This window comes from Lytechinus variegatus, chromosome 6 (genome assembly GCF_018143015.1).
Source record: "Lytechinus variegatus isolate NC3 chromosome 6, Lvar_3.0, whole genome shotgun sequence".
In the NCBI taxonomy this organism is placed as follows: domain Eukaryota; kingdom Metazoa; phylum Echinodermata; class Echinoidea; order Temnopleuroida; family Toxopneustidae; genus Lytechinus; species Lytechinus variegatus.
Genome location: NC_054745.1, coordinates 2,747,770 through 2,819,858, shown reverse-complemented (window position 1 = coordinate 2,819,858; position 72,089 = coordinate 2,747,770). Strand labels below are relative to the sequence as shown.

Sequence of the window (72,089 nt, the reverse complement as noted above, 5' to 3'; positions counted from 1 at the left end):
TACCATTTACCATTCAGATCACCATTGAACTACCATTCGGCACCATTCAAATACCATTGGCGATTTTTATAAGGGATTTTTATTAGGTGTGAACGCACTTCTACCAGTTCCCCCCCCCCCCGAATCCTTGCCTGCTGTCGAGTGCCTCCACTTCATTTGACCTGTGATTGCTAAGCCTATATGCTAAATAAGTTGAGAATATTCATTTTACCACTCACACTATCAATATGTGATTTAGCTCCTGTCCAATTCCAATGACATTAACACAGAATTGGTATGGCCACATTGGATTTGTGTACATTAATAATTGCACACGCTCTATCTGGATATAATCTCCAACCACACCGAGCAACAAAATTAATACAAAATCAAAGGAAACGAAAAATCATGATTTTTAATATAAAATGGCATAAAGGTAATGCAATATAAATAATTCTCGGCTAAATCGTGGTTTTGGGAACCACTCGTAGATTTGTCATTTTGTGTACGCGCACTTGTGTACAAAGTGAATGGAGGTGGAAATAGGGAACCGTGCGTGTGACTGAGTAAAGCGCTGCTGTATGAAGTGAACGGTAGTTCCCAATATCACGTATTATGCCTAATTCGGCATTATCGTGAAATAGGTGTCCAGTTTCCTAATTCCCCCGGACACTTACCAAATGAAAAACATGTCCTCCTTTATTTAAGGCTCAGTTTCGGTTCGCCGCGATATGTCTCCCTCTACTCGTACTCGAGCTCTCAATCTCTCGTCTGATATGATGTCATCATATAGCTTTATTTAGTCGCTCGTGTGCATGTAAGGCTTGCTCCTTGCTAAACCTTGTTAACTCAGGTTAACTAGTGATTTATTTTGTTTTTGGTGTCCTATTTCACGACTATATTAAAGCTTGTTTACCCTTGTTAAATTATGATTTTCATTTGTATTTTGGAGTCCTATTTCACGACTAAATTAAGGCTTGTTAAACCTTGTTAATTGGTGGTTGGATGTCAATGAGAAGTTACGTGGGGAAATAGGTGTCCACTGTGTACAAGTCTATGGAGAGTTTCTCCGTGCGTTTCTACAGACTGGTGTCCTATTTCACGAGTAAATTAAGGCTTGCTAAACCTTGTTAACTAGTGATTTATTTTGTTTTGGTGTCCTATTTCACGACTATATTAAAGCTTGTTTACCCTTGTTAACAGTGGCGGCACCAGGATTTTCAAAGTGGGGGGGCAAATGGGGGGCAAAAGAAAATATTGGGGGGGCAAGGGCAGTCAAAAATTTTTTTTGCATGTGTGGAAAAATCGAGCGCGAAGCGCGAGTTTTAGTGGCCCCAATAAACATTTTTTTGTTACACTTGATATAAACAGAAATTTTTGTAAAATCAGGTAATGCTTAATGGAGCAAAGTTATTGATCAAAACTAGATCATGAACTGAACATTTACATATATGTAATCTTAAGGCGTAGACCTATTCTACTTTTACATTTTTGTATCACATCAGAAAAAATGCATGATCGCATTGTAAAAGACTTCAATATTTAATTTCTGTTCTCTTTTTCATATCTTATTTTTTTCATACATAGGCCTAATAATTTTCTTCCGAAGACAGGAAAGTTTTTAATACACAGGGTAAAGTTTATTTTCAAATATACTATAGTTGGGTGTCTTGTTATGAGAATATAGCCTAATAGATACAGACATTCCCCTCGTGGAAAGGTCGAAAATTTAAGAGGGAGGGGACAGAACACCCATCGCAGATTGCACATCTTTACATAGCCTATTTACTTTTTCACTAAAAACCATGACGGTGACAAATTATGAACGAAGAGTTCAAGCATTCTTATTTGTTAATGAAGCAAATCGATGAGTTTAATCCAAATTTTACATAAGTAGATGCATATTTATTTCAAGGAAGGGGGCAGACTTTGAGTATTTGTCCTCCACGCCCCCCCCCCCCAAGAATAAACATTGCTGACGACAGAATACACGCCATGTACTGTAGTTTAACACTTACATTAGCTTGTGTATCACACATTGAAATGTCTGCCTTAATGCAAGATATAACAAGCGATATAAACTTATTACAAACTAATAGTGTGCGAGGAAGCCAACAGCGACTAAGTGAGAAAATTTTCAAGTTTTGAAGAGCAGAAAATGGTATTTTAGAGCACTTCACAGCTGAGCTTGAATATGTAGTACGACAGCATCTACTTATTTACAAATTACTGTATAATTTTCTTTTAAGTCCTCAAAATTTCTGGGGGGGCAACTGGGGGGGCAAAGCTTCTGAGTGGGGGGGCAAATGCCCCCCCATGCCCCCCTTGGTGCCGCCACTGTTCGGTCGTCACGCAAATTCACTTCCCCGTTTTGTCCGATCTTAAGTACATAAGCATATGGCCATTGAGTCCCCTGTACAGATCGCGCTAGAACTTCGGTCTCTGTATTTGGTGAGTGAAGCCAACGGAGTTCAGCTGAACAACCAACATTAACAGAGACCGACGCTTTTGGTCTAGAGCTCGACTAGCCTGGAGGCGTCTGAATGTGAAGTGAAAGTCATCTATCTATGAATTTAGCTCTACACTCAGTACTCTACGTAGCCAGGGTTACTCCCCACTGACGCCTGGGATTCCGAGCTATATTCACCCACGTACTGGTACAAAACCTGAAACTTTCGCCCCGAGATTTCTACTTTCCCTCTTAATCTAGTCCTAAAACATGTACCTGCATGGGGTTCAACTTATTTTCCAAGAACTAAGTAGATTACCGGGTGTAACATTTCTGCGATATTGATTCATTTTTAAAGAAGAATTCATAAAAACGAATCGCGCGACTTGCCTGCTGTCGCCAAGCGAAAGACAAAGAAATCAAGATGGCGACATAAACACGGCCGTAAGCTCTTCCCATCTTTTCTAGCCAGGAGGCTTCTAGAGAGTAAAAATCATTTACTAATACTATACTTACGTATCTTACTCTCACCTAGCCAGGCGGCTTCTAGTTCTAGAGAGTAAAAATCAGTTACTAACGTAAGGTTACTCTCATCCGAAGCCAGGTCTTCTCATTAACCCACACGACGAAAGCCAAAACCTGAAAATTTTACCTCCGATATTTCTACTTTCCTTTATAGAAAAGATCTAGCCCTAAATCATGTACATGGGAAAAAAGTGCAGCTCTCCACTCGGCGCCGTGGTCTGTTGATATTAGAAGTCTGCAATATATTTATCTACCGTGTGGCATCGTCTGTGCAAGTACCAGGTGAGTATACTAGTTGTTGTCACTGTCTTGTACCGTCGAAGTAACCCATTTGTGAGTTTCGTGAGTAATAATCCTTGTCAGTGTCTTACCTGTAAGTAACCAACCACTCGGTCATTCGTATCTGTCTGTATCGTGCCATCACAGTAACCCATATCCCACACTCCTACTTATCAGTTTTACTTCACTTCATTTCTGACACTTCTACGCTCTCGTTATTTTTGAACAAGAATTAATTAAAAAATATGAGAGAAATATTGTGAAAAGACGGAAGAGACTTGCCCGATGTTTACGCCGCCATCTTGCTTCCTATTGAGTATTGTTTTTCGCCAACGTTACCCGACACACGTGTCTATGAGAAGGAAGACCTGGCTTCGTATGAGAGTAACCTTACGTAAAAAAAATGATTTTTACTCTCTAGAAGCCGCCTGGCTCCTCTCACCCACGTTACTCGACTCAAGCGTCCGTATCGTGGGTGAAGAACAATAGAAAACAAGATGGCGGTGTAAACATCGGGCAAGTCTCTTCTTTTCATGATATTTTTGTCATTTTTTAATGAATCCTTGTCTAAAAATGAAATCCATGGCATAGAAATGTCGGAAATGAAGTTGTATCACAGGTACATTATTTAGGGCTAGATCTTTTAGAGAGAAAGTAGAAATCTTAGGGGCGAAAGTTTAAGGTTTTGACTGGGTATACACGCACATGTATACAATAGAAGGCTTCGTATGAGAGTAAGTTACGTTTTACCCTTTTTAGACAGGCTAAAATTTCCTTAACCCCGTACTATTGGTGGGGCTAAATGGCAATTTAGCCCCACCTATAGTACGGGGTTAAGCTTAGCCCACTTTCGTTTTACACAGCGTTTTTGCAAAGTGGGCTAACCCCACCTATAGTACGGGATTATTTGGCCCTGCAAAAAAGCAGGGTTATCCCACCAATTGCGGTGCTAAGAGCAATAGTACGGGGTTAAGATCGCATGTGTAAAACGAAAGTGGGCTAAGCTTAAATAGTACGGGGTTAAGGAAATTGCGAGTGAAGCACTTGTACTACGAATGATCGACAAAAACCACTAGTCCGGGGTTAGCGAGTTTCGTGTGTAAAAAGCAAGCATTCCTTATCCGGGGTTAGCAATAACAATTTGGCATGTGTGAAAAGGAAAAAAAATAGTACGGGGTTAAGGATAGTACGGGGTTAGCGATAGTCCGGGGTTAAGAAAATCCTGTGTAAAAAGAGCATTAGTAAATGATTTTTACTCTCTAGAAGCCTCCTGGCTAGACTGGATTAGCATAACATCGGCTAATTAACAAATTTGGGGGCAAATTTAATGATGTGAAAGTTCTTACTAGTTTTTAAATAATTATCTTAATTAGATCTACTGAAAAATATGTCTACAACTCAAAATAGTTTGTGTGTACAGAATTCAGATAAAATTATTTACGTCTATAACTTAAAAACTGGTGTCTGCATTCTGATTTGATAACTTGTCTGTACTCTGTAGTAATAAATCTAATAATCCTAAAACCCCATTTTTACAATGCATTTCATAAATGGCTCTTTGAAATTACTCTGATTATTTATGTCTGTCCTTAATGTGCCTGTCCCTTACAGAAAAAAGCTGATGCACTAAAGAAAGAGAAGGAGTTCCTAAACACCGCAACCAGAGTAGACGAGGCTATGAATGAGTCTGATGCCACAGATGAGGACATGGATGATGAGGCTTCAACCTCAAAAAAGATGTGAGAAAGAGGGTACGTTGAAACTTTACATTCAACTTAAAATTTTTAAGACGTGCATGGATCAGGAAATTTTGAAGCATACTAGCCAGGAAATTTAGTCCAAAGTGATAAGTGTTTACCTGAAGCAGGCCAGACTTTATTCTGTGATTTGCAAAAAAATGACTTCTACATAACTTTGATATCGCTGCCAGTGGTGATTCAAAAAATTGCTCTTAAATTTCTACTTGAAAAAAAAATTGATGGAATTGGAAAGTATTGGTGGTACTACTTCAATAAAAGAAAATTCATTAGAAAAACTAAAAAATAATGATACACTTATGAATGTTGTCTGGATTCCTAGTCTAGATACAGAATTGCATTGGATTTGCACATGACCGCGTACCCAGGTGTCACAAATTTGAACTCAGAAGATATGCGAGACTTAAATGTGAGTGGCGCGGCGCGGTTACCCCAAAAAATCGCAGCTGAATGGTCATGAAAAATGTTGAGCAAGGGGGGGGGGGTAAATTGAATTTTAATTTTAAAAATTCTAAACATATTCCATATGTGTTCATATTTTATTTCCATTTTTGGTTGCAGGTTGGGAAAGCTGACAGATCTGCTATGGCAGAGCTTTTAAAGAAGAAAAAGACTGAAGACCAGCGGAACCATGAAGGTCAGTTTAAAAGTTTATTATTTACGGCAAGATTCTGTGGCCAATTAAATGGAAAACCATGACCAGAAAACAAAATATCATATGTCCAGAAAGAGTATCTTCTCCAGAGCATTGAATTCATGCTTTTGGTGCAAATAGAATTTTACATCACAACAAAGAATACCTCTTGATTATCCAAGGTTAAACATATACCACATAAAAATGGCATCTGAAATTATGATGGAGTAGATGCTCTTTCAGGACATACATCTATATGAGATGAGAGTTATGTTTTCCGGACAAGCTTTTTCATTAAATTGGTGATTTTTTGTAAATGTTAAAGTTTCTTTCTGACTTTCTTGGTATATCATTGTAGGATATTGGCACTCTAAACGGATGAAGTCCATACTTTCTTACAATGTCACTCTTGATATGTGGCATCTTTTAGATGGGTCAGCAGCCAGCTTTTTCCATAAAGATGCAAGACGAGATTTCTAAAATGTCTGAGTAACATAAAATCCAGAGTTCTGATTGGCTGAATAATATTTTCACAACAACAGGCGCGGGTAATTTGAAGAGATTACCACATGGTGAGTGTGACCTTGCAGAGGCCCAGTGTGGGGAACATTGGAATTTGCGTGGGTGTGTGGTCCCTATGACCAATCAGAGCGCAGTATTCTTGTTTTTGAGCTGCTAAATGTACTTGGCCTATGAAAAGCTGGCTGCTGACCCATCTAAAATACATCTTCTTATGAGAATTACATTATATTGAAGCTTAGATCTTCACCTTTATCATGATTTAAAAATCATTTGTGCTCAAACAAGAATTAAGTGTGAAAACAACAACTTTTGTTGCATGAAAAAAATATTTTGTTTCATGTTTTTATATCAAAAGTTTTCCCTATATTACAACATTCTTTTGAAAATCCAAACACATGACCTAAAAGAATGATTCTTCTTCTTTACAAAGATACCAAAAACATGAAATTTGGTCAATATTATGAGCAACAATGGCCGAATAAAAAGAGGTGTTTTGGTTCGCACCAAGCTCATTAACAATGCAAAAACCCTCTAGTCATGAACATCACTTGGATAAAAGAAGCCACTTTTTCAGGGCTTGCCGACTGACTGGATAGCTTTTACATTTTCTTGTGTATTTTCCAAGAATGATTGTCTCTGCGTGAAGCTACAAATGAATTCAGAATATCACAATTACTGTAAATAGGAAGATGCTCTGTAATTTCTCATATTACCAAGCTTGTCAATAATTTCAAGGCGGAGGGTTAGGGTGAATCTCCCTGAAAGAGAAACTACATGTACTAGAATAGCACAGTCTCTTCAAATGGTTATCTACCGTGAAAATAAGTTTTTGATGTGGAAACAAATAGAAACGAACAGAAAACGGAGGAAAAGGACACCGACTTTAATTTGAATCTACGTAACCATAGAAAACATTTTAATGTTTTAAGTAAGTGATTGATCTTCCCTGACAAATGTATTGTCATTTTACATTTTACAACGATGCTGTCTGTCACCGGTACAATTTCTTCCAGAGCGGCGGACCAATGAAATTAGAAATTCACAGAGTCAAAGGCTTAGACAATCAACCAGTTTAAGAACTTAATTTCCTTTAAGTCATTTCCTTGTCATTTCATAAGATATTTTCAATCAAGTAGGACTATAGAAATAAGATTACCGAGCCTGAAATCTTGATTTTCTTGCTTTAACTTATCTGCCCCTAATATTATAATCCTGTTTCATGGGCATGCATGGCTTTTTGTTATGTTTGTGACTCTTAGTTACTCCACTGCAGCTGAGTAACCAACAGTCACAAACAGACGGAACTTGACTTGGCTTTAATTAATATTTATAAATGATGTAGAGTCTGATAAAAGTTTGAGACTTTGAGCCAGTTTTTGTGTCCTTTCATTTTCTTATATTCAGCACACACAACAAGCAAATTTCCCTGCACTTCCACGGGCCAAGTACGTGCACGCATGGGCCAGAAGCTGAAAGATGTCCGTGCATCTCGAAGACGTGCAGAAAAGCAGGTTTAAGTGTGATACCTTTTTTTGTTTGGAAATAAGCCTTAATATGCCTCATACAAGTCATTAAAAAACCCATTTTATTCTGATCATGGGTAAATATTACACGAAAATGTCTTTCATGTATTATGACATGTCTGCTAATACAGCCAACTCAGGTTTATATAGTGTGTGCTTTCAAAATTTATCATGACATTCCAACTCATGCTTTATCACCTTGTGCTATTTATCAAACTCAGATTGATATATTTTTATATTTATACTATGACAAATCATTTTCTTGCCATGTGCCTTCCGTTTGATACTGTTTCCAAGTTCCAGCTAATACAAAGGAATGCTTATATGAAGCTATATGGACGCTAGTATATGCACTTCATGCAAGAGATTTGTGGACATTTTTTGGCTCTTGTTCATATTTTTCCGATATTTGTCTATAGGTGTGAAAAGGCAAAATATATGCAAAGTGTTCTTATTTTTGAAAAATAAATCTTGGTTACTTGTTCCTGTTTTGAAATTTCACAACTCTCTGTGATGGTAGGGATTTGCTTTACTATAGGCGTTGCTTTTCCGACTACGGCGGCGGCGGCGTCGTCAACATTGAAATCTTAACCAAGGTTAAGTTTTTGATATGTCATCATAACTTCGGAAGTATATGGACCTAGTTCATGAAACTTGGACATGAGGGTAACCAAGTATCACTGATCATCATGCATGAGTTTCCGGGTCACATGATTAAGATCAAGATCATTTAGGGTCAATGAACTTTGACCATGCTGGGGCATCTGCATTGAAATCTTAACCAAGGTTTATGGAATGTCCTAACTTTGAAAGTTTATGGATCTGGTTCATGAAACTTGGATATAAGGGTAATCAAGTATCATTGATAGTCTTGCACTAGTTTTTAGTCAAATGTCATTTAGCGTCAAAGAACTTTGACTATGTTGGGAGTAATTTTAGAAATGTCTTCATAACTTTGAAAGTAAACTTGAACATTAGGGTAATCAAGTATCACTGTTTTTTATTCAAAGTCAGCATTGCTGCTATATTGAATTGCGTAACGCAGGCGAGACTGTCAGAGGCGTTCCACTTGTTTTTTCAAGTAATCTTTTCTTTTAAGGTTAAACAGATTATTTTAGTTCGGTGTTTTCATCACTTGTAACCTTGCAAGTCTTGTTTCGAATGAAGATACTTGCATTTGAATGAAGAACAACCTCAACGATGAATTTGTCAGAATATAGTGTTATAGACTCATAAATGTTAGATACCTTAAAGGGGTACTCCAGGCTGAAAATAATCATATAAAAATAAAATCCACCGAGCAAAACGCTGAAAATCTAATAGCAAATAGCGAAGTTATAGAATTTCAAGCTTAGCAATATTTTGTGAAAATAGTCATATGCAAGTCATCATGAATGTGCAATAGGTTGACTAATGATGTCATGTCCCCACCTTCCTTTTTCTTATTTTATTTAATAAAATCATGATCATTTCATATTTTCCTACATGTGTACATGACATGTCTCCCTTGTAACAAAATAAGTTGGCACAATGATTTTCTTACAAACTAAATCAGTTGTCAATCCAATTGTTTTATTATATTTGGTGACAAAATTTGACTAAATATAGCATTGTTTTGCCGTAGTAATGCAAAAGTTAAAAATGTAATGACTTTGTCATCCTTGTCAGATTTTGATGAAATTTTCAGTATTTTATTTGTCTCATTTTACTTTATTTGTTAAAATTGTATTATTTCAGCCTGGAGTACCCCGTTAATATGTTTACATTTAAGAAATATTTCATACCAGGCTTGTTTTCCCAAACAATTTCATTCCACAACGTATGTTTACTTGTGAAAATCGAGGAGAAAAATTCATGTGTTTGTATTCACAGTGCTTGTATTTATGACCCAGTTATTTTCATGTTGCTTTTATACTGTTTATTAAACTGAACGAAATTATTTTTTTTTTCATTTTTATTTCTAATTATATTTTCTCGTGTCTTGTGGATTGATCTCCCTACTCTTCAGATTGGGACCAAAGCACAATGTCTACCATGATACAACCACCCAAGTACCTACAGCCAGTGACAACAGACAAATTCTCAAATCAATTATGTTGTGATCAGGAGGATGGAAGTTTTTAGTGTTGATTTTTTTTCTTTTTTTACATCTGGGTATGCAAAATGAGGAAAGATATATTATAAAATTTGATTTGAATTGGTGACATTATTATTAGCTTCCACTCCTATTGAGATCAGCACTAATTGGCAATGATGGTATACTTTTGTGGTCAAGATTGCGGGACACTGTGCTTCGTTCCAGTTGGCCTGTGTTGCAGTGGTCTACATGGTATGTGCTGCATGGGTATGTAGTGGACTGCATGTGGTAAATGAACTAGTGGCACATGCATACCACAGTGTGGTGGACTTTGTAGTCAATGTCCGTTTGGTGGACTGCGTGGTAGACAACACAGTAAGATGTGCACCATAGTGTGGGGGACTATGTGGTGTATGTCATAGTGTGGGGGAGTATGTGGTGTATGTCATAGTGTGGGGGACTATGTGGTGTATGTCATAGCGTGGGGGACTATGTGGTGTATGTCATAGTGTGGTGGACTATGTGGTGTATGTCATTGTGTGGGGGACTATGTGGTGTATGTCATAGTGTGGTGGACTATGTGGTGTATGTCATAGTGTGGTGGACTCTGTGGTATATGTCATAGTGTGGTGGACTATGTGGTATATGTCATAGTGTGGTGGACTATGTGGTGCATGCCATAGTGTGGTGGACTCTGTGGTATATGTCATAGTGTGGTGGACTATGTGGTATATGTCATAGTGTGGTGGACTCTGTGGTTGATGTCATAGTGTGGTGGACTGTGTGGTATATGGCATAGTGTGGTGGACTATGTGGTGAATGCCACAGTGTAAAGGACTGTATGTGGTTATAAACATGTGGTACACAGTGTGTTTAATATGTGTTTCGGACTATGTGGCGATTGTGTGGCAACACTGTGTTACACAGGGTTGTAAACACAGTGTTACCACACGTCCCAAAATCATATATTAAATACGCTGTGAACACACTGTGGTACACACTGTGTTACACACTGTGGTACACACTGTGTTACGCACTGTGGTACACACTGTGTTACGCACTGTGGTACAGACTGTGGTTCACACTGTGGCACACACTGTGTTGCATAGTGTGGTAGCACTGTGTTTGTTCCATAAGGGGTCGAGCACCCGTTTTAGACTGTTAGAGGTCAAAAGAGATCGCGTGTTAAAAAATAAACCTTCTTTTATCTTATCAAAAGAGTAACGTATTAATCTGAGAAGATAAAGGCACATTCCCTTATTGGGAAATCGCTAGGAAATCAGAGGCTAAAACAATCACATTAAAGTAATTCCATATTCTTTGTTATTATTTCCGATGTAGCTTACTCTGTATCTCAGACTGAAGTACATGACAGAGTTGTCAAAGCAAAGCGACGCAAAGTCGAAATTCCTTCTCCAAGTGTCAAAGAAGACGACCAGAAACAACGTTATCCAGACGACATGAGGAAGGAACTCGATGAGAAACGGCCATGTTAGAGGGAATTAAACAAAGACGTAAGATAGTTGAATCGAAACTAACGGACCTTTCAAAATCATCAAGTAAGCATCTCCATACGATTAAGTGTGATATAAAAGACACATTGGAAGATATTGACGATAAATTTAATGATAAAGAACGGAAAAATATGAAACTGATTCGGGAAATTGACAAGGAGGCAGATAAGGAAATACGAACTATAGAAGAAAGGCGACGAAAACAGATCAAAGTCTATGAAGGTGAAATAGCACGGGAACGAAAAATAAGCAAAGACAAAAAAGCTAAATTGTTATCATGCTTATCACACACAGATGAAATCAGCAAAAGAGTTTCCGAGAAGATAATGGATCTTACTGGTAAGATTCAAGGTGCTGTCAAGGATATTGAATCTGCCATCAGACGTATAAACCAACATGATGAAACATTGGTAAATGAAGCTCCTAAAGTACTTGCATCTATTGAGGAAAATTTGAGTTTGAATGTTCATCAAGATGTTAGCGACTGTCTTGACCGAATACAGAGTGAAGTTGAGAGAGTAAAGTTTGTAGAGGGGGAAGTAAATGGAGAATACTTTAGTAAAATTGATGGGTATATCGGTAAATGGGAACTTGTCAAGTCAATACACATTCCATGGGTTATTAAGCTGCCGCTTGTGCGTGGTTTAGTCAGTGACGATGAGATATGTGTTGTGGACAGTTATAAGAATGCCATGTATGTTACAAACATCAACACTCAACACACAGAGAAATTCCTTGATGGAGGTCTGCCCATTACATCACATGCGCCCATAGACAGTAACACAATAGTATGTGGTAAGTTGAGACGCGATTGCACGGGGGACAGGATGGATGGATTCATCACTCTCTATGACAGACAATGGAAGGTGATTAGAGATATCAGCATACCAAGGAATGGATACGGTGAATGTGTGGATGTTGATGTTGACAGGGATGGGATGATCATTGCTGCTGAGTTTGCTCAGTCTAATATCTACGTCATCAATCCTGCTGATGATAAGATAGTAAACACTATTACCATGCAGGGTGAGGTGATAAATACAATACAGGCCTTGTCATCAGGTGATATTGTTGTGAAGAGAGATGATGAGTACACTGTCATCTCACGATCAGGAGAAGAGAAGGCTGTCATTCACTGCGATGAAGAATGGGGCTCATCAGGGTGTCGCATTGACAAACTGACAGACACAGTCTACATCACATACATGTACTTGGATGAAGCGTGTACTGCCTACGCAGTTGATCAGGTGTCACGTGATGGTATCATCCAGGCAAGGAGGATCGTGGAATACGTGAAATCAGATCGCTCTCCCGCCTTCAGCCCTTGTCTTGTTACTCCTTCTGGTAACCTTGTAGGATGTGATGAAGACAAACTTCTAATCTACAAGAAGTCATTCATTTTGTGAATCATCTAGACTATCAAAGGACTGATATTGGATTTATAAGAGAAATATAGACCAGAGATTTGTTTTCACTTTTACTTCCATTTAAAATTACATCCTTCTAGAACTGTATGTCCGTGAGTAGGTTCATATACGCATGGTCATGGAATGTAATGTTGTATCAATCCATATCAAATAGAAAGCTCCCGCAAATATTCATCCGTCTAGACTGAGGTATGTAATCATGGTAATAAATGTCCCAGATCCAAAATGAATAGTTTACTCGTAACCTGAACAAAAGAAATTCAAATGTGTTAATGAATTTTCTTCTTTAACCAGATGGTTATTATAGAAAATCGTTTAGAATGGCTGAATTCAGTATTGAACGTGTTAATAACTGACTTGTTTGTGAACTGAATCCGTTTATTTACCAAACGACATTCCTTTCAATTGAATTCGATGTAATTGGGTTATTACGTGATTCGACTCTTGTCTCGACTTTTAAGGTATTTGACTCCTATCAATTCATTAGGACCCGATTATATGAAATAGTTGGCTATGATTGCAACTACCATGTGAACAATGAAAATTCTGCTTTCTAATTGGCTCATCCAATGAAATTTTACGTTCTAACTAGAGTTGTAAACCATTTTTTTATGAAATGGTATTATGAAATGGAAGTTTCGTCTGTTGTACAGACCCCCCCCCCTGATGAATATTAAAGAAAAATAAAATAAAATCTCGTAAATATTGGTGTTCATTATAAGTCTTGCTTAGTTTGCATTCATATGATAATAGATTAAAATAAAGAAAGAGGGATAATTCTCTATTCCCCACTAATTATTTCTAATCATGTGTCATCTGTTTAATCCATCTCAATGTGATTCAACACAATTCCTGAAAGTATTGCATCATATACTAACTTTAATCAGTTATTTTTTCTTCGCTTGTACAACTTTTACTTTGTCCTTATATCGGCTTATTATTGTCAAGATAGATTGCTGATGTGACTGTTTCCCCACATGACTTATATTATCTTTCACATTGGCTACCTGGCTAGGGAATCTGAAGTAGCAATCATATGGAATTAAAACCCTTGTTTAAAAAGTAATTTGTATTGACGTACTGTAATGATGTGTTTACGCCCGCTACGTTCAGTAATGTTGTGGCGTGCGCATGTAATCCAAACTGTGGGGAAGTTACAAATTGATGCAGAGGTTCGAGGTTTGAGCCCTGGTCATGTCCTTCGGATGGTGACGTTAAAGGCGGTCCGAGACCTAAATGATAATATCTGATTGATACACGTCTGACAAAACTCAAATACACACACACGCACACGTGAAATGATGTCAAATCAATTTCATTATAAAGATCATATGAAAATTAAAACATCCGATAGTTGATCACTGTGCTGTAAATAAATTAAACAGGAATATATATGAGAGAATTGGATAATTTTTCAAATAGCTGCACATAGATTTTGTTCGTGGTTTCATGTTAATATGATATTTAATTCAATTCATTTGTTTATTTCGTTTCCAATTCAAATTGTGTTTAGTTTGTAAGCAGGAAGTCTATGCCAGAGGAATTAGCTAAAGTGAATATTCTAGAGATAAAAAAAATATTCTAAAAGTGAAAATGGTCGTATTCTTCTGATCATCATTGATTCACATTGTATTTATCCTTTATACATCCCCCTCTAATTTCTCTCTTAACCTCTAAATTACCCCCTGTACTGTATAATACGACACGTGTCTCCATACAACAATAAGTTGTATATAAATCGTTATTGTCTTAGGTGTGTTGTTTTAATGTTGGAGTATATCATTTAACAAACAAAAAAAATCCAATCGAATTTATTCTTACAATAATGAACTTTGTACAGGATGAGTTTAGATAGGGTTTATGCTTTATTTTCAACTATCAATTAAATTGCTCGTTATTATCTATATAGTATTGTTTGTTCGAAGTGGTATATATTTACATTTTCTTCTGGCGATATGTCAGATCTCACGACTTTTCTTGATTGTGATCGCCTACGAAGCGATGTTACTATGATAACTGTCAAATGTAGCGTTTGACAATTCAAGCTTTATTTTCATTTGCTCAGCTGATTACAATTAATTTCATAAAACTAGAAAAACTTATAATAATAATAATAATAAAACCCAATTTTTATAAAGCGCTTTTCCCAGTTACAACATATCATTACCCGGGTCATCCCTTACGAAAAATGCACAATTTCTACTCCCTGAGCATTCCTTGTATTCATCGCAGCCTCATTATGGCGCTGGCAAAATCGAACATACAATATCTTTCGCATCCTACCTGGTACCCATTTAACACTTGGGTCGAGAGTGGCAAAGGGTGGATTAACTAACGCCTTGCCAAAAGACGCTAGACCGCAGGGGATTCGAACACACGACCCTCTGTTTACAAGGCGAGAGTCAAAACCACTACACCACGGCTCTTCCACATTATACATATCACGCATAGTGCACATTTATATTATGACGTAATGTGATGATTTATAATGATGTCATGAACTAATATTTATAATTGTGTATTGCAAGATGAGTAGAAAGTATTCCTTTGCTTTTAATATATTATATTTTCATTATGCTTTGTTGTAAATTACTAACATTGTCGAATAGAAAAAAAAATGTTGATGTATAGACTTTAATCAAGACGAAATTATTATTATTAGAGCTGAAAATAGTCATGTGGAAATAAATAGGAAATATCTTTCTTTAATGTAAGCTACGGTATTTAGTACATTTTGAGAAATGTTTGCCAATGCAATATATAATAGTTGTGTACAAATTACTGATCAAATTATCAACCGATCGGAAGAAATATTTAAAATTTTAAATCGATTCGAATCAATGCAGGGTGATGAGGAGGTTGTATTTTAATACACAAATAATCATGTAATATTATATTCGAGAAATGTTGTCAGCATAAAGGAAATTAAATGTAAAAAAAACCCCGACTCTGTATACAGTTCATATTTCTAATTTAAATGTGAGTATATTGGATCTGTAGGACTATGATATGTAGAACGATGGTGAGAGACGAAGGGAGGGGGGTGATAGGATAAAGAGAGAGGGGGTGGCAAAGTGGTGAAAAAAATGGAGAAACGAGGAAAGTAAAGACGGAGAAAGAAAGATAGAAAAAACATAAAATGAAAGGAGGGGGTAGAAACGATGGTAGAAGGAGAGAGAGAGATAGAAGGCTAGAAGAAATGAAGGAGGGAAAAACAATGGAGAGACAGTAAGAATAAAGACAGCGAGAGAGAGAGAGAAGTGGAGGAATGAGAGGGAGAAATGGACAGAGAGAGTGAGATGGGAAGAGAGAAAATGAAATAAGAGGGAGGGGTGGCTTCAGTGGATTTATTATTTATATTATTATTATTAAGAAGGGAATTTGAACAGTTGGTCTGGCCCATTATGAGCTACGAGCCCCTCCTCTAATTGACCTACCCTCAGCAAGAAAGGGAATATTGCACTTTGATCCCCAGGGGGGGGGGGGTAACCTCATAACCCCCTACCTCCTAGATTTGCCATTGTCGGGAAGGGGGTTGGCGGTAGAAAGCAGTCCCCCATTTAATAAATATTCGCTATGTTCATGATGTAAACAACTTTTGCTAGAACTTCAAATGTCATGTCAACAGTAACAAGTGGAATGCCTCTGGCCGTCTCACCTGCATCACGCGGTTCAATATAGCAGCAGTGCTGACTTTGAATACTGCTCTAACTCGCACAAGATTTTCAGTGATACATGGTTACTCTTATGTCCACTTTTTATGAACTAGACCAATAAACTTACAGAGATATGATGGTTATTCAACAAAAAAAAAACCCAACATGGCCAAATTTCATTGACCTTACATGACCTTTGACCTTGATCATGTGACCTGAAACTCGAACAGGATGTTCAGTGATACTTGATTACTCTTATGTACAAGTTTCATGAATCAGATCCATAAACTTTCAAAGTTATGATGGTAATTCAACAGATACACCCAATTCGGCAAAAGTTCATTGACCTTTGACCTTGGTCATGTGACCTGAAATGCGCACAGGATGTTCAGTGATACTTGATTACTCTAATGTCCAAGTTTAATGAACTAGACCAATAAACTTTCAAAGTTATGATGGTAATTCAACAGATACCCCCGATTCGGCCAAAGTTCATTGACCCTAAATGACCTCTGACCTTGATCATGTGACCTGAAACTTGCACAAAATGTTCAGTAAATGATGCTATCATAGCCACTTGTTTTTTTTTTATTATTGTGATTAATGGGCACCTGAAGTATATGTATTTCCAAAATTATTAATATTTGCTCCCGCGAGTCAATGTCTGTATTTTCTCAACTGATCATATGAGGGCAGTAGTTAAAACAAATACATCCAAATGTTTAAGTAACATACATGTACCTAACCACTGAACATACGTATGTAGAGAACCTTTTGATTTTTTTCACGAACGTTAATCCATGATGACGTCATGCTCTTCAGGTCGGAATGATGGAACAATATATCTTATCAACCCCCCCCCCCCTCGAGCAATAGGTGTGAAACAAGCATTTACGCCAGTGTCTTTGCTAATTTACATATCCGTCCGAGTGGACTTTAAACCCTAAACCCTCACTAGTCTGCTGTAATCATAATTGTGCCAACGTGATGATCGCAATGATCAATTCAATGGAAATAGTCATGCTTTAATGAAAAACAAATCATCTACCTATCATTTTCATTTTATTTGATATAACTCATGTCCGAAAGGCAAAAGAAGGAACATTTACACAAATAGAAATATTATTATAATTGTGAAGATCCCTATGAGCAAAGAGAGGTACATAAATAAATTTAGGTTTTCAAAGGAATAGCTGCATCGAGAGTATCCAATAGGCTCTGAACTCTTGGATGAGATGATGCCTAGATCTGAATTCTTAGGTGAGATGATGGTTAGCTGTATGGAAGGCGAGGAGTGTCAGAATAAACAAGAAAGAATTCTAGAAGTTTATGATACGAACAAAGAGAACTCAAGATCGGATCACGGACCATCGGATCAGTCGCAGTATCAATGGAGTATTTACTAGGAACTGAATTCTCGGATGAGATGATGGCTATTTGTATGGAAGGCGAGGAGTGTCAAAATATACAAGAAAGAATTCTAGAAGTTTATGATACGAACAAAGAGAACTCAAGATAGGATCACGGACCATCGGATCAGTCATAGTATCGTCTAAGTATCGTCTTATTGTCTAAGGTGTGTTGTTTTAATGTAGGAGTATATCATAAAAAATCCAATCGAATTTAGTCTTACAGTAATCAACTTTGTACAGGTCGAGTTAAGCTATGGTTTATGTTTCATTTCAACTATCAATTCAATTGCTCGTTCTTGCATGTCTATAGAGTATAGGTTATTCAAAATTCGTTCCTAAAAACATGAAAAATGGAGTGGAAGAGAGTGCTATATATCAACATTTTCTTCCGATATGTCAGCTCTAACACACCTCAAAATATAAGACTTTACATTGATCGGAATCTTTGCAGGATGTATTTTGAGGTCATCATCATGGTGATGAGGAGGGTGGTTTAATGCACAAATGATTATGTGATTTTATAATCAAGTAATTTTGTCAGTAATGAAATTAAATGTAAAACAAAAAACGACTTTACACGCAGTTCATATTTTTGATATACAAATTAATGTATTGGACATGTAGGAATGGTTGGAAATGACATATAAAACATTGTTGACAGACGAAGGGGGGGGGGTAAAATGAAAAGAGAGAGGGGAGGGGGAAAGTGATATATTTCATAATGAAATATATTTTCATTATTTTTTGTTGCGAATTACTAACACTAGCTGTTAAATAGAAAAAAAAATGTTTCGGGGTGTAAAGACTGTTATCAAGAGGAAATAATTCTAATATACTTGAGAGCAGAAAATAGTCATGTGAAAATAGAAAGTAAATATTTTTACTATGGGTTAAGGTATTTTGTACATATCGAGAAATGTTTGCCAATACACTGTCAGTTGTATACGAATTACTGAACTTAACACCAATTATCAACATATCTGAATAAAATGTTTGATTTTTCAAATTATTCAGAATCTTTGCATGGTGCGAGGTCTTAATTTTGACGAGGGTGTTTCTATATGCACAATAACCATGCGATTTTATAATCAAGTAATTTTGTGAACATACATGGATTAAATGTGAAAAAAAATTCTACAGTATATCTCATCTTTTAATGTACAAAATTACTCTTATAAGACTGGTTGCAAATGATGTTGAGAGACAAATGAGGGAAATAAGTACGGACAGAGAGAGGGAGAGACGAAGAGACAATGAATTAAGAGGGAGATTAATAATAAAGATAAAGAGAATAGGAGAAGAGGAGGGATGTGAGAGAAAGATAGAGAGAGACAGAAAAAGAAAGACATATGGGACATACAAAGGGAGATAAAGATTATAGTATAAAACGGAAAAAAAGAGTGAAAGGAAAAGGGAAAAGAAAGAGGGTGTGTTTTTGTGTGTGTGTGAGAAAGAGAGAGGGAGGGGATATGAAGTATTACAGTAATATAGAGAGAAAAGAAAGAATGATATAATAGAAGGGTAGCAGTGTTTTCTGTTCTCATAAACAGAGTAACCTAATCATTGTAAAGAGAAATATATCACAAAGCATGTCAATCATAGCAATTCATAACAAAATTAAAGAAAAATTGAATTTGAACTCCGTATATTGAAAATTAAGTAAAAGAAGACATAACTAGGAGGCTTGGAAAGATTAGGTTAAGGAAATAGAAACATGGGGATAATAGAGAAAGAGGATGGAGATAGCAAGCAAGAGTAAAAGAAGTAGAAAGGGAGGGAGAGAGAGAGAGGGGGGGGGGGTAGATCTAAACGCCCTTATGCTTTGTGTATAACCAGGGAATATCAGCACAGCTACATGCTCGTTGGACGGCATAAATTATTTAATTTCTCTCTTTGGGAAACTCCTTTCTTACTCTTACCCATTCTACGTCGAAAGATGGCGCTCCCTCAATCCTGTATTACACTCACATTGAAGCACTTCATAAAGAGGTGGTTTCAGACATTAAGGCCCGAATTCACAAAGGAGGTTTAAACCCCGAGGGGGTTTAAACCCCCTCCTAGGTTTTTTAGTCCATGGTTTAAACCCCGAGGGGGTTTAAACCCCCTCTCTGTTTCACGAACGATGGTTTCTTTAGTCCATGGTTTAAAATTAAACCATGGTTTAAACCATGGTTTAATTTTAGTCCACGGTTCTGAGCATGCTCAGTAGAGCGTATGTTGTCTGCTACGTCTTTGCTGACCACGGCAAACAGGGTTCGAAAATCCAAAATCTGGGGTATAAAATACCGAAATTTGCAATCTCAATCGATTACATGAAATGAAAGTACATTAAAAACTTATTCATTGTTGGATGAGTCGAATTGTATTGTACATCCGCTATTTTTATATACATCACAAAATGCAATAAAAATGAAAATTTGTCTCAACCATTGCGGTCGTCTGCGCGTCGACGATAATCTCATGTCGGTCCCATCCGTAAACATCGATGTCATGTTTTTAATCATTGAATAAATTTAATTCGGCTGAAAAGAAAATGACAACAAACAGATGTAATATAAAGATTACCCGATGAAACTTGAAGTATGAATATAATTACTTCATCAGTTTCAAGATTAAGTAGTATCTTATCAGATCGCTTTCTCTTAATACTTACCTTTTTGGTGTTAAGCGGCATTTAATATGAAAATAAGCTGTTGATTTTGCATGTCTACGATCTCGATCGCTAAGTTTAGTTGAGGCTGAGCTGAGAGTTAACAACGCGCATGCCCGTACAGTCGTCCGGCAACCAATATTCGAAAAGTATATGGGTCTTCTAATGCTTTTTCAGTATAAAAACAACAATCATAACAAAGATTGTCGATCAGCTGTTCTTACGTCATAATCAAAATTGCGAAACGACCTTTGAATCCAGTTCCATCGCCAAAAATATCAAAAAAATTAAATTCAAATGTAAATTCTAGAAAGAACACGTCCCAAAATTTTCTGAAGTAAACTTTATCCTCCAATTTGTTTATTTTCCTTTCTTAAAATTGAGACCGCCCTGATTTATTCCCTAAATCTTGACTTTATTTTGTTAATGGTAATCAAAAGTGCATCCCATAACTCTAGCACGCATAAAAATAAATATTTGTGGATCACTGAAACATTGGCTGAAATCCCTACTCAAAATAGTTTAGTTCTTTTATGATGGTAAAAAATACAAGATCATTCAAAATCGAAATAAAACATATATTTGGGACGAGATGACCCGACTTTTGGAAAGATAACCTTTTTGGGGGTGGGGTAGTTGTAGCTAGAATTAGAAGTTTATTTCATTCCCCCCAAAAATAGAGGTTTATCATATATATTTCCTGAATATTTTTTAGCAAAATAAATTATATCAATTTCTATGTCTCATTTCAATTTGAAACTTTTCTCAATAGTTAAACAATATTGAAGTGAAAGTGATGAAGTGTTCTCTCTCGTTCTCATAATCTTTCTCTTGTTACCGCTCATTTTCTTTCTATATCTCTCACACACACTAGCGTACCTACGGGGGGCAGACTGCCCCCCCCCCCTGACGAGTCACAACCCATGCAAGGGACCTATCCCTGCCCCCCCCCCCCTGACGAGAAGTTTTTTTTTTTGCTTGTCCATTTTTTCTGGTACGAAATCCTTTTGTGATTGAAGACCCCTTTTTGTCATTTTTTTGCGGACGATTTTGCTCCCCCCCCCCCGTGGAAAATCCTAGGTACGCTATTGCACACACATTCACCATCCTACTACCTTTTTCTCTCTGTCACCCCCTCCCCTTGCTCTTTCAAAAATGCTTCAACAGAAAACCTGTAATAAGAAGCATCTTACATCAAAGCAGTTTAAATATTTTAAAGTTAGCTATTTTTTATTTCAATATTTCAAGGCGGTGTACATAGAGAAATCATGAAAATTTCAATATTCAAGCATATAATTATTTCCTGTCTTAATGATTGTACAACAAAATACCTTGGCAAAAAAAATAATGGAAATATTTTCAAATGTCAAATTCATTAGAGTGAACATTCTATAGGCATATAATATTCTCAGTACATGTACATGTAATGTATTAATCCAATGAACAATGTTTCTCCCCCCCAAAAAAAAAAAAAAAGAATATATATATATATATATATACATTGCAGGTCATGTATAGATCAAGTTCCAATAACACCTAGCAAAGCCAGTGCATCTACTTTGACTTCACTCCCTTCACGCTTATTTTTTGTAACTGTGTTGACATTAATAAAAAAAAATAGATTTTATTTTTTAAAGTGATTTTTTTTATTAATTTAATTCTCCAATTAATTCAAACAACCAAGTGCATCTACTCTGATTTCGTTTTCCCATTCTAGGTGAATATTTCTCACACTATATCTGACATCCCCCCATAATATATATATAAGGGGGTACTTATAACAAAAGTGCAGAATACAATTTTCCTACTAGAGAAAATCCTTTGAAGCAAGCACTATAAAATTGCATTCTTAATCCTTATTGTAATACATGATTAGAAAATACTCTTGCATATAAGAACTTTAAATAAAACCTAATCAAACATCCTGCCCCCCCCCCCTCCACTTCAAATCCATCATTGACTGAAAGACATATCTCAATAAATCAACCGTGTAAAGAACATTTATCTTTTAAATATTTTATGAAACAAAAATATGTTTAATAATCTATTGAAATAAACAGTTCTTAAATTAGGAAATGCATCCTCACAAAATGAAAGGTCATTCTTCTTTTTTATGCTTGTTGCAATTAATACACAAATAATGATTGCAAATGTGAAAACTCCATGTCCAGTTGAAGCTTTTTTGAATAAAAACTATCTCACATAGTGGACCTCTCAAAATACTTCCCAAATCATAATATAATTACATTATCAAGAGTATTCATCACTTTCCTTGAAACAAAATAATAAAACCCTCCCAACAGAGATGAATGTGACACATTGTTGATATTTATAAATCTGCAAAAGAACAGAAGTTCATCTATTTCTTTCACAACAAGGACAAATTCTACAAATTCATTTGTCTGAGGTATTAAGGAAACATTCCCAGACTGGTGGAATTTCTTCAAAATCGCATTCCACTTCAAGGTAATTTAGTATCATTAAAATTACCATGCCTTTTTTTCCCTTTTCCATTGACCCTTTCTGCCAGAATATTTTTTGGCCAGACTCATATATATATATCAGAAGTAGTTGAAATAGATATTAAATACTGTAGCAAATTAAACATGATCCCCAAATCAAGTACAAGTACATGTAATTACAAGATCAATTGGATGCACAATACACTGGTACACACAAAATAATCTGAATATACTACAGATATGTAGTAAGGTATTTAGAGGTGAAGAGGGATTTATAAAACTGAACTGGGAGGGTGAATCATTTGAAGTATGAAAAGGGCTTCAATATATGGATGTTACCAGATTCAAGCAATTCAATGAACTGTGCACTGAATATTGTATACTTCTGAAAAGAATGCATTGCATTGTTGTCTGTTTTTAAAGAAATTTTTATAATTAAGTCTTTAATGTTTTCAAAAATTCAATTTATGGTTCCAAGAACAATCAGAAAACACAATGTACATTGGTGTCAGAAGCTGAACCTATCAAGTAGAGAGTTACCAGTACGTTAAACAACATACATCTTTGACAACATGATTTATAGTATGTGTTTTACAACTGTACTGTTACTATATGTTATGTACTTAAATGCATTTCAATATTGAATTTTAACCCTGCAGCAATACCACAAACCTTTGTTCTGCAAAATGGAATTTGAATTACCGATCTCAAGGAAAAAAGAATCATCTGTCAGAAGAGTTTGAGCTGGTAGAAGTGCATGCCATTAGAATTGAAGTTCAATGGAAGAAACATGGTCTCGACTTTATAAATAAAGAGTACAAGATGAGAGTGAAAGAACATGATATGAGATTGAAAGAGCATGAAATGAGATTGAAAGACACGATATGAGCTTGGAGGAGCACAAACTACGAATGGACGTTTTGAATAAAGAAAGAGAGGTTGCTGAAGCTAAGCTGCAGGAATCACAGGGTTATAATAATCAATTTATTAACAAATAAAGAAGTAAAGTATTCTTCATAAATTTGAATGAACTCTGTGTTTCTATGTTCTTAATGCTTTTGCCATTGTTATAGCCTAGGCATTCCTCTCCACATGAAGTTGGAAGGGGTATATAAGCATATGGCCCAATCCCCCCCCCCCCCCCGGCTCTTGATGTAGACATGTGTCCCATCAATCGCACCTTTCACTCCTGGAAATCTAACAGTTAGACCAGGGATTCTCAAATGGTGGCGCGCGCGCCACTTGTGGCGCACCGAGCCTTGCGGAGTGGCGCTTGGAAGCCGTTATAAAAAAGTAAAAATAAAGAAAAATTAGGGAGATAAAAATGTATCTACCAGTAACCTGGAAATAAGGATTTGGTGATCATTTTAATACAAAGAGAAAACAAAAACTCTTTACTTGACACTTAACTGATTTCGCAAATTTTGTCCAATTTAGCACTCGATAACCTCTATTATAGAGGATCGATGCTGTTCTTTTATTTATTCTATGCTGTAAAAAGTTTATGTGCCACACAAGTGATTTGAAAACCCCGTTTGTAGGATTTCTATTTCAACGGCGAGATATTTTGCATTTCCAGAGTATCCTTTTTGTTTTAAGAGTTAAACATCAAATAATGTGATATTCAAAGAGCATCCTGATCATAAAAGATTATGAATTTGAGACATAAAAAGCAGAAACTTTGTTTCCGGAGCCAATTAAAATCCGATGTTGTAAAAGTGAAATACATGTATGCTCAGATGTATTGCCTTCCGAGATTGCCTGCATGCACTCTTGCCTAACACGAACTGAAATAATGATACTGCCCCAGGATACTGCACGTGAGTTGTAGAGAGGGGCGGTTTGGGGCGCTAGTGCGGTGCAACGCCTAATTTTCAGCCCTTGCAAAATCGGGGAACGTATAACTTTAGCCACTGGCGTACAGATGGGGGCCCCCAAGCGTTTCACGGCCAAGAAAACAAAAGGAGAAAAGGAAAGGAAAATATTGTATTATTATCTTAATAATATGTCAAAATATAGATTTTTGTATTGAAAAGTTCAATATTTTTGCTTCAGCTGCCATATCTAGCCCCCTATTTTTTTTTTACTCATTACGCCACTTGCTTCAGCCAATAGATCTGGTGCAGAACAGTCTGAACTAGTGGTATCATTGGTATGTTGTAAAAAAGTCACTGGCCATTTTTCTTTTAATATTGTGTAGTTTTATGGCATTTGTATTTCTTCTGTTGATATTAATTAGAGCCCCTCTGGGCAATTTAAAAGGCCTCATATTCCAAAACTTCTGGGGGCTCTGCCCCCTCGATCCCCACCAGGGGCCTCTGCCCCCCCTCCGCTGATACATTGCTGGTTTGCGTAATGGATAGTGGAGCATTACAGATTCTCAACAAGAAATGTGGCGCTTCCAAAAAAGTAATTGAGAATGGCTGAGTTAGATAGAACTGTCTCCGAGTTGCTTCAACTTCTTCTCTTGTAGGAATCTTCATGTATTGCCTCTTCCTTCTTGCTTTAGCTTCTGACACATTGATGACTGCGATATTGCTGCCTCATCACCATGCATCTTTTAAAATGATCCTGTAAAATAAAAACAAACCATATGGTTGATAGGTGAGGTGATTGTTTTGAGGTAATTTAAAACATTTCATTGAAGCACATACAGATGTTAAACAATGAATATTCATCTTGTACAAATATCATACAATTTTCTCCAATATATTTTAACAAGTGGAACGCCTTTGGCAGTCTCTCCATCATTATGCGATTCAATATAGCAGCAGTGCTGACTTCAAAAACAACTATTGAATAATTTTTTGCCCAATGCTTTAATGACTTTTTACCTTGAAGTTTTGCACATCTTTTGATTAAAGGTAAAAAAAAATAATTGGGTTGTACAGTACCCAAACAATGTACCGTCAATTTTTAATTTCAGCCAAGTCGTCACTAGTGAATTATATTTGTGACAGAAATTGAGGAAACAGAATTGAAATTAATAGAGAAGTGACATAGAAGTATTTTTTGTGAAATATGAATAAATTTTGCATGAATTAACATAAATAATTTTCTAGTCAAAATTTCAAAAGTCTGAGTGGAAATTTGGGGACCCTAATGTACATGTAGCTCTACCAGACGGATGAAAAAAAAATCCAAATTGGTCTACAAATACAGAAGCATTTTTTGTGATTATGAACTTTGCATAAATTAGCATGAATAAATTTTGCATAAATTAGCATAATTTTATATTCAAAATTTCAAAATTTTGTGTACAAGTTTGGTGAACCTCATGAAGCTCTACCACGGGTTAATGGCAAAATTTATAACTCTAACCTGACATAACAGTTGTAAAAGCAGAGCCTCACTCCTGCTGTGGTAGTTTTGGAATTTTTAAATTATGCAATTCATAGGTACTTGACTGTTGCTGAAATGATACTCTTATTTATGTGCTCCTTCTCTGATTTCTAGATATTGTCATGTCATCAGCTTTATCTGGAGTCCTAAAATTATAGAAACAATCTCAGTCATTTAGATTTAACAGTGCCAAGAAACATTCAATAATCGTTTATGAAAAATTAAATTACTTACCCACTGCATAAAAATGGAGAGTTGTCAACACCTGCAAATAAACAGGAAGTTGATCTATCCTCTGAGCTGTGTGTCCCTCTTCATTTCGGCTTCCAGCATATTGGTGACGGTTTCTTTTGACAGTCGATACTGATCTCGAGATGGCCCATCCTTGTACGATTTCGATGGATTTTTAGCATCATGTAGCCCACAATGTCTTGGGAAAGGTAGCTGTATGCAGAAGAGTTGAATATTATTTTTAATTCTTTTAATTTGTGATCTTTATAATCATTCCAAACTGTACATGTGCATGTAGATTTGATCTGCCAACATAATTACTGCAATCTTAATTTACTTCCTGAGATTAACAAAAACTACATTCAAGCCATTTCATTTCTTCAGTCTAAATATTTCATGTTCGATATCTTAAATCATTTCAATAATACTTTTAAACAAATCAAAACAATGTAAATCAAATTAATAATCATACCTCTTAGTAATTTAAAGCTGTGAAGAAGATGGAGATAATCCATAGAGACCTACACTGTATGGTACACTGTATGGTAGACCTACATGATGCCGATGTAATTCTGCGAAACAATGGTCAAATAAAAAAATAAAAAAATTTCATTAAAAAAAAAATATTAATTGGTTTATCACGTTTTAAATGCAAATCTCACAGTAAACACTGTGAATGATGAATAAATAAAAAAAACATTGTAATAATTTGTTTGAAACTGGAATATGCTTTCAAAATTAGGCCTAGGCCTAACGACTTACACTGTAACTTAAATCTGTTTTTTTTTGTGGGGCTCTATTTTCTCTATTTGCAAGTGAAGACTTTAGTTTAGAGTTAGACCAAATTTTGAGAAATCAACTCTTTAATATTCCTACAGCCTCAAAAATTGGCCTGTGCTGAAAGCAAAAAGGTAGATCTCGATCTACAAATGTATATTTTGAATTTGAAATGCAATTTAGGCTTTTTAGTAGGCCTACGAAGTTTAGTCAAGGCAAATTCAAAATCAAATTGAAAAAAAAATTCTTTCTGACTCTGAGTTTCTCCTCTTAAAATGCACCAAATAGTACAAAAAATATATAGATTTAGATATTTTATTTTCATCTTGACATTGACAAATTAAGATATAGATGGCATAATAATATAAATATCCTCGTGAAGCTCATAAAACAATTAAGCCCGGCCCGCGGCTGAGCACCTTCAATTCGTTCAACAACACAGCGACAAAATATCCCAACACTTAAATGCACGGATGGGACTGAGGCAATACACACGCGACGATAAAGTGCATCGTCTGGACTTGTCAATACCAAAACCTCGTTCGCAATCATGAAAAACAACACTACCAATTTCATATAACTGCTTAAAACGTATCAATATATTCCAGAGAAGGAAAGCGGGAATTCTTTTTACGAATTCAAAGAAGAATACTTACGAACTTCTAATCAAGAAGACCACTTGTCAGGTCCAGGACCGCAAGAAAAATTTTCTTCGCTTCACGGATTTTTCACAAACTCCTCAAGTGCGCATGCTCGTAAAATTAAACCATGGTTTAAACCACATCTAAGAGCAGACTAAAAAATATGACGTTTCATGACGTTTTATGACGCATTTAAACCCCCTCGGGGTTTAAACCTCTTTCGTGAAACGTAAATGAAAAACCCAGCTCGGGGTTTAAACCAGGAGGGGGTTTAAACCACCAAAAACCAGGAGCTAGGTTTTTCGTGAATTCGGGCCAAATAATTTGAAATTAGCTGGTGAGTTTGTCAGAAACAAAATCAGAAGTAATAAGGATATAAAAGGAATTTGTGTTGGAGAAAAATCTAAAGAAATAAAGTTATGTCAGCTAGCTGACAACCAGACACTTTTTATGCAAAATAAGTATTCAGGAAATAAGGCCATACAGCATGTAATAGATTTTGGAAAACTTTCAGGTGTTATCTTAAACAAGAAAAAAACACAAGTTATGTGGTTGGGGAAAGACAAACCTTTAGAAATGATAAGTAATATTCCATGGGATGAGAATTGTGTTAAAGCCTTTGGTATATTTTTTACCAGACATGAATCTATGAGCTGCGAACTTAATCAAAGGACAAAATTGATAAAGTAGAAAGATTGCTTTTAACATTTGCAAACAACAAAATCTTACATATAAAGGTAAGATAATTGTCTTAAAACTATTAATATTGTCTAAATTTTCATACACTGCTCAAATTATTTTTTGTCCTAACGACCTAGTTAAAAATAGACAAATTAATGATGAACTTTCTTTGGGGATCCAAAATTCACAAAGTAAAAAGAACTATGGTAATTAGTGATTTTGTCAAATTGTGGAATAAATATGCTACATCTATGTATACAGTAAAACATTTTTAAGTTAAGATGGCTTTTCAAATATTTCGATGATACTAAATCAAAATGGAAATAGATGTTTGATTATTGGTTTGATAAATTAGGTGGAAGCTTTATTTTGAGAAATTGTATGTGTGATCCAGAATATTTCCTGTCATTGAAAACGATTCCAAGGTTTTATCGTGAAATATTATATGTCTGTTTTTACTTTTAAAATAGAAAAACTGCTTAAGGAAAAGAAAAAAATAATCTCAAGCGCAGAGATTTGCAAAGAATTGTTATGGTTTAACAACAATATCAGACATAACGGAAGAATGTTATTATTTAGGAACTGGATACGGTCAAATATTTTGTTCATTGGTGATCTGGTATTCTTACTGTAAATAAGGTAAAAGAAAAGTTAGTCAATCTTGATGGACAATTGTTGTCAGAATATATATGCAATTTGTATAATGTCAATACCGAAAATGTGGAGAGAACAACTAAAAGAAAATAACCTTGCCTTTTTAGAAAATTTAAAATTCAATCATGAATGACGAGTCATACATGCCATCTGTAAATACATTACTTAATTGTAACTCTAGAGTAAAACAAATTTATTAAGAGATGTTGCAATTAAATGTTGAAAGATCAAGGGCCGAATTAATTTGAAGATAAATTTTAGATGAAGAAAATAAGAATTCTTGGTTGTTTACATGGACACTGAAACTCAAAAGTATTCAAGACAATGCCATAGCCGATTTCATTTCAATTTTATGTATGATTTATTACCTACTCTCTGTAACTTAAAATGGAATTTCAGAAACACAGATATTTGTCGTGAGTGCAATAAGTTGAGTGATTTATCACATTTGTTTTGGTTGTGTATAGAGGTTGATAAGTTTTGGAAATACGTTAAAGCACTCATAAGAAAATGTTTAATTCAACATTTTCGTTTGAAGCCTCAACATATTATTTACGGTCTAAGAAAAGAAAAAGGAAAAGAAATTAATTCAATTTTGAATTATGCATTATATTATATTTACAAATGTTACAATATAACATTAGTTACAATGAAAAAGATGAAGTTTTATGATTTGAAAATTATGTTCATATATGTTGTGGAAAAAAAGATGTAATGAGAAAGGTAAACGAAAGGAAAATTCGTATATGAATATGATCATATGGAATCTAATACCAAATAACTTTTGTTTGTGTACATATATATGTGTATATTTTTATTCAAATAAAGAAGACCAGGGGGGGGGGGGCGTTTCATTAATATTTTCATCCGACAAGTTGTCAGATCTGACAACTTTCCTGGATTCTGATTGGATGAGTAGAACTGTTACTATAGTAACTGTCGGATAACACAGGACTTGTCGGATAAAACGTCCGACAAGTCATATCATGAAATAATACAACAGCAATGCCATAATTCACCTGATATATTGAAAATATGTCATTGCGTGTCAACCCACACCGTTCTATTATGTTGAAGATATTTATTGCGTGTCAACACAGACTGTTCTATTATGTTGATACTAATGTACCGGCACCCGCTGGAACGGTAACTAACAAGCGAAAATACTAATAACAAAAAGGAGACATGCTTGATTTGGCAGGGTTTTTTCACAGAATTGTTCCCAAGTTACGAAAGGCTTTACTCAAGACTGGCACATGTTCTAATCTGATAAAGTCAGCAGCTGCATAGTGACCCGTTAACCCCAAAAAGGTTCACCAGTCTGTGTAAATTAGGCATTTGTCGTAACTCAAAAACAGCTTTATGATACACAATAGATCGAGTTTCACATTGACTGATAACAAAAGATTACCAAAACCTTTGAACTCAATTATTGAAAGCAGTTTGGTTTATAGTTCGTATATATACTGTTTGAATGTATGACGGAATAACTGTAAGCATAATATTCTATTCTCCGTGGATGAGACCCGCTATAGGAAATTTAGTATCTGAATCAGTAGCGGACCGTGACCCGGAGGAGACAAAGCATTGGGGGGGGGGGCACTGCATTGTTTGTGAACAATGCTGTACCCCCATGCTTTGTCTCCTCCGGGTCACGGTCCGCCACTGATCTGAATATAAAAACGGTCCAATTGAGTTAGATATAGCAAATTGTCCTTATACAGTGACTCTTCTTGTGTATAAATGAAATTCTGAAATCATCTAAAAATGCCTTAAATAAAGGGGGAAAACCTCGTATGAATGTACGAAAAGTCCAGGTCCAGGGGGCCGTTTTACAAAGCTTTTCGAAGTTAAGAGCGACTTTGAGAACGACTGGTGATCCTTTCTTTATACGCGCTAAACCATCGCCAATGAACGTGTTGGTATATACAATTTACCACAGGAATTGATCACCAGTCGTCCTTAAAGTCACTCTTAACTTACGAACTGCTTTATGAAACACCACTTTTCATACCTTCATATCATTGCGCTCCCTCTCATTACATTCCACTCTGTAATACACTAACTGCATTTAATTTGGTTATTTGACAGAGATGTGGTTCAATGGTTGTGACGGAATAAAAGAATTCACCTGAATCTTTAACTTTATTTAGTTTTAGATTATTATTATTATTAGTTTTTCTTTTACATGAGGAAAGAGGTATTTTCATTATTGATCACATGTAAAGTGGAATCTTGTATTGGTTTGGACCGGGTCTAAAATGTTTAAAAAGTAATAAGTTGAAGATCACTTGCAGATGTCTGTGATTATGTGCTATTTGGGTATAATTATACCCTGTGTGTGTGTCAGAGTATGTGCGTGGGTGTGGAAGGGGTAAACGCGAGAGATATAAGATGGGGGGGGGTAGGAGGAAGGTGGTCCTTTTAATAGAAATGCATTTGGTACGGGGGCACCATGCGCGACAAAAAAAACACGTAAAAAAGATGTCTTGTTCAAGATAGGGGACTTTATTTACGCAACGCAATCAAGGCAATAGGGGTGTAAAAACAGTGAAATAATGAGAGTGTATCTATTTTAGCTAGGATAGCTACGTGTTTAGGGTCAAATTTGCGAGGGTGTTAAAAATCAAGACCCAAAGTGTTTTATAAAGGAAGTACTTTTTGCCCCAAGAGTCAATACTACGTGTTTAGAGTATGATTTGCGCGAAATGTGGGAGATGGGGCTAAACTAACCCCAATGATATAGGTAAAGGTAATACACATATCGTTGTACTTGAATTTCAGGGAATACTTGTTAAGAGTATCGTTTTGTTTACTTGTTAATAAGGGTAGGGTTTCACACGCTAATACTTGTTAAGGGGTGCATTGTCAAAATATGGAAAATACTTGTTAAGGGTGCTTTTTGAGACCCCATGGTCGCGCATGGAAGCTTCCCACCCCCCGGATTTGGTATTATGTATGACACATATTCGTTTGCCTTACTTTTTAATATCGAGGACTTGTGTTATGTATACAACCATGCAAAACACCGTAAATGAAATGAGAGAAATATAGGGATAGATAGAGTAGTAGACTTGTTAAGAGGTTGAACGCTGCATTTTTGAGTACAAATGTCCAACTTGGCACAGATGTTCCTTGAGTCAAAAGAAAAAGATTCATCCAAAGAGACACGCTGTATCTATGCAAATAAGCAAGTAATTTGCATAAATTTGCATATTATGTCGATATAGGAAAAACAAGTAATTCAGAATAAATATTTCACCAGAACTGCCCTAAAATTGGATATAAAGACTTAGGGTAAGACAGGGAAGAAAACTGTCATAAAATAATTGGGCTATCTTTGTTTATTATTACCTAATTTACATAAATTATGCAAATTATAATTTAAAAAAGAGTATTTTTTCAAGAATCCTGAAATGTTTTATAAATAACGGCAATTAATACGAAATGTCAACATTCTAAATGAAAGAGAATATATTAGCGAAAACATCGATATGCTTCATGACAGTATTAGTGTCTTAATTTGCTTAGAAAGAGGGCAAATATGTAAAAATGTATGACGTGATATTGCGCTAAAACGAGACCAAAACAACCTCTATGTCACAGTCACACTCACGAATCGGACAATAAAGCGATCAATGGTATGTCATTCGAGATAACACAATCTCAACACAATAGCTTCCATCGGCTTCCCGTATCGCTTTTGTTGGTGTGTCTGCCACATCGTAATCTGTGATACATACGGGCAAAATGCATTTCGGTATCGGTAAAACACTATTAATTTTGTTTTATTTGTTTCCCTTGGAAAATTTACAGCAGACATTGCTTTGCAGGTTACTGCTTAAATGAAGCTCTGGCACATGAATCATGACGAATGTATCCTACCTCAATCCTTATTTTAACTTTGTTAAAATATATATCTTTTGGAGACCCCAAAGTGGCAAGACTGCATCTCCCCGGCATTCCCGCTACTTTACACAACCAGTTTGACTTGTATTATCTACTTGGAAAACACAGATGTATGAGACATCAGACAACATGATTCCTGAAAAAAAAAATATTTTTGTTTATTTAAGCCAACGGGAGCCTTTCGAATTTACCCCATCCCCTCTCCGTATTTCGACTTTAAATACAAAAAATATCTTGTTTTAAAGCCATCGGCAAGGCAAATTGCGTTTTTTTTTGGTTATAATAAAGCAACTTTTATATCTATATCTTTATATTTACGTTCATCATTATTGATATTATCATAATTATTATTAACATTATTATTGTTATTATAATTATTATTAATATTATTATTGTTATTACTACTATTATTGTTCGGCCGTTTGTAATAGTTCTCTAGCACAGTAAAGGCTATTGTTCGGCCGTTTGTAATAGTGCTCTAGCACAGTAAAGGCTATAACCCAACAGGAGCATGCCTAGGATACCCTTTCCCTTTTTGGTTTTATGTATTAAAAAATAGTTTATTGTCTTTAGAACTCTTAAAAGATTACTTTTGTTTGTATTGATACCTTGGAATAGATTGAGGAGAAAAAACTCTTCAACTGACATGTAGAGGAGTTGTGGTAAATTGAAGAACAGCCACACTGCCCTTTATTGATTCCACTCTATGTTGAATTTAAATATTTTGAGAGCCCAATCGGAAGAAAGATACATTTCTACTCAGTGGCGTACCGTGGGCCACGGCATTGGGGGGCACCAGCAAAAAAAATCGAGTCACTTAGGGAGCGCGCGAAGCGAGCTAAGTTTTTAGGTATACTGACCTAATAGAAACATTTTAAAGACATGCAGTGCTATTAAACGGATATGTATCTCACTGATTGAATAATGCATACGCGAAGCGCGAGCTAAAATTTTTTGATATTCAGACCTAAAAAGGGACATTATAAGCATTTTTTTTGTAATCATGATATGTACCTGCCTCGCTTTACAATGCGAAGCGCGAGCTGAAATTTTTGTATATATTGACCCAAAATGGGGAATATATTTTAGGAATCCATTAAGATCTAATCTAATGCTAGTACCAACCTTTGCTGATTTTGTTAGAATTACATTTAAACACATTAAGCATTTTTGGAGACATGGTAATCATTATTATCATGCGCATCTCACTAATCAAATACTGCGAGCGCAAAGCGCGAGCTGAAAATTTCGGAAATTCAGACCTAAAGAGAGGCATTCTAAGTCTTGTTTGTTTGCAGGAATTCACTAAGACTGTACGTATTTCATTAACCAAATGATGCGAGCGCGAAGCGCGAGCTGAAAATTTTTGATATTGAGATCAGAAGACTAGACATTTTAAGGACTGATTTTAGAAATTCATTGAAGAGTAGACATCTCACCAAACAACTAATGTGAACGTTAGCAAGGACAGGAAATGTTTTATATTAGACCTTAAATAGGGCAATCAATTTAAGTAGTCATAAAAAAAAGCAAATGTCACTACATGAAAAAATTATGACTCGAATTGCGAGGTAATGTATTTGGTGTACAGTGTTGATTTGAAAACAGAAGGTTTTAGTACTTCAGGATTATGTAATATAACATAATTATAATATAACATTTATAATGAACATAATTTCTTCTTTCCCCACTACGTTTCTCTTCCTTTCTCCCGCTTTTTCGCCCTTTCCCCCTTTTTTTTTGGGGGGGGGCAGCCGATTGGGGGGCACGTGCCCCCCATGCCCCCCCGTAGTTACGCCACTGTTTCTACTACACACAGTAAAGCCTCTTTGCGTTCTCCTCTTGAAAAAAAAAACATAGAAGGCATTGTTTTATTTCTCATAATATAAGTTCGTGTACGTGACGGTGGCCTGTCGAAGTTGCCAAAAACCGTTTATTTTGTTTTGACAATATATATTTAGAATATCGTCTAAATGAAGCCCTCATCTGGAAAAGGGCACTTATTAAAGACAGCATCTACATTATATAGAGGAGGCCTTGGCACTTGGAAGAGGGGGCTGAAGCTTGTTTGATTTCTTGGGACCAAAATTATACATTGAACCTTTTTCGTTTTTCAAATTTACATCAATAAATTTTACAGGAAATAAACAAAAAGGATTGCACTACAAAATGAATTTTTTTGGGTAACGTTCCTTTTTTTTTCGTTTTGTCACATCTGCCGGAATTCCAGGGGGTGCTATCTATCGAGAATAACACACGCAGCACCCCCCCTCCCGCCCCCTCGTCCGGAAAATCTTGCGTTGTGCTTCAGCCCCCGCTTCCAAGTACCAGGGCCTCCTCTACGTAATGTAGATGCTGCCTTTAATAAGTGCCCTTTTCCAGATGAGGGCTTCATTTAGACGATATTCTAAATTGTCAAAACAAAATAAAGGGTTGGGCAACTTTGACAGGCCACCGTCATGTACACGAACTTATTTTATGAGATATAAAACAATGCCTTCTATGTTTGTTTTTTTCAAGAGGAGAAAGTAAAGAGGCTTTACTGTGTGTAGTAGAAATGTATCTTTCTCCCGAATGGGCTCTGAAAATATTTAAAGGGGAATCCAGCCTTGGCCATAAAATGTTGTGTTGGGAAGGAGAAAAATAAATTAAACAGAATGGTGAAAGTTTGAAAGAAATCGGACAAGCAATAAGAAAGTAATAGCTTCTTTAAAATTGAGATCACTAATACTATGTAGATTTCAAATTGGCAACTGGGTAAGTAAATTATGACAAGGGGCAAGGACAACTTTCTCATAGGCCATGTACTTTATTATCAGGGATTTGTCGTTTTCTCCTAAGTACTCATTCCCCTGGGGCAGTAATCTAAATATGACCCAGATAGTATATTGTTTTATGTCCTCATGAAAGAAAAATAAATTTGAAATAAAACTTTGGGGAAAAATGACATTTTAGCCATAATATGTATTGGAGTACATGGAAGAGTAGTCCTTGCCTTACATCACTATGACATCCCATATGCGGCCAATTTGAAGTCTCCATGGTTATAGTGATTACCAATATATACAACTTTTAAAAATTCATAACTTTCTTGTTGTTTGTCCAATATTGTTCAAACTTTCACCTATAAACTTGTCTGATTTTTTCCTTCCTTATAAAAGCAAGTTTTTATTTGGGTTGGATACCCCTTTAAATTTAACATAGAGTGGAAGCAATAAAGGGGTTTGAGTATTTTAGAGCTTACGTGTGGCTTTTTTTCAATGTACTACAGCTCTTCTACATGTCAATTGTAGAGTATTTTCTCCTCAATCTATTCCAAGATATCAATACAAACCATGGGCGGAAATCCCAGGGGGGACAGGGGGGACGTGTCCCCCCTACTCAAAATAGTAGGGGGGACACAATATCAAATGTCCCCCTACTTTTTGTGGGTCTTTGGTGATGCTAAGAAATATATCACTCAAAATGGGAATAAAACGTACGGTTTGGGACGAGATGACCTTTTTTTTATTAATTTTTTTTTTGTAATAGCGTTTTATTTTTTTGCTTGTCAAATTTTCCAGACCCTTGTCCCCCCCTACCTTTTGGGAGAAATTTCCGCCCCTGATACAAACAAAAGTAATCTTTTAAGAGTTCTAAAGACAATAAACTATTTTTGAATACATAAAACCAAAAGGGAAAAGGGTATCCTAGGCATGCTCCTGTTGGGTTATAGCCTTTACTGTGCTAGAACATTATTACAAACTGCAGAACAATAATAATAATAATAATAACATAAATAATATTATTAATAGAGATAAATATGAAATATAGATATAAAAGTTGCTTTATTATACCAAAAACGCAACTTGCCTTGCCGGTGGTTTTTAAACACGATATTTTTTTATTTAGTGTCGAAATACAGAGAGAGGATGGAGTAAATTCGGAGGGCTCCCGTGGACGTATAGTCTTAAATAATAAAAAAAACTATCTTCAGGAAACATGTTCACTGATGTCTCATACATCTGTCTTTTCCAAGTCGATAATACAAGTCAAACTGGTTTTGTAAAGTACCGAGAATGCCGCGGGGGATGCAGTTTTGCCACTTCGGGGTCTCCAAAAGACATATGGAATGATGTGGGGTACATTCGTCATGATTCATGTGCCAGAGCTTCATTTCAGCAGTAACCTGCAAAGCAATGTCTCCTGTAAATTTTCCAAGAGAAACCAATTAGAAACAAATAAAACAAAATTAATAGTGTTTTACCGATACCGAAATGCATTTTGCCCGTATGTATCACAGATTACGGTGTGGCAGACACACCAACAAAAGCGATACGAGAAGCCAATGGAAGCTATTGTGTTGAGATTGTGTTATCTCGAATGACATACCATTGATCGCTTTATTGTCCGATTCGTGAGTGTGACTGTGACATAGAGGTTGTTTTGGTCTCGTTTTAGCGCAATATCACGTCATACATTTTGACATATTTGCCCTCTTTCTAAGCAAATTAAGACACTAATACTGTCATGAAGCATATCGATGTTTTCGCTAACATATTCTCTTTCATGTAGAATGTTGACATCTTGTATTAATTGCTGTTATTTATAAAAACAGTTCAGGATTCTTGAAGGAATACTCTGTTTTAAATCACAATTTGCATAATTTATGTAAATTAGGTAATAATAAACAAGGATATCCCAATCATTTTATGACAGTTTTCTTCCCTGTCTTACCCTAAGTCTTTATTTCATATTTTAGGGCAGTTCTGTTGAAATATTTATTCTGAATTACTTGTTTTTACTATATCGACATAATATGCAAATTTATGCAAATTACTTGCTTATTTGCATAGATACAGCGTGTCTCTTTGGATGAATCTTTTTCTTTTGACTCAAGGAACATTTGTGCCAAGTGGGGCATTTGTACTCAAAAATGCAGCGGTAAGCCCCTTTTTTGCAGTTAACAAGTCTACTATAGATAGGGAGAGAGAAAGAGAGAGAGGCTGAAGAAGGGTTATAGAGAGCGAAATTGAGTTATTGTTTTATAAATAAAATTAAGTATATGCGAATAATATCATTACTGCATGAACATACATAGATGACATACGTTTTCTCGAAAAAAAAATCAGGTACAAGTCCAGATTTACCATCAAAACTATGATAAATTTGTGATTGATTTTGCATCGCAGTCCTGAATGTACTTTTTCCCATATTTTACACAATATTATCAGGCTAATATAGGTTTTCCTGTCCAATTTCATCAGAGTTGCAATTAAATTAATGAAAGGACGCTCAAATTCGAAATATTTCGTCCACCCTTTTTGACATCCAATTTAGGAGTAAAACCCATTTCCAATATTACACATATCAAGTAAAAATCAATAATAATAATAATAATAATAATAATATACTCATTTATATAGCGCAGAAACTATGTGCATATATTCTACTGCGCTGATAACAACGAAAAAAACTGTCCATATCCTGTAAGCGATTGCATATTAATGCTTTTGAATTCCTAAACGTTCGCAAGGGAGGTACCGGTGCGAATTTGAAAACACTACTCAGCTATTTTAATTTGATCGGTCTTTATAAATGTTTAAATGAGATCGCGTGCCATCACAATTAAATCAAGTATTTGGCTATTTAAATGCTGATCTCATAGGTCATTCAAATTAGTTGCAAATTAAACTATTACATCATTAAATCAGTTAAAATTTTGACGAAATTGGACGGGAAAACCTATACTAGGTTACACAGTCTGTCAAATGCATCATTTTATATTTTTTTCCAAGTCGCTTCGCATGCTTGGTATGAAATCAACTACCACCCCACCCCTTAAAAACAGGTAACACCCCCCCCCCCCTTCGAAACGGTAAGCAAAGTACTTACCCCCTATGACGATGTATGCCAATTTCATCCCCCGTTGAAGATTCTATTAACTTCAATTAAAATAAATGTTCATTTTTCCCCCATTGGACATTTCCTCAATCTTTCATACACATATATATATTGCTAAAGTATACAAATGAATACAATGACTACGAATATAATATTCAAATTATGTGTATGGGTAAGGGCGAAAGACCCAGAACGCAGGTCTTTGTGTCAAGATATACGCCCCTATAACTATGACAACTAGTGATAAACAGTTAAACAATTAAAAAACACGATTTGGTAAAAAAAGGAAAGAGAAATGAGAGAGAAGAAAAAGAACAAAACTAGAGAGGAGAGCAATAATATTATAAGAATGATTTATGCTAGGTGAATAACTGGAATGATACCGTTCTAATCATCAGTAATGTACTTATTAACATCCGCCATATTTTCCACAAAGGCGAAGACGGTACTATGGCAACGCATCATGTATCATGCATAGCATACAATTCGATGTGAACCCCGTGGTAAAGCTAATTGCACAAAAGGTTGGTGACTTGCTACAGATACAGGAGTATTCGTGTTCATATCACATCGTTCAGAGAGTGCAAACGTAGTTGGGATATTACCATTTTATAAATAGAAATGTACATTTAAAATCAAATTGAAAAGTTATCCACTCTTCTTATCTTTAAAATGGGACATCAGATCATCCGAAAATTTAGACTGGAAGAAGAATTGCAAATAGTCACGAAACAACACTGCTCTCCCAGGCCATAGTCACGAGACGACACTGCTCTCCCGGTCCACGGTCAGGAGACGACACTACTCTCCCGATCCAAAATCACGAGACTACTCTACTCTCCCGGTCCATAGTCATGACACGACTCTACTCTCCCGATCAACAGTCACGAGACAAAACTACTCTCCCGATCCACAGTCAAGAGATGACACTACTCTCCTGGTCAATAGTCATAAGATGACACTACTCTCCCGGTCCACAGTCACGAGACGACACTGCTCTCCCATCCACAGTCACGAGACGACACTACTCTCCCGATCCACAGTCACCAGACGACACTACTCTCCCGGTCAATAGTAACGAGACTACACTACTCTCCCGATCCACAGTCACGAGACAAAACTACTCTCCCGGTCCATAGTCATAAGACGACACTACTCTCCCGATCCACAGTCACGAGACATTACTCTCCCTGTCCACAGTCACGAGACTACACTACTCTCCCGGTCCATAGTCATGAGACGACACTACTCTCCCGATCCACAGTAACGATATGACACTACTCTCCCGGTCCATAGTCACGAGACCACACTACTCTCCCGGTCCACAGTCACAAGACAACATTACTCACCCGGTCCACAGTCACGAGACGACACTACTCTCCCCGTCCCCAGTCATTAGACGACACTACTCTCCGGATCCACAGTCATGAGACAGCATTACTCACCCGGTCTCCAGTCACAAGATGGCACTACTCTCCCCGTCCACAGTCATTAGACGACACTGCTCTCCCGATCCACAGTTACGATACAACACTTCTCTCCCGATCCACAGTCACGATACAACACTACTCTCCCAATCCACAGTCACGAGAAGACACTACTCTCCCGGTCCACAGTCACGAGACAACACTACTCTCCCCGTCCACAGTCACGAGATGACACTGCTCTCCCGATCCACAGTCACAAGACGACACTACTCTCCTGGTCCACAGTCACGAGACGACACTGCTCTCCCGATACACAGTCACGAGACGACACTACTCTCCCGATCCTCAGTCACGAGACAAAACTTCTCTACTGATTCACAGTAACCAGACGACACTACTCTCCAATCCACAGTCACCAGGCGACACTACTCTCCCGGTCCACAGTCACGAGACAACACTGCTCTCCCAGGGTCCGTTTCATGAAAGTTATCAGCACTTTCAGGTAGTCTTTCTCTGACAGGTACCATAGGAACAGTAAGAGGCCAGTGCTTTGTAGCCAATCGAAACCAAGGATTTCATTGAAATAGTCAGTACCGGCCATTTAGTCAGTGCTGAAAACTTTGAGGAAACATGCCCCAGGAATTGGTGGGTTGTAGAGAAATGCAACGTCATGATTGAAAAAAAAATCTTCAGTATGTTACTTGTGTACTAAAAGATACGAGTGGAAATCACTTTACATCTTGATATTCCAATAAATCGCAACTCTCTACGAGTTGAGCCCTTGAGGTATTCATTTTTTTCATTTAAAATGTGCCCTTCTCAGTTCCATGCAAACCCTTAGTTTTGTACTGTTCTTAACGATATTCAGGTGATACCAATTCTTTGCTAAATAAATACGGTTAATTTATAAGAAATAGTTACTTTTCTACCAGTTTATTTTTGTGTTGATTTCTTGCAGAAGGGGGCATTTCACCTTTAATGTAATAACGAGAACATAGTTATTCTTCATACATTTTTTCGTAGAATATGCATAAATTTATTTTAACTGCATTGATAATTTCCCCTGATTCATCCTTGAATTCATATTTATTTAAAAATCTGTGTTTGTACAGGCAGACCAATGTTCCTATCTGCTCTTCGTCATGGCGTCTAATTTCACAACAAAGAGTGGAGAGGGCAAGCTTCGTACAAGAAAGGTCATGACATGACATGGTCATGTGATGACCATGGTGAAGCAATCAAATTCTACTGCTTAGAACACGAGTTGCCAATTTGCCATCCATGCGCCACCAAAGATCATCAGAAACCATGCAAGCTGGAAAATATCCAGGATGTCATCTTTCAGAGGAGGGAGAATTTGGACGACAAAAAACCAAAGATAGAAGAAACGAAGAAACAACTGAAAACTCTGGTCTCCAAAATAGATATCGTTAAAACATCAGCTAGTAGGAGAATCAATGCAATCGAGGACCAAGTGAAGATGACATTCGAAGACAAGTTAAAGAATGTAGTAGACAATAAATTAAGAATTCTTCGAGATATTAACGACGAGGCACATGAAGAAATTAGAATGATCAATGAGAAAAGGAACACACGGATCAAGGATTACAACAATGAATTTGAAAAGAAAGAACAAATCACCAGAGACAAAGAAGCGAAATTGTTATCAGATACAAAGACAATTAGTGAGGAGGTTACTAAGAAGACAATCTCTCTTGTAAAAATCAGCATACAATAAATACTTTGATGAACATTGAATCAACCATCAAACGTATAAACCAACATGATGAAACATTGGTGATTGAAGCTCCTCAAGTACTTGCATCTATTGATGAAAATTTAAGTTTGAATGTTCATCAAGATGTTAGCGACTGTCTTGACCGAATACAGAGTGAAGTTGAGAGAGTGAAGTTTGTAGAGGGGGAAGTAGGTGGAGAATACTATGGTAGAATTGATGGGTATATCGGTAAATGGGAACTTGTCAAGTCAATCCACATTCCATCGTTTGTTAATAAGCCGTGGGTGCGTGGTTTAGTCAGTGATGATGAGATATGTGTGCAAGATAACAAAGACATGTATGTTACAAACATCAACACTCAACACACAGAGAAAGTCATTGATGGAGGTGTGTGGATTACATCATGTGCGCCCATAGACAGTAACGTAATAGTATGTGGTAAGTGGAGAGATGATTGCACGGGTGACAGGTTGGATGGATGCATCACTCTCTATGACAGACAATGGAAGGTGATTAGAGACATCAGCATACCAAGGAATGGATACGGTTATCATGCGTATGTTGATGTTGACAGGGATGGGATGATTATCGCTGCTCAGGACGACCAGTCTAATATCTACGTCATCAATCCTGCTGATGATTAGATAGTAAACACTATGACGATTCAGGGTAAGAAGGTGATGGTGAGATAAAAGTCTTGTCATCAGGTGATTTCGTTGTGAAAACAGATGATGGTGAACACACTGTCATCTCACGATCAGGAGAAGAGAAGGCTGTCATACACTGTGGTGAGTGGGGCTGGTGGTCAGAGTGTCGCGTTGACAAACTGACAGACACACTCTACATCGCGTACTGGGATAGAGCCTCTTTGCAGTTGATCAGGTGTCAAGCGATTGTATCATTCAGGCAAGGAGGATCGTGGAATACGTGGACTCAGATCTATCTAATTATGTCAGCCCTAATCTCGTTACTCCTTCTGGTAACCTTGTAGGGTGGGATGGAGACAAACTTCATCTTCACAAGAAGACATTCATGTTGTAAATCATCAAGTATTTCAATGAATTATTTCCAAAAGAAATATAGACGAGATACTTATTTTTAGTTTCATTTTCATTTTAATTCACGTCTCCCAACATGACTCCCGGGGGGGGGGGGCACTCAGTATATAATGCGTAGTGGGTATGTACCGCGGAGGGGACCCCCGTTTTTACACTCAAGTTTCCGTTCCAAGGCACAGCCTTTTTGTCTTATTGAGAAAAAGAACAAAGAAAGCCGCTCCAAAGCATAGCATTTTCTCTTTATGGAGATTAAAAAAGAGAAAAATATCCACTCCGAAGCTTCGCATATTTTCCGTTACGCCGCACGGCGAGGACGATTCCCCTTCCATTCCATGAAGATGACGTGAATTCCGGGCTTAACATAAACATAAAAAATGTTGCTAAAGCAAATAAGGGCTATACCCAGAACTCTTCCAGGGATAAAACATACCTGTAGAATAATGTCAGCCCCAAACCCTCGTATTAGTGATAAATTCGTGATGTTTTATACTCTGCGCTTTACACAAGTCAACACAGCTTGATAAAGCACGGTTAATATTTTTCAGATTTTAAAGTTTTTTTGTTTATAAATGTAATTAATTATCATTTAATGCAGTAAAAAATATTTTCGGCATCTCTTAAAACACTTGTTAGGCATAAACTACTCATTCACTCTGCCATCTTTAAAGTAGCACATAACACAAAATTTATATACTACACAATTTACTTAGTGTAATCTGTCTTTTCACAGATATTTCAAGTAGCCAATCAAAATTTGGTATCAAGGTGATGTCATATCGGCTTTGAATTATGTTTAGTCGATTCTACGCCCAAATTTACCCATAATCAACATGTTAAAGTAAAAATCTAACACCGAATTTAACTTTGGCGCACTTTTAACTCATTCTGGTCCACTGTGAGCCGGCGCCCGTGCGCGGCAGTGCTCGCTGCACTTATGCCCGTTCTATTGGGATGCACACGCAGGCGACCCCGTTCCAAGGACCCCCGTTTTCACAAACATTTGTAGTTCCGAGGACCCTCCTTTTTACAATAATCCCGTTTTTAGGCCCCCGTTTTTTGTTTCGCCCTCGGCAAACCCCTACCACTTTTTTGGTCGAGTGCCCCCCCCCCCCCGACATGACTACATTCGTAATGCGCGTGGTGACGGTGTGATTGTTGGATCAATATACACGTGCAATGTATTGGGTGTTGAAATAAATTTTTGATCGATTTCAAGTGAATCTTAGATTCCAAAATTAATTGAAAGTCGTGCATTTTATTGAAAATTTCCAATTGATTGATGGTTAGCTCTTGTATCAACAAATATGAAATTATTAGGTTCAGTTTAAATTGATCTATCAATTGCTTAATTTGCATATGAAATTTGAAATTGATCGCAAACATTTTCTTTCAACATCGCATATGTCTTACAAAATGCAGTGTCTAATATTAACCCGTTTGGATTCATATTTGATTCAAATCTCTAGTTTACTCGTAAACTAAATTAAACAAATACAAATTGATTAACCAATTACCTACTTTAACCACATGATAACAAAATGATCCCTGTAGAACGTCTAAGGGAATGGCTGAACCTAGCATGTAACGAGTTAATTACTAACTCGTGTTAGCTGAACCCGATCATTTACCAAACTCTATTTCGTTCAATGTTATTCGGTATTATTCTAACAGTGATCATGTTACCCCTTAGATTGAAATCGCGCTTAGCTTCATTTGGGTCTTTGAATCCAAACTATCCATCAGGTTGATTTCGTTTAATATTCTGTTGAAAAAAGATGAAGTAAAATAAAATTGTATTAAAATGAGAGGGGAAAAAGTGATGTGAAGTACAAGTAAGTGTAGGAACCGTGGTATAGTGGTTCTGACTATCACCTTGTAAACAACGGGTCGTGTGATCGAATCCCAATGAGACCTGGCGGCATTTGGCAAGGCGTTAATCCACACTTTGCCACTCTCGATCCGGGTGATGAATGGGTACCAGGTAGGATATGAAAGTCATAGAAGCTTGTCCAGTACTTTGTGCGCCTCGATGGCCACTGACTCGAATACTCTCCAGGGAATAGAGGATGTGCACACATTGTGTGCGGGAATGACTGATTGAATCCGATGACCGGGGTAGTAGTATATCTGTAAATTGATCAGACACACTGTTCCGATGTATAAAGGGTTATATATAAAAGTGGATTATTAGTATTAGTGTTAAATTCAATATTCAGTAATGAATCATATTTCAGCTCGCACTGAGCACTCGATTTATTTGATTTATAAATTATTTCTCCTCTCGTAGTGAATGGAGGATGCGTACATTATGTGCGGGAATGACTGATTGAATCCGGTGACCAGGAGACCGTTTCATGAAAGTTGTCAGCATTGACAAGTTTTCTTCTTCGACAGTTACCATAGCAACAGTCAGAGCCAATCAAAACCAAGGATCTCACTGAAATTGTCAGCGCTGACTGCGCTGAAAACTTTCATGAAACACCAACCGATGATGATATATCTGCAAAGCGCTTTGACAAGGCGTTCAGATGTATTAAGAGCTATATAAAAGCGGACTATTATTATCATTATTATCATTATTATTATTATTATTATTAGTAGTAGTAGTAGTAGTAGTAATACTATTATTATTATTATTATTATGGCGTACGTTATCCCTCTCATGAATGTTAAGGGAAAATAAGATAAAAACTCGTATTGTGTAATAGAATCCTTGCTCAGTTCGCATGAATATCGCAATGGATATGATGAAGACAGACAAACATGATTTCCCAATAATTCTCTTTACAACAATGTAATATTCTCATTCTGTAGAAACCAGTCATATCATTGCTCTGGTGCCTATCCTAGACTAATGAGCAAGATTGATCCAAATACTCTCGTAGCTAAATTCATCTCCCTGCAGAAACTGGTGAATTGTGAGACTTTCTTTCTCAAAGACTTTTCAAAAACCACTTTATTATCAAGTAAAATTGATTATTTTGGTACCATAGAAAAAAAATAAATGTTACTCTTTTATATTGGTCAATTCGTTTGAATAAAAACATGTGCTTTTATATTCTAAAGCTTTATAAGTCTGTGCCTAAGTTTGCAACAATTAATAATTGAAACTAAGGCCATTATTGAAGTAAATAATTGCATTCAGAATTCTATAAAGAACAATACATTAAAAAGGTAACATAAAAATATGAACTGCTGTTTGCTATATGATTATACCTGAAATTAAAACCAATGTCATGATATTCAACATAGTTGAATAGTTATGTAAACTTTTATGAATATTAAAGAAAAACAAAAAAAATACTATATTCATTGACCCCAAATGACCATGATCATGTGAACTAAGACGTGTGCAAAACAATCATTCATATTTGAATACCCTTCTAGATGTTTCATGAACTAGATCGATAAACTTTCTAAGTTATAATGCTAATTAGACAAATACCCCCAACACGGACAAAGTTCTTTGACCTTAAATGACATCTGATCTTGGTCATGTGACCTGAAGCGGGCCCAGGATATTGAGGGATACATTGCTGATCTCGTGTCCAATTTTCATGAACTAGATCCATAAACTTTTAAAGTTATGATGAAAATTCTGCACATACACCCAACATTAGCATAGTTCGTTGACCCTAAATATTCAGGGACCCACTTTATAGAAACCAAAATTATCCACACTCTTCATAACTCGCCATACTCTTGTAAACCTCGCGGTTAGCTCCCAAGTGATTCGGCAAGCTTGTGCAGAACTCGCAGCTGGTCGTATTAGAATCGCGGGAACTCGTGTATGGAAATATATCTTGATTTATGCAAATTTCTTCGATTTTTTACGAGTTGCCAAGAGTTTACGAAGAGTTTCTCACGAGTTTAGCGAGTCTACTTCGAAATGTTCCGACTTTGATCGAGTCTTTCAAGAGTTCTCGAGAGCTTGACAAAATTTTGATTTTTTTAAAAAATTGCACGAGCTTACTGCGACATCACTCGAGTTGCGTCGAGCTGCCAAGAGTTGTAAAAAGCTGGGCCGAGTTGCTGCGAGTAACGGAGAGTTATCACGAGTTGAATGAAGAGTTACCGCAAGTAGCCCCAAAAATCTACTCGCCACAACTCGCACAAACTCGTACATCCAATTCGGCTCTGTGTGAACAATGCATAACATAAACAGTTGAAAAACCTTTTGTTGCAATTATTTCCGGGTCAAACTATATATTGATTGGTCTACGATAGAAAGGTCATTGTATAAAAAAATGACGCATGTCTTCATTCGTCCATTAACCCTATCTAGGCCGGGGGGAGGGGGGGGGGGGGGGCTCCGAGCAAAATTTTTGACCGCGCTGCTCGCTGACTTTTTACTTTCAAGTTTTGCGCAACTTTTGAGACCAATCTTGCGTCTCCCGGGTACGCGGTTTTGAAGTTACGCAACGTTATGTAAGTGCATGTCAGACCCAAATTTGGTCAAAAACGTGATTTCGTGTACAAAGTCAATGTAAATTGTGTTTTCAATCAAAAAAATCAGAAATGTATGATTATTTTTAGTTTTGCTGGCCTAAATGCATGCATTTTATGCTGTTTATGATCGTAGAAGAGTCCCCTACAAATTTCCTTGAAAAAACACTGAAGAACAAAAAAAAAAAAAAAAAAAAAAAGTAATACATAAAAACTTTGCAAAAAACAATATAAAACATAAGAAATTTATTTGATATCACAATTTTTTTCATGTGCACTTGTTGAGAACATCACAAAGAGTTTCTATGCTAACAATTAGAACATTTGGAGCTTTATTTATGGAGTTAGATGAAAAAGTATGATTTCGCATACTAATTATGCATAAATTAACATAATTAAGTAATAATAATTTGCATGAAAAAAATTACTATGCAATTTTGTAGATTATATCCCAGAAAACTTGCATACCAAATTTCGGCGCGATCGCTCGGTCGACAGCCAATATCTCATGGGGGGGGGGGGGGCCTGGGAGGCCCCCGGCTATATGAACTCAGAAAATATCCCGGCCTAGATAGGGTTAAGAAACCTATCCTCACTCTCGTTGAGGCTGTGTTAAACCTGATTTTCTCAATCTAGCGGTTTCGTGCAATGGATTGAATACAGCCCCAATTCGAGTGAGGATAGATCGCATAATTTACTCATGTCCATGCATTATTTGTTATGAAAATATTATTTGCAATGCACGCCTACGGATTCGTTATTATTTTTCAATTTCATCTGGTATTTTATTTACCCTCTATTTTGTCAATCTTGTGATTGGTTGAAAGTCATTTTATATTTGATCAAGATTGTGCGAATGCGAATTTTAACACGGCGACCGTGCATGTTTTATTTTTCCATTGCATGACCGTGCTTGCTCGCTCCATGGATCAACAGATCAAAGTGCGCCAGGAAACATTCTTTTCCCTTCTGTTTTGTCAAATAACACAATCTAAAAGAGTCGTTGTATAAACTAACTGGTGCATGTCTTCATTTGTCCATTATGCCACCCAAACGGCCTGTTGGCTTCGTGCAATGGATTGAGAGGGAAAGGGGACGCATAATAAACACATTTGCATGCATCATTTGTATACCATGCAGGGATTTGATATTGCTATTTTACCTAGCTCTACATACCGATGTCAGTGAATACAGTCATTATATTTCACTCTCTGAAATGTGTTTCTTGTATGAAATTATAGTCGTCTGTATCAGAAGTATAGTTGTGCTGCAGTGACAATAATGGATCGGGTGATTCAAGAATTAAGTAAGCCTTATTGACAGGTTATATTGAAGCTGCTAAAAGGTGGCTAAACTTGGTTCAAATATAATCAACATTACGCAAACGGAGACTCGTCTTTGCACACGATTATGCGTAGTGGCAAGGAGGATCTCGTTAAATTTCGTATAAAGCACGGAGCTGATGCGGAGATGGAGAATGGAGATGGACATCCACGTTTACATCTTGCTGCATCGCTGGGACATCTGGAAGCAATCAGAACTATACTAAGGCATGGAGAAAATGTGAACAAAGTGGCCCGGAAAGGCTACACTGCTTTACACATTGCTGCTAACAATGGTCATGTTGACGTCATCAAATATCTGATCAGTCAAGGAGCTGAGGTTAATAAGGGAGATAATGATGGTTGGACTGCATTACACAGTGCTGCTAACAATGGTCATGTTGACGTCATCAAATATCTGATCAGTCAAGGAGCTGAGGTTAATAAGGGAGATAATGATGGTTGGACTGCATTACACAGTGCTGCTAACAATGGTCATGTTGACGTCATCAAATATCTGATCAGTCAAGGAGCTGAGGTTAATAAGGGAGATAATGATGGTTGGACTGCATTACACAGTGCTGCTAACAATGGTTATGTTGACGTCATCAAATATCTGATCAGTCAAGGAGCTGAGGTTAATAAGGGAGATAATGATGGTTGGACTGCATTACACAGTGCTGCTAACAATGGTCATGTTGACGTCATCAAATATCTGATCAGTCAAGGAGCTGAGGTTAATAAGGGAGATAATGATGGTTGGACTGCATTACACAGTGCTGCTAACAATGGTCATGGTGACGTCATCAGATATCTGATCAGCCAAGGAGCTGAGGTTAATGAGGGAGATAATGATGGTTGGACTGCATTACACAGTGCTGCTAACAATGGTCATTTTGACGTCATCAAATATCTGATCAGCCAAGGAGCTGATGTTAATAGGAGTGATAAAGGTGGACAGACTGCACTACACATCGCTGCTAAGAATCACCATCTTGACGTCGTCAAATATCTGATCTGTCAAGGAACTGAGGCTAATAAGGGAGATAATGATGGTTGGACTGCATTACACAGTGCTGCTAAGAATGACCATCTTGACGTCGTCAAATATCTGATCGCTCAAGGAACTGAGGTTAATAAGGGAGATAATGATGGTTGCACTGCATTACACAGTGCTGCTAAGAATGGTCATCTTGACTTCATCAAATATCTGATCAGCCAAGGAGCTGAGATAAATGGGGGTAATAAAGATGGTCAGAGTGCTCTACACATCGCTGCTAAGAATGACCATCTTAACGTCATCAAACTTCTGATCAGCCAAGAAGCTGTGGTCAATAGGGGTGATAACGATGGTCAGACTGCTCTACACATCGCTGCTAAGAATAGTTACATTGACATTCTGAAGGTCCTACTTGCAAACGGAGCACGATCTGACACGGAAGACAAATCAGGCAACATACCGATACACTATGCAAGGGATGAACCAGTCAGACAGATAATTTCTCCAAGGTAACAAATTCAAATTACGTTGTATGTTGTAACGCCGGACGATATACCTTATACTTCCTAAAACAAATTAATAATTTACCGAATTATCTTTGCTAATGGTATTGGAAGAAAGAGGCAGTCATTTAACTCTATGAATTGCTGTATGTTCCAAGGTCATAAATCTAACAATTTCATTATAAAGCAGGTCAATTTTAAGTGAAATATATTGGAATTAAGATTTTTATTTTAATTTATTTATATTTGCTTTCGTTTTTGAAATATTAATGAAAAATCCAAACTCGCATTTTTGGGTCACATGCTTACTAGAGTTTCAATCTAACTAATTGGGTAGTTCAGCTTAGTTTCTAAATAGGTTTGGCACAAGGGAAAAAAATGTAAAAATGTGGAAGAAGAGAAAACTTGAAAAGTTTGTACAACAATAAAATACCCCTTTTGTCTTAAAACACGTATTATAAGGAAAGCTACCATGAATATTTACATCAAAACTATAATTCTAGGAATTTCATCTCGTGAATTATGTTCGAAAATATGATCTATACAACAGGGGCGTCGATCCATTTTCAGATGGAGGGGGGGGCAAAGTCATTAACGTTCCAAAGGCGCTAGATCGTAAAAGACAACTACACACACATACACCCTCTCTCTCTCACACACACACACACACACACACACATATATATATATATATGTGTATACTTTCTCACATACGTGTACTGTATCGAAGCAATAGCTTTGATCCAGCTGAGGCATGACGGCTTGTCATTGTTCAAAACCCACCTTCACCCGACAAAGGTAATTGGTATAGTGTCGAAAATCTGTCTTTCTGACGGTCAATCGGATCTCATTCGGCCTAACCACTAGCCCGTCTCTGTGGTCTAGTGGTTAAGGCACCGGCGTTCAAAGCTGGGGGCCCGGGTTCGATTCCCGGCAGAGACATTTTTTCGGCATAACCAATTTTTCCAAAGGGTAGACAGCTCTGGGGAACCTTGATTTAAGCTACGTCTACCATTGTTCTCTTCATCCATTTCTTTACAATATTTAAATAAAAGAGTTGCCAAAGCTGTTGTACATGTATAGCTTCACACATTTGTATACTTTCTCACATACGTGTACTGTATCGAAGCAATAGCTTTGATCCAGCTGAGGCATGACGGCTTGTCATTGTTCAAAACCCACCTTCACCCGACAAAGGTAATTGGTATAGTGTCGAAAATCTGTCTTTCTGACGGTCAATCGGATCTCGTTCGGCCTAGCCACTAGCCCGTTTCTGTGGTCTAGTGGTTAAGGCACCGGCGTTCAAAGCTGGGGGCCCGGGTTCGATTCCCGGCAGAGACATTTTTTCGGCATAACCAATTTTTCCAAAGGGTAGATAGCTCTGGGGAACCTTGATTTAAGCTACGTCTACCATTGTTCTCTTCATCCATTTCTTTACAATATTTAAAATAAAAGAGTTGCCAAAGCTGTTGTACATGTATAGCTTCACACATTTATATATATATATATATATATATATATAGGCGTAGCTTCAATCAAGGTTCCCCAGAGCTATCTACCCTTTGGAAAAATTGGTGATGCCGAAAAAATGTCTCTGCCGGGAATCGAACCCGGGCCCACACCTTTGAACGCCGGTGCCTTAACCACCAGACCACAGAGACGGGTTAATGGTTAGGGCGAGTCTGATCCAATTATTGACCGTCAGATAGACAGATTTTCGACACCATACCAATAATAATTTCCTTTGTCGGGTGAAGTTGGGTTTTGAACAATGACAAGCCGCCATGCCTCAGCTGGATCAATGCTATTGCTTTGATACAAAGCTAGTGCTTTGATACAGTACACGTATGGGAGAAAGTATAAAATGTGTGTGGGGCTATACATGTACAACAGCTTTGGCAACTCTTTTATTTTAAATATTGATCCAGCTGAGGCATGGCGGCTTGTCATTGTTTAAAACCCAACTTCACCCGACAAAGGAAATTATAATTGGTATGGTGTCGAAAATTTGTCTATCTGACGGTCAATTGGATCAGGCTCGCCCTAACCACTAACCCGTCTCTGTGGTCTAGTGGTTAAGGCACCGGCGTTCAAAGCTGGGGGCCCGGGTTCGATTCCCGGCAGAGACATTTTTTGGCATCACCAATTTTTCCAAAGTGTAGAAAGCTCTGGGGAAACTTGATTGAAGCTACGCCTACTGTTGTTCTCTTCATCCATTTCTTTACACAATATTTAAAATAAAAGAGTTGCCAAAGCTGTTGTACATGTATAGCCTCACACACATTTGTATACTTTCTCACATAAGTGTACTGTATCAAAGCAATAGCTTTGATCCAGCTGAGGCATGGCGGCTTGTCATTGTTCAAAACCCAACTTCACCCGACAAAGGAAATTATAATTGGTATGGTGTCGAAAATCTGTCTATCTGACGGTCAATTGGATCAGGCTCGCCCTAACCATTAACCCGTCTATGTGGTCTAGTGGTTAAGGCACCGGCGTTTAAAGCTGGGGGCCCGGGATCGATTCCCGACAGAGACATTTTTTCGGCATCATCACCAATTTTTCCAAAGGGTAGAAAGCTCTGGGGAACCTTGATTGAAGCTACGCCTACCATTGTTCTCTTCATCCATTTCTTTACACAATATTTAAAATAAAAGAGTTGCCAAAGCTGTTGTACATGTATAGCCTCACACACATTTGTATACTTTCTCCCATAAGTGTACTGTATCAAAGCACTAGCTTTGTATCCAAGCAATAGCATTGATCCAGCTAAGGCATGGCGTTCATTGTTCAAAACCCAACTTCACCCGACAATACTTTCTCACATAAGTGTACTGTATCAAAGCACTAGCATTGATCCAGCTAAGGCATGGCGGCTTGTCATTGTTCAAAACCCAACTTCACCCGACAAAGGAAATTATAATTGGTATGGTGTCGAAAATCTGTCTATCTGACGGTCAATTGGATCAGGCTCGCCCTAACCACTAACCCGTCTCTGTGGTCTAGTGGTTAAGGCACCGGCGTTCAAAGCTGGGGGCCCGGGTTCGATTCCCGGCAGAGACATTTTTTCGGCATCACCAATTTTTCCAAAGGGTAGAAAGCTCTGGGGAATCTTGATTGAAGCTACGCCTACCATTGTTCTCTTCATCCATTTCTTTACACAATATTTAAAATAAAAGAGTTGCCAAAGCTGTTGTACATGTATAGCCTCACACACATTTGTATACTTTCTCCCATACGTGTACTGTATCAAAGCACTAGCTTTGTATCAAAGCAATAGCATTGATCCAGCTGAGGCATGGCGGCTTGTCATTGTTCAAAACCCAGCTTCACCCGACAAAGGAAATTATAATTGGTATGGTGTCGAAAATCTGTCTATCTGACGGTCAATTGGATCAGGCTCGCCCTAACCATTAACCCGTCTCTGTGGTCTAGTGGTTAAGGCACCGGCGTTCAAAGCTGGGGGCACGGGTTCGATTCCCGGCAGAGACATTTTTTCGGCATCACCAATTTTTTCCAAAGGGTAGATAGCTCTGGGGAACCTTGAGTGAAGCTACGCCTACTATTGTTCTCTTCATCCATTTCTTTACACAATATTTAAAATAAAAGAGTTGCCAAAGCTGTTGTACATGTATAGCCTCACACACATTTATATATATATATATATATATATATATATATATATATATATATATTTATATATATATATATATGACTCATGAGACACAGACAAGTATCTCACAAACAAATTAATGCGAGCGCGAAGGGCGAGCTGATTTTTTTTCAGTATACTGAAAGGAAAAGCGTGCCTGTTAAGAACTGTTTGTAGTAACTCATGAGGAGGGTACATATCTCACTAAACAGTGCCATGAGTGAGCTAGAATTTCTTTATATTCTGACCTGAAAGATTGATATTCTAAGCAATTTTGGTACCACTGATTAAGATCAGTATCTAAAAAAAAAAGAATAGATGCGAGCACGAAGCGCGAGCTGAAAATTTATAATTTTTCGATCAGAAAAAAATGACAGTTTAATGGACGTTTTTGATAAACAAAAACATATATATCCAAGAAAAGATGACTGCAAATCGAAGCAGGAGTGCTTTTGAGGCTTTAAAGTGAAAACAGGACATTTGCATTCATCAATTTAATCATGAAAAGTATGGGGTTTTTCTACAGAAATGATTTAAGCGCGAAGCAATACCTTAATTTTTTATATTCCAATCAGAAAAGCGGGTATTTTGAGCACGATTTTAAATAAAGAACGAGTTTTATATCTCATTCTCGCTTGCTGAACATTACAATCTTGATTTCTTTTTGCCATAGCCGGAATTATTGGGCGTGGGGGAAAAATGATATGTTTGCTCCCCCCCTAATATTTTCTTTGAAGGGGCGATCGCCCCCAACCCCCCTCCCCCAGGATCGACGCCTCTGCTATACAAAAGTTAGAATTATTTCAAAAATCTAATTATTTCGGGGAAACACAGCCAAATGGAATTATTGAATAAAAAACACACTACATTTTTGCCGATTTCTCTGTGCTCCCGCTAGTCCCTACGACAACTCATCAAGAAGAACATCCCCACCCCTCAAAGATCGACCTTGTTATTTAATTCGTTTAAACGTAACCCTAACTCTTCCCTGGAACAAGATAATAGTCCATTAATTGTTGTGATGTGCCGTTACCATTTCAATACAATTTCAAAATAGTGTTTATAGAAAAGTTAATGTTGCAAAAGCTATAGCGACGCTTAACCATCAAATATTATGGTTTATTATGGATGTTATTTTGATCATGTGTGCCGAGTTTCATGCTTTTAGCACAATAAGGGCATGTTCTACACCCCTCGATTAGACTAGACGCATTTTGACGTATATACAGTGTATATCAATAAAAGTTTACACTTAGAAAAATCCTGTAAAAATTATACATTTGTAATATCCTAAAGATTTTTCCACATTTTAACATTGGTACAGATCCATTTAAGCAAATTACGTTATAACTGTCGAGAAATATTTCCGCTTGAGTGAGCACCACTTACTTTTGAAAAGTTAGTGAAAAATGATTTGCGCAGAACTTGGAAATAGTTATGCGAATGAAAGTAGCCCTTAATCATGAAGAACACGTTGAATTTAGCTAGTAAAATTGATTTGATGATATCTTTTACCTTTTCTAACTTGTTTCCTTGCCCAAAACACTTCGAAGAGTGCATTGCGCCCCACCCGACTCCCCCACACACCGATGCCATCTTGACGATATTTGCTTTACACCGAGCTGTGATTTACATGAAATGGCTTAGGCCTCATTTTCATTTTATTAATCATTGTCAAGCTTGGGAAAAGTGTGGAGGAAACAAGTATCAAAATAAAAATGAAATGTAAACCCACTTTAATGACACAAACTTAGTGAAAAATGCTGAAGATGTCTGATATAACCTTTTGTTCAGATTCAGTTATGTCCTCAGATCCAGCTGGCACACAAAAGAGTAAAGGTTGTGCTTCCTAAGTGTTGAAATTTCAATTTGGGTGGCAAAATTGTTTCAAAATGCTGGAATGGTTCCGTTTTATTTCAATCGACTGAAAGTGCAAGGGAAATGTATGAGAAATGTCTCGCAGGGTAAGTTTGATTTCGCCCTTTCCACTTGGCACACCGTGAAAATGAGCATTTCTGCGCAAACAGATTTCTGCGATCTTTACAAAAATGGACAGTGCTCACTCAAGTGTAACATTCTGTCAAAACTTTTACTTTCATTAGATAGATGAGACCCAAACCCAAGATTATATGTGAAAAAATTACCCACATGTTGTATATTTTTTAATTCCCAGGGCTTTTTCAAAGTGTAAACGTTTTTGATACGTACTGTATATATATATATATATACAACAACAAAAGTAATTCCCCCCTTAAACAAACATCAATAATTTCCGAACCAATGCGAATTTCTAATAAATTTTTACATGAGCGTGTAGGTAATTTTATAAGCCATCCTCTGAGTAATTGTTGTGGACGTATCTTACGTCATGCTTCAGTGAGCACCGTCAGAAGGCAAACATTTCACTTTTCAAAAGTCACAAGCAAAATATCATGACTTTGATTCCATTTTATTGGAGCTCATTCCACATTCTCATCATGAAAAATAATCAGAAGGCTTGCAAAAGGTACTTTTTTAAAGATGATACAACTTTCTTGGCTAAATTTCACGGTTGAATAAACACAAGTCCAAATTTGCTATAATTGAATTTTTACACATTTCTATCAATAAAAATGATGGAATATGATGACAGTTATTTTGGGGAAGAGCATCTTCAACAATATTCATCGTTTCACGGTTCCATGAACATTCATTGAAAACAGAAAATACGATTTTCAAATATCATAGGCATGTATTGTTTCATTTTGGTAACTGAAATGATATTTTCTCAACTTTTTCGTTATGTTCATGACCAATTAATATGCTTCAATGATTCAAAGGCGTTAATCAAACATTCACGCTTGAATGAACATATAGAATGTCATAAGCTCTTCTTAACGTTATTGAAAAAAGCGATTTGTAACTATGGATATCTGTCACAAAACTCCTTGCATAGTTCATTTGATTTGATTTTTATGAAAATCCCGATGTTTAATGCATCAGTGAGCACACAATATTCGAAAATTATGCAAATGAGAAGAAAGTTCAAGGCCTTGGCCCCACTCTGTGCCGTATCGAATTGTTATTTTGGTGTGCGCGCCTTTTGGATAGTGTTACTCTGAGGTCATGTGCGAAGTTTCATGAAATAACTGTTGGCAGAAGTAACAAAAACCGTCCATGAAACAAACCCTTATTTCATATTTGTTAAAATTTTGACTTCCTCTCTCATAGACTTGTGTACATTATGGGTGCATATGTTTAAGAATAAGTAACCCCTTATTAAATATGGTGGAACTTTTTTTCAAGGCTGTCTTTAGCAATGTCATTTGGCAGTAATGTTTATCAACCTATGGGCAGAATTCTGTGCAAAAATGAAATCGATTTGTTTATTCATGGATGAGTGAGCACGCATCAAAGTGGGAAAATGGGTATTTTCAATGTCACAGACTCATTTTAAAGGGTAATAAGTTGAATATTGGGGGCAAATTCAGTTTCAAATGTGACTTTAATTGCTGTTGTTTTTATCATCCATCATTTCTATCACCACACACTTTCCGAACTTTTAACATTTTCATGGTTGAGCGAGCACATTCGAAAGCTTTAATAGAATGACTACTCTTTATACAGCATAAATGGATTCTTTTCCTAACAAAATCTTATGATTAGTTTAATTTATGGACAAATCAGGGGTGGATCCAGAATTTAAAATGGGGGAGGGGCCTATAATCGGGGTAGCCACCAACATTTTCACATTTTAATAAGACCTAAAAAGTTGTTGAGGATACTACCAAAACCCCCTATGAAGATATGTCGCAATACAGGGGCTGCGAAACGGTTTTCAAAGTGTGGGGGAGGGGCTGAGCCAAAAGTGTGGGGGGGGGGGGAGGCTGACCATGCAAGAAATCACAATCGTATGGTCAATTTTACATTTTTGTACATGCTTTTGGAAAAAAAGTGGGGGCCCAGCCCCCCCCCCCCCCCTACACCCTGCTTCTGCGGCCCCTGCAGTATTGTGATCAGTCAACCATGAACATACGATATCAAAATTGTGTGTGGAGTGGCTAAATGATGGATAGTAAAACAGCATTTACACCACAAAAGGTCACCTAAAAATAACTTTTGCCCAACTTTGTATTTGCACAATCTGAAAAATGACTCTTGTTACTTTCAAAAATTGTCATTTTTAATTCAATCTTTAATTATTCATGCATGACTCAACCGATCAATCTCTTTTTTTTTCCAGGAGTTGCTTAATGAGAGTAGAAAACTACCTACGAAATATGTCTCGAAATAATTCCGTTCAAAAGTTACAGCAATTTGATTTAGGGGGGACTTACTTTTTTTGTTGTGTATATATATATATATGTATATATATATAAAAATATATATATATATATATATATAGCCATTAGCCACTAACCCGTCTCTGTGGTCTAGTGGTTAAGGCACCGGCGTTCAAAGCTTGGTGCCCGGGTTCGTTTCCCGGCAGAGACATTTTTTCGGCATCACCAATTTTTCCAAAGGGTAGATAGCTCTGGGGAACCTTGATTTAAGCTACGCCTACCATTGTTCTCTTCATCCATTTCTGTACAATATTTAAATAAAAAAGAGTTGCCAAAAGCTGTTGTACATGTAAAGCTTTACATATATATATATATAGAGAGAGAGAGAGAGAGAGAGGAAAAATGACTACGAAGTGGTCGTTGCTCCTTGCTTCTCCATTTAATCAAGCTTTCGATCATTGCATGATCTTCCTCAGGACTATAAATATATAAACAAAGTACAAATACAATACAATAATATAATAATACAATATGATGGCCTCTAAAATAATCTAAACATGCTTCACGGTTACTTATAATTATTAATTATTTTACACTATATAAACAAGAGAACATATTATATGATATAAAAAGACTTATTGCCGGATAAAGATATATATTTATAGAAACAGATATTAATTTTATGTAATTATATTACTAAAATTGTCATATATATATACACATACATACATACATATATATATATATATATATACAGAGATTTATTATAAATGTATACATGTGCAGGAGTCAACATATCTGAGGAATTATAAACAAGAGAACATATTATTTGATATAAAAGGACTTATTTTGACAAATGCCAGATAAAGATATAGTCCTGAGGAAGATCATGCATTGATCGAAAGCTTGATTAAATGGAGAAGCAAGGAGCAACGACCACTTCGTAGTCATTTTTCCTCTATATTGACCCTCACCACTATGAATGACCGCCAGTGTTACGAGGCTTTTGGAAAATTTCTTCCGCTATATATATATATATATATATATATATCTATATATATATATATATATATATATATATATATACATATATATATATATATATATATATATATATATATATATATATATATATATATATATATATATATATATATATATATTTATATATATTGTGAAAGAAATTCATGAAGAGAACAGTGGTAGGCGTAGCTGAAATCAATGATTTCACACATTTGTATACTTTCTCCCATACGTGTACTGCATCAAAGCAACAGCTTTGATTCAGCTGAGGCATGGCTGCTTGTCATTTTTCAAACCCCACCCACATCCGACAAAGGAAATTATTTATTGATTGATAATTAATTTATTTCATTCCAAAATTTCAACAAGGTTACAAAGTAAAGCCGAATATAATATAACCTTATGAAATGAAATATAAACCTTCTAAAACGAAATTGTTTTTGAAGGGTTCCTTCAAAAGTAAGACATATCAATGCAAAACACAAAGCTATAATTTTCCATGTAATTTTAATATCGTTTCTATAGAGGTCGAATTTAAAATGAAAATATTTCTTTTTACATCTTCTTAGTATACCTGTCAGTAGTCAGTGTATTTTTTTTCTAATTCTGTCGTAAGGTTTAGAAATAGTCTTTAAGTAAAGGTTGTTTATTGAGCGCAAAATGCTAGGTGTGATCCATTGGGACCTTGGAACTTTTTTGTAATTAGAGTTTGAATCGCACTACAGGAAAACAATTATTCATTAATTGATTCATTATATTCATAAAAATGTCAAATGCATCGTCGGCATTTTGAATACTGTAAATTCCTGACCAGTCAACATTTCCTTACTCTTCATTGAACAAATTCATTTTATATTCAGAAAAATCATATCAAGTATAATGATCAACTTTGTGTTCAATGGCGTTGGTATCTAGTTCGATATGTGAAAATATGGGAAAATGCAGGTGCGGATCCAGGATTTCGTAGGTAGGGGGGGGGGGGGGCAAATCCGACCTGATTTTGGCGCCCCTCCCTCCCCCAGGCAGTCATAGGTGCCTTAAATGTATGTTAAATTATCTTATTTCATAGAAACATGAAGAAGAGCCAATTGAATACTGGTTTTATAATGATGTGTTCATGAATAAAAGTAATATCACTTTAAAAAAAAAGAGTCAATGCGAGCGCGAAGCGCTAGCAATTTCTATTTTACCAATTGATGCTTCAATCTCGTTTAACTTTTCATCAGAGGCCCTGCTAGAATTATGTGGGGGGGGAGCCAGCCGAGGATCCAGGATTTCTTAGGGGGTTCTAATTTGAAGTCAAGTAATACTCGTACCGAAATATTGACTCCCATTGCCGAATGGGTAATGTCTAGTTACTTCAGACAGAAACATCTCTTGCATTGTATAGGCATACTTCGTTCTTCTGGGTACTCACATTTTTTTTCTACTTTTTGTTTAAGGGCTTGAAACACCTTACGGGAATGACGCCCTTGTATCGCCGCGTATGAACACTGGTTGTGCAATAACTAAATTGCATATTCTGCATTAATAAAAAAATAATGTTTTAATTTGGGTAATATATTCTTGAAAGGATGTACGTGCTTTTTATTACAGAGTTGAGGTAGACTAATTAGTCAGCACTCAGCATTTACTAATTGGGAGTGCACTGCCAACTTATATCTGTAAGTGTTTGGGTATATTATATAATCTTTTGTTATTCGCTTGAAATCCATTCAAAACAGTTTTTCTTGTCAATCCTATTCAACAAACATAGTCTCTTCCGCTCTTGCAGCAATCGTATCAAGTATCAAAAGGTTATGTATCTTATAATGTTGCTCAAATTGTATAAACTCCAAATAGACTTTCATAAGAAACAGAATATGTTTAAAAGGTGTAAAAAAACGAATATAAGATACTAAAGATAAATATGCTGAAAAATATACCGTATTGGTAATGTCTATATAAATATGAAAACAGTGCTCTTAAGTTCGCATCATTTTGGATGATAAGTTCCTATCTCTCTCTTTAATATAATACAAGTGAAACATGAATTCCAAGGTCCCATTTATCTTGTATACATGAACTATTTCAAAGTGTAACAATACATATAAATGATAGTAATGAAGTTTAGGCCAGAGTAAACCCACGTAATAGTTTCAGTGGAATGCGTTTAAAAAGTTACAACGTGATTTCCCACTATAGGTTGGAAACGAAAAGGTGTCTTATCGTCAACTGTATCTAGCTGTCTTTTACGCATTACTACATGAAACAAAATATAGGAACGATATAAACCATAGTTATTTCAGTTATTTGAGTATTTGACGATTCGTAAAAATATATAAAAAAACGCATCCGAAGCTTTCACCATTACAACAACAATTTCATTTATTCCTTTACATATTGCAAGTAAACTTCAGCATTTCTGTAAATAATACATATTAATATATCCATACAAAATTAAGTTCACATGGTGGTATACTGCACATCCTATTTCAGAATATGATATGCGTTGTGTTATGAATGTCTACCTACCTAGAACATGCAAAACGTTTACTAGTATTAGTGACTATACTACTAGACCGATTTTTGCTCAAACAGCTTTCCAATAGAGAAATAACAAGAGAACATACACCTAAGAATATAATTCCTCATTTGTTCTGATAAATATCAAGAGTATTAGTATGAAATTTAAACAGTGTCAGTATAAAATGTAATTTGAAATTACAGAAATGTCAAAGAAAATCGGTTATTCAATCTGCTCAGATTAAAGAACAATACTCTCACTACTTCTAAAGTTATATAATTGTTGGCCGTGAACTCCATCACCGTCTGATTTGGCCAAGGTCCAAGATGTGATTATTTGGATGTCCCTTTGTTTGTTTGTTTTATTTCCGTAATCAGATACATACAATAATGGAGGATCACCCAATTCAGCTCTATTGCAAAATAATGATGTTCTTCCTTTGGGTCCTACATTTACCATACAAAGTACGATACAACACTAAAAATACTAAAAGAGAAACATTTCCAAGTACAATACATTGACAGAAAAAAAAAATACTAAAACTATTAAAACAGAAAGAAAGAAAGAAAAAAATCAGTCTAAATAATCATATAATAGAGTATGAAAGGAATTAAAGTTGGTGCATTACGAATTTCATTGGGCAATTGATTATAAATTGATATCCTCCTGAACAAAAATGTCCTTTTTCAATTGTTAGAATTTGGCTTGGGTAAATTAAGAATTTGGTTCGAACGAAGTGAATAATTTAAAGTTATTCTAGAAATGTTATCAGACATTTAGTTTGGGAAATGATTGTGCAATATTTTATAAATCATTCTACATATGGAAAGTCTCATGAATATGTTGATTGAAAACAAAAGAGTAGGGATTTATTCAGTCACAGTAGAGTGTTTTGCCCTGAATCCCGATTGAACTGACACTAATACATTGTTGACGTTAAGATGATGTGATAACTGTAACAAAACTATACATTCAAGTACTTTCGAAATACAAGGCAGCAAAGATATAGGCCTATAATTATCGGGATTTAATTTATCACCCTTTTTATGTAGCGGTATTATTTTGGCAATTTTCCACTGCTCTGGAACATAGCCCTCTGTAATAGATTTATTAATCAAGTGAGTTATAAACTTAATCAATACATTAGCATATGCTTTCGGAACCTGAACCGATATTCCATCGATCCCGACTGATTTTTTATTTGTTAGTTATTGATTACATCCATTACCTGGGCCTCAGAGACAACTGTAAATGAGGACATAATGTTATGACATGGTACTGACTCTGAACTAGTAATATTTACTTCATTCTCCCTAGGCTTATGTTTATTTCACAATTTTGTGGTGACATTAGCAAAGTGTTCATGAAATTCAGAATCTTTACTAAAGGAATCATCGCACGATGGATTGGATAATGCACTCTTACTTGGCAAAAAAGATTTAAGAACATACCATGTTTGGTTTCTACCAGAGCACTCAGATAGTTTATCAATTTAATATTTTTTCTTAGTTTTCCTGATAACATAAGTGACTTTATTTCTCAGCCGCCTATACTCCTTCCACAACTGTTCATCATTTTGAGAAACCACTTTCTTTTTGCTTTATCTCTTTTTCTCATTAATCTGAAGATTGACTCATTCAGCCGGGGGGGGGGGGGTATGTTACACCCACAAATGTAATAATCGCCCTCAAATGTAATAACGCCCACAAATGTAATAACACTTCACCCACAAATGTAACAACGCCCACAAATGTAATAACACTTTACCCACAAATGTAATAATTTCACCCACAAATGTAATAATGCGCTTTACCCACAAATGTAAAAAATGTTGATCGCCCACAAATGTAATAATGACTTTACCCACAAATGTTATAAATTTGAAGGGTTTTTTGGCAAATCTGTTCTAAACTAAAATCCTATAGTAATGCGTTCATATAGCACACAAGTGCAAAGTCTCTTTTCCTGACTCAGTTAATTAACAAATTATAATATAAGTCCAAAGTCTTTTCTCGAGACCCGGTTGTTTAAAAAATGAAAACAATAAGTCTGAAGTCTTTTCTCCAGACCCGATTGTTAAAAAAATGATAAAATACGTCCAAAGTCTTTATTCCAGACCCAGTTGTCTCAAAAATAATAATATAAGTCCAAAGTCTTTATTTCAGACCCAGTTGTTTCAAAAATTATAATATAAGTCCAAAGTCTTTATTCCAGACCCGGTTGTTTAACTCTTCATGTGTTACGTTCGCATTATTGCACATCCGTAGGCGTGTTTCGTTCGCATTCTTGCACAACCACACATTTCCCATAGACGTCCCCTGTCCCATTGTTTTTCGAACATTTGCAGGCCCCAGAGCGTCCCTAGCTACAAGGTATAGCCTGGCGTCTGTGTATACCGGACATGTGTACCGATCGATCAATCGCGCGTGCGACATTAGTTTAGCGTTCTACAGATTATCGCAGTTTACAAATTACAGAATCGTTGAGTTTTCCTTGAAAATTAGTACTTATATCTAGTTTATTTTATTAAAAAATCAATACATCCTGATCACAGCCAGGAAGTTCATTAAAAAGGATATAAAATAAATCCAAAGTCTTCATTCCAGAGCCGGTTGTTTAAAAGATAATAATATAAATCCAAAATATTTTTCCATACCCGGTTGTTTAAAGAATTATGATATAATTCCAAAGTCTTTTTTCCAGACCCGGTTATTTAAAAAATTATAATTTAAGTCCAAACTAAGATACAATAGTGATATTCCAGTCTTTTTCTTCAGACGCTAATAGTAAATTGAGAATCAAGCATAGTCTTTGCTCCAGACCCGGTAACTAAAAGCTGAAACCCTATTGTAATAAATTTATAAAGCACAAAAATGCGAAATCTTTTTTCCATACCCGGTTAATTCAAACATTATAATATTAGTCCAAAATCTTTTTTCCAGACCCGGTTATTTCAAAAATTATTATAAAAAACAAAGACCCATGATCCTATTTATGCTAAATAACGTTGTTGTTGTTAGCTTGGGTTTTGAGGCGCGTGTCATTCAGATATGAATGTCATTCAGATATGAAAATATTGCGTAGTCTTTTTGTCAGACCCAGTTATAAAAATCATTAAAAACACAACAATAACAACAACAAAAGAACGACCCTGCAAACCGTTTTTTTTTATATAATTTCTTTTATATTTGTTCCTTTTTCTATGAAAAAAAAAAATAACAGAACTTTTAATACATATGAAAAAAAGAGAAATAAGATATCAGTAACCATTAGGGGGATTACTTCCCGAAAACGATAAGTTTGTTGATCAACGATCTATGATATAGTATATAAAAGAAAAACATTCGATCAAGAGGGGATAACCATTCCATTCCATGTTTTTATTTGGCAATAAGTCATGATTGACTTTTTTGCCACCCACTGTATTAGAGGTAGGGTAACAGTTCTAATTAGTGTTATTACATCTTTTCCATTATTATTATTTCTTATATATTCCTTCCTTTTTATTCGAGGAAAAAAACCTTTAAATATAAAAAAAACTGAGGAATGAGATATCAGCACACAATATGGGATTGGTTGGTTTTATATTTGGAGTTATTTTTATTTTTACTATTAGCGTAATTTTGAAAAAAAATGACTGGGTCTGGCTGAAAGACTACGCTATATGTCCATATGTCCATGGCGCAAATATTCACTACTAAATGACACGCGCCGTATAAGCTAAAACAACAACAACAACGTTATCCAGCATCAATAAGATTATGGAGTCTTTATACGGTTTTCGTTGTTGTTGTTTTGTTATTTACAATTTTTGAATAACAGGGTTTGGAGAAAAGGCTAAGCTCGATTTTTTTTCCCACTGGAATATCATTATGGTATGTAAGTTTGGATTTATATTATAATTTTTTAAACAACCGGGTCTGGAATAAAGACTTTGGGCTCATATTATTATTTTTGAAACAACCGGGTCTGGAATAAAGACTGTGGATTTACATTATTATTTTTGAAACAACCGGGTCTGGAGAAAAGATTTGGACTTATCATATTTGAAACAATTGGGTCTGGAATAAAGACTTTGGACTTATATTATTATTTTTTAAACAACCGGGTCTGGAATAAAGACTTTGGATTTATATTATTATTTTTGAAACAACAGGGTCTGGAAAAAGACTTTGGATTTATATTATGATTTTTAAACAACCGGGTCTGGAAAAAAGACTTTGGACTTATATTATCATTTTTGAAACAATCGGGTCTGGAATAAAGACTTTAGGCTCATATGATTATTTTTTAAACAACCGGGTCTGGAATAAAGACTTTGGACTTATATTATAATTTTTTAAACAACCGGGTCTGGAATAAAGACTTTGGGCTCATATTATTATTTTTTAAACAACCGGGTCTGGAATAAAGACTTTGGATTTATATTTAATTTTTAAACAACAGGGTCTGGAAAAAGACTTTGGATTTATATTATGATTTTTTAAACAACCGGGTCTGGAGAAAAGACTTTGGATTTATAATATAATTTTTTAAACAACCGGGTCTGGAGAAAAGACTTTGGACTTATATTATCATTTTTGAAACAATCGAGTCTGGAATAAAGACTTTAGGCTCATATGATTATTTCTTAAACAACCGGGTCTGGAATAAAGACTTTTATTTATATTATAATTTTTGAAACAACCGGGTCTGGAATAAAGACTTTGGGCTCATATTATTATTTTTGAAACAACCGGGTCTGGAATAAAGACTTTGGATTTACATTATAATTTTTGAAACAACCGGGTCTGGAGAAAAGATTTGGACTTATATTATCATATTTGAAACAATCGGGTCTGGAATAAAGACTTTGGACTTATATTATTATTTTTTAAACAACCGGGTCTGGAATAAAGACTTTGGATTTATATTATAATTTTTGAAACAACAGGGTCTGGAAAAAGACTTTGGATTTATATTATGATTTTTTAAACAACCGGGTCTGGAGAAAAGACTTTGGACTTATATTATCATTTTTAAAACAATCGGGTCTGGAATAAAGACTTTAGGCTCATATGATTATTTTTTAAACAACCGGGTCTGGAATAAAGACTTTGGACTTATATTATAATTTTTTAAACAACCGGGTCTGGAATAAAGACTTTGGGCTCATATTATTATTTTTTAAACAACCGGGTCTGGAATAAAGACTTTGGATTTATATTATAATTTTTGAAACAACCGGGTCTGGAATAAAGACTTTGGATTTATATTATCATTTTTTAAACAACCGGGTCTGGAATAAAGACTTTAGGCTCATATGATTATTTTTTAAACAACCGGGTCTGGAATAAAGACTTTGTACTTATAATATATTTTTTTAAACAACCGGGTCTGGAATAAAGACTTTGGGCTCATATTATTATTTTTTAAACAACCGGGTCTGGAATAAAGACTTTGGATTTATATTATAAGTTTTGAATCAACCGGGTCTGGAATAAAGACTTTGGATTTCTATTATAATTTGTTAATTAACCGGGTCAGGAAAAGAGACTTTGCACTTTTGTGCTATATGAACGCATTACTATACGATTTTAGTTCAGAACGGATTTGCCAAAAATCCCTTCAAATTTATTACATTTGTGGGTAAAGTCATTATTACATTTGTGGGCGATCAAAAATTATTACATTTGTGGATAAAGTGCATTATTACATTTGTGGGTGAAATTATTACATTTGTGGGTAAAGTGTTATTACATTTGTGGGCTCATATTATTATTTTTGAAACAACCGGGTCTGGAATAAAGACTGTGGATTTACATTATTATTTTTGAAACAACCGGGTCTGGAGAAAAGATTTGGACTTATCATATTTGAAACAATTGGGTCTGGAATAAAGACTTTGGACTTATATTATTATTTTTTAAACAACCGGGTCTGGAATAAAGACTTTGGATTTATATTATTATTTTTGAAACAACAGGGTCTGGAAAAAGACTTTGGATTTATATTATGATTTTTAAACAACCGGGTCTGGAGAAAAGACTTTGGACTTATATTATCATTTTTAAAACAATCGGGTCTGGAATAAAGACTTTAGGCTCATATGATTATTTTTTAAACAACCGGGTCTGGAATAAAGACTTTGGACTTATATTATAATTTTTTAAACAACCGGGTCTGGAATAAAGACTTTGGGCTCATATTATTATTTTTTAAACAACCGGGTCTGGAATAAAGACTTTGGATTTATATTTAATTTTTAAACAACAGGGTCTGGAAAAAGACTTTGGATTTATATTATGATTTTTTAAAAAACCGGGTCTGGAGAAAAGACTTTGGATTTATATTATAATTTTTTAAACAACCGGGTCTGGAGAAAAGACTTTGGACTTATATTATCATTTTTGAAACAATCGAGTCTGGAATAAAGACTTTAGGCTCATATGATTATTTCTTAAACAACCGGGTCTGGAATAAAGACTTTTATTTATATTATAATTTTTGAAACAACCGGGTCTGGAATAAAGACTTTGGGCTCATATTATTATTTTTGAAACAACCGGGTCTGGAATAAAGACTTTGGATTTACATTATAATTTTTGAAACAACCGGGTCTGGAGAAAAGATTTGGACTTATATTATCATATTTGAAACAATCGGGTCTGGAATAAAGACTTTGGACTTATATTATTATTTTTTAAACAACCGGGTCTGGAATAAAGACTTTGGATTTATATTATTATTTTTGAAACAACAGGGTCTGGAAAAAGACTTTGGATTTATATTATGATTTTTTAAACAACCGGGTCTGGAGAAAAGACTTTGGACTTATATTATCATTTTTAAAACAATCGGGTCTGGAATAAAGACTTTAGGCTCATATGATTATTTTTTAAACAACCGGGTCTGGAATAAAGACTTTGGACTTATATTATAATTTTTTAAACAACCGGGTCTGGAATAAAGACTTTGGGCTCATATTATTATTTTTTAAACAACCGGGTCTGGAATAAAGACTTTGGATTTATATTATAAGTTTTGAATCAACCGGGTCTGGAATAAAGACTTTGGATTTATATTATAATTTTTTAAACAACCGGGTCTGGAATAAAGACTTTAGGCTCATATGATTATTTTTTAAACAACCGGGTCTGGAATAAAGACTTTGTACTTATAATATATTTTTTTAAACAACCGGGTCTGGAATAAAGACTTTGGGCTCATATTATTATTTTTTAAACAACCGGGTCTGGAATAAAGACTTTGGATTTATATTATAAGTTTTGAATCAACCGGGTCTGGAATAAAGACTTTGGATTTATATTATAATTTGTTAATTAACCGGGTCAGGAAAAGAGACTTTGCACTTTTGTGCTATATGAACGCATTACTATACGATTTTAGTTCAGAACGGATTTGCCAAAAATCCCTTCAAATTTATTACATTTGTGGGTAAAGTCATTATTACATTTGTGGGCGATCAAAAATTATTACATTTGTGGGTAAAGTGCATTATTACATTTGTGGGTGAAATTATTACATTTGTGGGTAAAGTGTTATTACATTTGTGGGCGTTATTACATTTGTGGGTAAAGTGTTATTACATTTGTGGGCGTTATTACATTTGTGGGCGTTATTACATTTGTGGGTGCAACACCCCCCCCCACACCCACTTTGAAAACAGTTCCGCTGTCCCTGTATTGTGTCGTGTCATCATAGGGGTTTATTGTAGTATCCTCTAAAATTTGATAGATCATATTACAATTTGAGAATTTTGATGTCTCCCCCGATTATAGGCCCCTCCCCCATTTCAAAATTCTGGAACCACCATTGATTTGTCCATAAATTAAACTGATCATAAAGAAATTGTTAGGAAAGAATGCATTTATGCAGTATAAAGGGTATTCATTCCTAGGTTTTCGAATGTGCTCGCTCAACCATGAAAATATTCAAAGTTTGGAAAGTGTGTAGTGATAGAAATGATGAATGATAAAAACAACAGCAATTAAAGTCATATTTGAAACCGAATTTGCCCCCAATTTCACTTTATTACCCTTTAAAATGATTCTGTGACATTGAAAATGCCGATTTCCCCACTTCGACGCGTCCTCAATCATCCATAAATAAACAAATCGATTTCATTTTGGCACACAAAGACTGCCCATCTGCCCATCTGTCGATAAACATAACTGCCAAATGACATTGCTAAAGAAAGCCTTGAAAAAAAGTTCCATCATATTGAATAAGGGGTTGCTTATTCTTAAACATATGCACCGTTAATGTACAGTCGTCTATGGGAGAGGAAGTCAACATTTCACCAAATATGAAATGAGGGTTTGTTTCATGGACGGTTTTTGTTATATCTACCAAACTTTGCACATGGCTTCAGAGTAACACTTGGACTTGTGTTTATTCAACCGTTAAATTCAGCAAAAAATGTTGTATCATACAAAAGTACCTTGTACAAGCCTTCTGACTGTTTTTCATGATGAGAATGTGGTATTAGCTCCAATAAAATGGAATCAAAGTAATGATATTTGGCGTGTGACTTTTGAAAAGTGACATTTTTGCCTTCTGACGGTGCTCACTGAAGCATGACGTAATATACGTCCTTAACATTTATTCAGAAGACAGCCTTTAAAATTGCCTACATGCTCATGTAAAATATATTCAAAACTCGCATTGGTTCGGAAATTATTGATGTTTTTTTAAAAGGGGAATTATTTTTTTGTTGTGTATATTATTATATCACTATCTCAGACAAGTTTGAATTATAAAGTTTACTTGTGAATGTACATGCAAGTATTGTAAGATTAAGTCCGTAATATTTTTTTCTTTTGAACTTGAATATCAATTTATGAGAATATGATCATTGATGTTGATCTACGTAATAGTAGCTGGCGGTGTGTAACTGTAGAACGAACAACTAACATTGGTACATTAACAACCTATATCACTGGCAATTTTGACGCCTTAGACATGTTAGAGTAAAAAATAATCGGTAAAAATAATCGCGTCGTGGTTAGGTTGAACGTAAATAACCAAATCGAGACTATTTTAAAGTCTGAATGCAGATGAGAAAATCAACGGTACTGTATTCCAACCTGCATATTGTCAGCTTGTTAATATTCGGCCATTTTCGTCCATAATAGTCATTCACTTATTACATTGTTTTGTTCAGAATATTCACTTTCTTACATTAACAAAAGTACATCAAATTTTCTTTTACAGTTCCCCACAGTTAGATATGCCGGGAAATATTATACTGAGTGATGCCATTTTGCTTGAACTTTCCAAGCAAATTAATTCCACAACTTATCCAGTCAGTGAGTTTGCTGTAGATCTGGGCTTTGAGGATGCCTCCGCAGCTTCTGCAGAGCAGATGGCGACACATAGCATGATTCCACATTATGGATACAAGATTATTCTTGACAAGTTTGTCTCGGCGAATGGGCGATACGCTCAGAAACTGATAGATATATTTACTGTCAAGAATAAGCCGCTCCTCGTCGACATTATAAAAGAAGGTAAGCTGTAAGATTTGCAGATGAGGTCAAACCCCCTCTCCGGATATTGTACATTTATCTCAAAAAGCTAAATTCCAAGAGGAAGGAAAATCGTGGATTCTACACTAAAAATTTAAATCCTAGTCTTCTTCACTCTCTAATATTTTATCTTAGTGTAAAAAAAAGTTTGTTGCCCCATCTTCATCAATGAGTCAGTACCTTGTGATACACAGCAATGACTCTTTAATGTGATCACTAATTGGATGTATACAGTAACACCCCCCACACACATATATATACATATATACATTTATGTATATATATATATATATATATATATATATACAGTTGAGGCCAAAAAGTTTAACATACAGCCATGGAATTTAGTGACATTTGTTCGCTTGCCAAACATTGCAAAATTTACTATATTTTTAAAAACATAAACACTACCATGACGAATTTGATAACAAATAAAAAAGTTCTTTCACATGACTGGGATGCCATTGGGATTCAAATATATTTCAGGTGGGATTTTCTGTGAAGAAAAAAGTAATGTTCGTGCCAATGCATTCCCGGTTGAGTCACTCAATATGACTTGGGGACCACATGACCGTTACCAAAATCGCGGGAAAAGGGGTCAATTTCATGGAACGTCCGCGGACAGAACACTCCTCGAA

At 36.0% G+C, this 72,089-nt stretch overlaps 1 protein-coding gene, 1 long non-coding RNA gene and 1 pseudogene across 2 annotated transcripts; 2 read left to right on the top strand and 1 right to left on the bottom strand.

Annotated features, from left to right (window-relative positions):
* Positions 1-25,298: 25,298 nt before the first annotated feature.
* Positions 25,299-26,995, bottom strand: LOC121416445. Its single transcript, XR_005970173.1, has 3 exons — positions 26,912-26,995; positions 26,443-26,652; positions 25,299-25,437 (listed from the first exon to the last, which is right to left on the bottom strand). It is a non-coding gene; the product is annotated as an uncharacterized LOC121416445 (long non-coding RNA).
* Positions 26,996-39,152: 12,157 nt separating this feature from the next.
* Positions 39,153-43,190, top strand: LOC121416734 (annotated as a pseudogene).
* A 5,593-nt stretch (positions 43,191-48,783) lies between these two features.
* Positions 48,784-50,488, top strand: LOC121416733 (ankyrin repeat domain-containing protein 50-like). Its single transcript, XM_041610193.1, has one exon. The coding sequence runs from the start codon at positions 49,064-49,066 to the stop codon at positions 50,486-50,488; it is 1,425 nt and encodes a 474-aa protein (XP_041466127.1). The 5' UTR covers positions 48,784-49,063.
* The last annotated feature ends 21,601 nt before the right edge of the window (positions 50,489-72,089 follow it).

Bases quoted from the DNA above. Each gene is read 5' to 3' on its own strand.
- LOC121416733 (XM_041610193.1), top strand. From the start codon at position 49,064: ATGCGTAGTGGCAAGGAGGATCTCGTTAAATTTCGTATAAAGCACGGA.